The sequence below is a fragment of the Zingiber officinale genome, chromosome 7A, assembly GCF_018446385.1.
Source record: "Zingiber officinale cultivar Zhangliang chromosome 7A, Zo_v1.1, whole genome shotgun sequence".
In the NCBI taxonomy this organism is placed as follows: domain Eukaryota; kingdom Viridiplantae; phylum Streptophyta; class Magnoliopsida; order Zingiberales; family Zingiberaceae; genus Zingiber; species Zingiber officinale.
The window spans coordinates 120,784,877-120,856,965 of NC_055998.1; the positions used below are offsets into that span (position 1 = coordinate 120,784,877).

A 72,089-nucleotide genomic window follows, 5' to 3' on the forward strand; every position below is an offset into this window, starting at 1 on the left:
CCTTGTCCTTGCTGCCTTGTCCATGGTCCTTCAGATGCTCCATCCTTCACCGGACCCAAAGCCATCAAGCTGAGTCATATGTGTATCCTGTAAACTTGCACACTCATATACACATATCAAATACAAGGGTGAACCTAACTTAAACCATTTGCCCAAACACCAAAACACGTGGTCGCACGAACCATTGGGATTGCTCTAACAATCTCCCCTCTTTTGATATTTGGCAATACGTTTAAGTTAGGGAAAACATAATAGCAAATAAACATGCTAGAACAAATGAACTTACGTTGCCAAGCTACACACTCGGACTTACACCGCCGAATGGACTTACGTTACCAATGCTACACACTTAGATTTACACCGCCGAATGGACATGTAAACATGTATTGGAACCTATCACAAGACTCCCCCTACACTTATGCTCTCCATTGAGCTAGGAATTTTACCATAGGACTATTTAAGAACCTATCATAAGGCTCCCCCTACACCTATGCTCCCCATTGAGCTAGGAATTTCAAGCAAAGACATTTAAGGTTTTCCCAACTAAACCTTACTTCTCCCCTTTTATCTAATATCAAAAAGCTCCAACAATATCCCAATTGTTGAAACTTATCATCCAAACTGACCATAAATTTGTGTATTTATCCCCCTGGGATCTCATACACCTATATGAGCTATATGAGCTGACCTAGTCAAAATCTAATGCTAAAAATAATTTTAGACTAATATCAATTAAATACCAAAATCACCAGTCAACTGCTCCTATTGATTTCAACACACAAAATAACTTCAGAAGTACTCTTTTCGAAATATACTGTTACTATTCGACTGGTAATTGCACCAGTCGACTAGTACTCTTTTCTAGTCCATTTTAGTATTCTGAACCTAACTTCAGAAGTACACCAGAAATTTCACAGAAATCCAAAAATCTTCAAATTTTATGGAGAGGTCTGTTTTACCCATGTCTACTTGGAAAAAATACATTAAAAATTTATCTATTACCAATCCCAAGATTAACATAAAATTCAAAATTAGCTAAATGGTTCAATTGAATCTTAACCTAAAGTCCTAGTTTTGACTTTCTCTTGATGTATTTGCTCATACTAAAACACAATGCATCCCTAGCATTGGTTTATATGGTATATATACATCTAAAATTAATTATCATGTAATATGACCCCAAGGTCATATTTTCTTGCATGAAACATAACCCAATTGTGCCAATTTCCTAAGGTTGAGACTCAAATCCATCTCCAAACCTTTTGACACATTTCATGACCCAATCCAGACTCCTAAATAAAATCCACTTGAGATCCATTTGCCATGGGTCCCAAATTGATTCTTTAAGTTCCCCCTAGAGCTTTTAATCTTGGTCACCTCCCTAGGTGACTCATCCATAATTGCTAGGTTACATCAGTGTACCTCCAGTGACACTTGGCCTACAAACCTAATCTTCTTAACCTTAGACACCTTGTCCCTGGTTAGCTTCTCCTTACATTTAATGGATTTCCCTAGCCATTATTGACTTCTCCTTGTTATAGTCATATGCAACCCTAGCATAAGACTTTCCCTTAGCCTTGGAGACACTAGATCGGTATCCCAAACCTGATCTATCATTGTTGGGTCTTTGGCTATCGAACACCATACTTAACCCTCTAGATCCAACATTGAATCTATCTAGGATTTTCTCTAAATTATCAAGCTTTGCCTTCAAAGCTTGATTTCTCTTTCTAGGTTCCTAAACCTAGAGTCAACATGTCCACCTTGGACATTCCTAGACCTACTCATTTTTCTAGGCATATGTTTTCCCATCTTGGGATTTTTGCCTAGATTCTCCTTAGGTCTACCATTTATAGATTTATCATGCATATGTCTCCTAAGGTTATATCTAACATTTACTCTATTCCTATCATGATATCTAAATATAAAATTTTATATGGGTAAATAATGAAAATTATTTCTAACATGCATGAGAGTATAAGAATTATAATTGCAATTCAAGTTAGGGTATACCTCCCTTGCCCTTGAAGCCTTCCCTTGACTTTTGCTTCTCTTCTTCTCTTCCCACTTCTTCAAATGTGTAAGCTTCTTAATCTCCCTCTTCTTGGGGCATTTTGTGTGATAATGTCCCCACTCACCACACGTGAAGCACACTATGTGACATTTCTTCTCCTTCTTCTTCTTCGCACCATCATTCCTACAACTCACATTAGTATCTAAGATAATTTGAGTAGGTTTAGGTGTTACCTTCTTCTTACCCATTGGACACCTACTCTTGTAGTGTCCCTTCTCATTGCACTCGAAGCACACAGTGTGGTCTTTTGACTTCACTTCGGTGGAGATACTTGTAAGGTTGACTTCCAAGACCTCCTTTTCTTCTTCACTTGTATTAGGTTCTTTTTCAATCCTTGAGGATGTAGATGATGCCTCATCTTCCTTTTCCTCCTCGGATGTTGAGCATGACTCAACTTCCATTTGCTCCTCCTCAACTTGAACAATTAAACTCATCTCCTTGGGTTCTTCTTCTTCATGTGTACGTTTAGGTTCTTCTCGTAGAACCATCTTCACCTTGCTTCACAACTCATGGGCATTCTTATACTCACCTACACAACTCACAACATCATTACGCAAAATATCAATTAAAATATATATTACCTTTGAATTTACCTTTCATCATGATCGTTGCTCTTCCGTCTAATATCGCGGTCGGAGTCTTTTTCCCTTCTTGTCTCTTAGGACTTCAAACGGGTCCTTGATCACCATTATGGTGTCCCAATCCATGTCGAAGAAGACCTTCATCTTCATCATCCAAAATGCGATGTACCCTAGGCTTCCTCCTTCAAACTTTGGAGGTGCTATCAAATCGGTCATCTTTTACTTCCTTGGCGATTAGTCCAATGAAGAATACCCTCGCTCTGATACCACTTGTTGGGGATCTTGTATGGCCGGCTAGAAGGGGGGTTGAATAGTCGGTGCCTCCAAATCGATAGCTTTCTACACTTGTTAGTTTGCGCAGTGGAATAATACAAAATAAACAAGCTAAAGATTAAAAAAAAAATAAACAAACCAATACACATCGATGTAATATGGTATGAAGATTAGGTTCCTACTCCACGACTGTCTGTAAGGTGGACGATCCTAATCCGTTGGTGGATGACTCCTCGGCAAACTCCGACTAGCTCACGTAGCTCCTTGTGGGTGGATAAACCTCACCATAACTCTCATAAGAACACTTGAGACACTAAGACACTGGTAGACTACTAATAGGTGTTAACTACCTCTATTTTATCAACCTTAACCAAGCTTCCAAGCGTTGGTTATATAGGCAACGGGTTGGAAAATCCTGCCTACCAGTTGACTGGTGAAAGTGTCAGTCGACTGTCCTCTGTGGAATTTCGACCGTTACAACCCAACAACTTGATATCAGTCAACTGATACTTTCATCAGTTGACTGCTCCACACTGTCTAAGTGATAGAGGCATTCAGTTCACTCCCCAGTCGACTGCCCAGTCGACTACACCAATCGACTGATGAAACCACAAGTCGACTGGTACCCGAGGACAACCTCTCAGCACTCTGACCCTCACCTTATGACTCACTTGACTCTTCCTTGTAGTCTTGACCTTTTGCCTTCAAGCTTACTTCCTTTGACTCTCATCTCTCGGATGCATTCAAGCCCGCGGCTCGCCCCTAATGCCATCCTTCACGTATGCCTCGAAGTCGCTTCCCTCGGCGTTTGTCCTTGTTGCCTTATCCACGGTCCCTCAAATGTTCTATCCTTCACCGGACTCGAAGCCATCAAGCTAAGTCATATGTATATCCTGCAAACCTGTACACTCATATACATATATCAAATACAAGGGTGAAGCTAACTTAAACCCTTTGTCCAAACACCAAAACACGTGGTTACACGGATCATTGGGATTGCTCCAACATCAAGGAATTCTCGCATAGAGCTGAGTCCTTTGCATGCTTTTAGACCCGAGTTCTTTGGGCCAACAGGGAAATTTATTAGGTGAAGAAGAAGTCCCCTTCACCATGGAATTATCTTGACGCGGTGTAGGAATAGCACTGAATAGACCTTACCCTTTATGGTCTAGCAACACTTGCCTAGAAAAATGGGGAAGCAATGACCAAAGACATGCTCATCTAAACTTTAGTAGAGGAACTTTTGTGGGATAAGGCTAGGCATATGTCTCAACTACTAATATTAGGCCAACGATACTCTAAAATTTACCAGGGTCACTGAGATCTATAGGCCCGCATAGCTGAGATAGAGACCTAGTTAGTTGCATCCCCTTCTCATGAAAGTTTAGCCGTGGCTCAATAGCAAATAATTATCGCATAATCGAAAGTCGATCACCTGAAGTGACAACAAGCAGACCCCACTTTTGACTAGGCGATGATCACCTGACTTAGAATGGGGATAGTGGAGACGACAACAGAAATAATCAGCCTGGCACATATCGTGAGTTAGTTGCAGGTGGAGATAGACACACTAATAGTTGCTATAGCTAACCCTTAAATGAAATTGGAAGCCACTACAGCCACGGAGGTAGTCGTCCAAGGTAGTTTGGATGCCAGCTGGCATGAGTTGGAGGTCTTGAGAGTGAAACTAGGAGCCACTCGAGGGGAAGTTGAGTCATCCATGGCCTTGGCGAAAACCTAATGATGTGATCTAAAGGTTGTCTTTATCGCAATTGAAGATGCTTGAGCTAAGGTGTGGGGCCAGGAGGCCTCCCTAACAGAGCTACATGCCTTTATAGCAGAGTTGGAGGTCCAAAAGTATCAATTGGAGAGCCAGATGTCTGATCTTAAGGAGCACCAGGCGGGAGAAGCAGAGTGTTGGACCATCAGGAAAAAAGAATTTCTTCGATCAGAGAAATTTTATTATATGATTAGTACTCGCTTCGTCCAAATGGTACAACATGAAATTGATGGCATCCTGAAGCAACTGGTAGAGAATGGGAAGCTTTCTGCCAACTCCCCCTCCCAGTCATTGACCTTTTGAAAATCAATGAAAGTATCCCTAATAAAGATGATATTGATTTTTAAGATGTACTTATCATTTGTAACAGTTTTTCGTCAATATGATGGAATTTTGGAAGATTTGTGTTGCTTTCTGCTATGATTATAGAGACAAGGATCTCGACCCCAATACGTTCGAGTCTGGGGGAGTTTGGGCCATAAAAATGATAAGGTGATATGATACTCACTTGACCCTTATATGAAAGGGAGTCTGTTACTACAACCTGGAGGATCTCGACCCTGATTATATCCAAGTTTGGAGAAGTTTGAGCCTTAAAAAGGATAAGATGATACAATACTTGTTTAACCTATGTATGAAGGGGAGTCCGCTACTGTAGCTTGAAGGATCTTGACCTCGACTATCGAAGTCCGAGGGAGTTTAGATCCTGTAAAGGATAAAGTCATACGGTACTTGCTTGACCCCTGTACAAAGAGGAGTCCGCTACTACAATATGGAAGATCTCGACCATAACTATGTCTAAGTTTGGAAAAATTTAGGCACTGAAAATGATAAGACAATATGGTACTCATTCAATCCTTGTATGAAAGGGTGTCCGCTATCGCATCCTGGAAGATCTTGACCCTAACTTTGTCCAAGTCTAGGGGAGTTTGGGCCTTAAAAAGGACAAGGTAATATAGTGCTCGCTCGACCAGTATACGAAGGGGAGTCCACTACTATAACCTGGAGGATCTCGACCCCGACTACATCAAAGTCTAGGGGAGTTTGAGTCTTGAAAAGGATAATGCGATATCATACTCCCTCGACCCTTGTATGAAGGGGAGTCGGTTACCGTACCTGGAGAATCTTGACTTCGACTATCTTCAAGTTTGAGGGAGTTTAGACCATGAAAAGGACAAGACGATACAGTACTCTCTCAACCCTTGTATGAAGGAGAGTCCACTATCACAGTTTGGATGATCTTGACCCTGATTACGTCTAGGTCTAGGAGAGTTTGAACTCTAAAAAGGATAATGTAATAGGTACTTGCTCGACCCTTGTATGAAGGAGAGTCCACTACTGTATCCTTGAGGATCTCGACCCTAATTATGTCCAAGTTTGGAAAAATTTCGGTCTTGAAAAGGATAAGATGATATGATACTCGTTCAATACTCTCCAAATTATAATACTTAGAATGCCCTTTACCGAGTTTAACAAGGTTGCAGTCGAGTCAGTAAAAGACCTCACCTAAGAAATTAGCTCAGATGAAACATAATGAATTAAAGCAGGAGGCATGCCAATTATGGAAGGTGTCAAGTCAAGAGGTTTTAATAGGTATCTTATCAATAATAAGGAGCGTTGGTTACAACTGAAGTTATGGTAGTTATAGGTGATAGTTATGAAGTCTCTTAAAATCCTATAGTCACCTGGAATAAAGATGCCACTACCACCGTCTAGAATAAAAATGCCAAGTGAAGGACGAGTGTTGCCGCTCAGAAGAGACCTTTTCTTCTTCCTTCTCTATATAAGATAGTCATTTTAATAAGTGAGGTATGCGTAATTCATAATTGATAGAATAATCACTCCACTTCTAATGTTCTCTGTCTTATTCTCTTATTTTGACTTGAGCATCGAAGGAGTGAAGCTAAGGTAAGCCTTTGTCCCCTTCTGACCTCCTGTCGGTCTTTTTCAACTAGATAGAGGGAAGATGACTTCTTAGAATTTGACTCTTTGAAGACCGACTTATTGGTAATCGACTCAATTAAAGAAGAAGATCTAGCAGAAACAGTAGGTCCAACAATAGTAGTAGGTTTAGTAGTAGGAGCTGACACAACAGAAAGTCAAATCGGAATGACTCGATGGGGAGTTGACCCATCCCTCATTCTCAATCTGGAACATTGAAATATGATAAAAATCAAGGTAGAATTGAGGGGAGTCAACTTGTGCGCGGTCTAAGGGTGGTCGGGTCAAGACGAATCAACTTCGATGAGGGATCTTGTCCGAGAGGATGTAAGTTATAAGGGAGGCGCCGGTTATGCGGAGGATAGAAGACACGTCTATTGCGTTGATCTGGTGGTCAAGGCAGGGGACCCCATTGCAAGAGGTCAGCGCCACGTGGAGATTAAAGGGTCGGGGGTCCACCGGAGGAGGATGAGCCGACCGGACTCGGAAGAAAAGGATAGACCGATCGGCTAACCGAGGAGCATCCAACAGTAAAAGGTGCCCTGACAGGGGTCGGGGTTCCGATGCTCAGTTGAAACAATGTCTAAGGGCCGACTCGCCCGGAAGTCTCCTCAGCATATCAATGCAGGCGACAGGCGAGACGTGAGGGCGTGCCGCCCGGCCAGCGCAGGGGATGAGGGCCGTCCGGACGACGGTCTCCGTCCAGCCGGCCGGACGTACGTCCAGCCGGCCGGACGTACGTCCCGGCTGGCGGTGGGTAAAGGGGGACAGGAACATCTTCTGACAGCCGTCAAGTCCTATGGCTAGGCCATACTCCAAGTCTGACAACGAGGTGTTCTGTTGTCCCATCGAAGACGTGATTGGGCTGTAGCAGTATGGCGTAAGGTAAGCTTTCTGACACACACTTACCGAAGTATGGGCTTCGGACATGTATGTGCCTCGGTGGACGCATAGGATCTCTTTCACCGCTCTATATAAAGAGCCTCATACTTCGCCGGAGGTACGCGTTCAAGACCTTTGGAGCTACTTTTTCCACCACCTGCTTACCTGACTTGAGCGTCGGAGGCCAGGCCTGACTTCTGTGCAGGTCCGCCGGAGCATCGTGCCACCAGTCGAAGATCCACGTCAGCAGTCGAAGAGCGCCCCGTGCCCAGCGTCCGTTGATTCAGCATTCGGACAGGATCAATTTGGCGCCGTCTGTGGGAACGCTCCTGCATCCGAACGGAAACAATGGACGAGGCTGGACGACAACACACAGTGACGCTTTCGACGGAGGAACTCGACGCTCTGATCGAGATAAGGGCCGCCAAGCTTGTGGAGCAAAAACAGAAAGCAACAGCCGAGCGGCCGGAGAAGCAAGCAACGTCAGCGTCTGGTGGTCGAGCGGAAACACCACCGGCTATCGTTCTATTCCGTCGGGCCCTATTCAGGACGCCTCCTGATGCTGTAGCAGTGAATCGCAATCGGGGATCTTCGTCAGATGAAATACTAATACGGGACAACAGAAAAGGCAAGGCCCTCCGAGCGGACGCTTCTCCTGAGCGGAAGCACCGACTGCCACAGTCCCATTTCCCTCAAAAGCAGATACTTCATCTCCCGAATTCAACTTATAGCAAGCCCCTCCTTCTGGAACCTCAAGAGCGGGAGTTTGATGTCAGGCGATGAATCGACCGCATACGAGGAAGTTGGGTGGACGAGCCGCCGAGCGGATGAAGATGGATTGGCACTTGGATCCACCATGAAGCGCAAATTATCTCCAGCCTGTCCGGGGCAGGGTGAAAGGTGCACCAATAGAATATGTGTTGTATATTTTCCGTTTGGTTGTATGTTTGAAATGCAGAAGGCAAAATATTATAATGTGCGCAATTGGCATTATCGGCCGAGCGGCCTATCTTCATGGTGTATAAGATCCGAGCCAAGTGCTCGAGGCCGAAGGCCCCGAGCCGTTCGGCCGGAGGTATAGTATCCGAGCCAAGCGCTCGAAGACGAAGGCCCCGAGCCGTTCGGCCGGAGGTATAGTATCCGAGCCAAGCGCTCGAGGACGAAGGCCCCGAGCCGTTCGGCCGAAGACGAAGGCCCCGAGCCGTTCGGCCGGAGGTATAGTATCCGAGCCAAGCGCTCGAAGACGAAGGCCCCGAGCCGTTCGGCCGGAGGTATAGTATCCGAGCCAAGCGCTCGAGGACGAAGGCCCCAAGCCGTTCGGCCAAAGGTATAATATTCGAGCCAAGCGCTCGACGAAGAAGACCCCGAGCCGTTCGGCCGGGAGTACGTTATCCGAGTTGGGAGAAAGATATCGTTGCCGAGCGGCTGTATTGAAGTTAGCCTTAAGAAGACCGTCGAGCTCCGACGTTAAATATCGAGAGACGAGCCGGCGTCTATAAACGTCCGAGCGGAAGACCGTCGAGCTCCGACGTTAAATATCGAGAGACGAGCCGGCGTCTATAAACGTCCGAGCGGAAGACCGTCGAGCTCCGACGTTAAATATCGAGAGACGAGCCGGCGTCTATAAACGTCCGAGCGGAAGACCGTCGAGCTCCGACGTTAAATATCGAGAGACGAGCCGGCGTCTATAAACGTCCGAGCGGAAGACCGTCGAACTCCGACGTTAAATATCGAGAGACGAGCCGGCGTCTATAAACGTCCGAGCGGAAGACCGCCGAGCTCGACGTTAAATATCGAGACGAGCCGGCGTCTATAAACGCGCCGAGCGGAAGACCGCCGAGCTCCGACGTAAATATCGAGAGACGAGCCGCGTCTATAAACGTCCGGGCGGAAGACCGCCGAGCTCCGGCGTTAAATATCGAGACGAGCGGCGTCTATAAACGTCCGAGCGGAAGACCGTCGAGCTCCGATGTTAAATATCGAGAGACGAGCCGGCGTCTATAAACCCTCCGAGCGGAAGACCGTCGAGCTCCGACGTTAAATATCAAGAGACGAGCCAGCGTCTATAAACCCTCCGAGTGGAAGACCGTCGAGCTCCGACGTTAAATATCGAGAGACGAGCCGGCGTCTATAAACGTCCGAGCGGAAGACCGTCGATCTCCGACGTTAAATATCTAGAGACGAGCCTGCGTCTATAAACGTCCGAGCGGAAGACCGTCGAGCTCCGACATTAAATATCGAGAGACGAGCCGGTGTCTATAAACGTCCGAGCAGAAGACCGTCGAGCTCCGACGTTAAATATCGAGACGAGCCGACGTCTATAAACGCCCGGCGGAAGACCGTCGAGCTCCAGGCGTTAAATATCGAGAGACGAGCCGGCGTCTATAAGCGTCCGGCGGAAGACCGTCGAGCTCCGGCGTTAAATATCGAGAGAAGTCGGCGTCTATAACCGTCCGAGCAGAAGACCGTCGAGCTCCGACGTTAAATATCGAGAGACGAGTCGGCGTCTATAAACGTCCGAGCGGAAGACCCTCGAGCTCCGACATTAAATATCGAGAGACGAGCCGGCGTCTATAAACGTCTGAGCGGAAAACCGTCGAGCTCCGACGTTAAATATCGAGAGACGAGCCGGCGTCTATAAACGTCCGAGCGGAAGACCGTCGAGCTCCAACGTTAAAAATCGAGAGACGAGCCGGCGTCTATAAACGTCCGAGCGGAAGACCGTCGAGCTCTGACGTTAAATATCCAGAGACGAGCCGACGTCTATAAACGTCCGAGCGGAAGACCGTCGAGCTCCGACGTTAAATATCGAGAGACGAGCCGGCGTCTATAAACGTCCGAGCGGATGACCGTCGAGCTCCAACGTTAAATATCGAGAGACGAGCCGGCGTCTATAAACGTCCGAGCGGATGATCGTCGAGCTCCGACGTTAAATATCGAGAGACGAGCCGGCGTCTATTAACGTCCGAGCGGATAACCATCCACGTGATACATTTTGGCGGTAAGAGCCGACCGACGACAGAGCCTGTTCTTGAAGGCCAACATATGGCCGAGCGGCTCGCTTAACGAAAATATATGAAAACCCCTATGAGGTAAGGTGCAAAGCAGTAGATGGTTAATAGGAATTAAAGATGTGAGCACATGAACGAACGACGTTCGCGCGCCGAGCGGCTGCGCAGTTGCGTAGCGAAAGACTTTTCGAAGACAATCGGCTTGAGTCCATGTTAAATTATGAAGCCGAACGGAGGAGTTTTAAAGAACACTTAGACATGACGAGAGGAAAATTTCTTGCCAAAACAAAAGTTGAAGGAACGGAAAAGATAATCTATTTATGCCGAGCATTGGGCAAACCAAAAAAGTTACAGCGAGAATAAGTTGCGCCGAATGTCGAGGATACAAAAAAGTTGGTAAAAAACACTCCTCACGCATCAAAGTCAAAAAGAGCATCGGGAATGGCGCCCATCACTATAGACAGATCCTCTGGGGGGATGGTCAGCTCGGCGGGAAGGTGACCTTTAGTCTTCAAGTAATCTACCGCCGCCTTAATCGCTTCTTCAAAAGTGAGGGAAATCTTGTCGGTGAACTTCTCTCCGAAATCGTCCGAGCGGACGAACGCCTTCCTCACTTCGTCAGAACGAGCCGACTCCCCCTCCTGATACTCTTTGAGCGCGGCTTGGGAGGCATCGTTGGCAGCACGGAGAGCCTTTAAATCCCCTTCAAATTTCAGCAGATCGGCCGAGCGGCCCTCCTTCTCTGTGGCCAGAAGGGCATCCAGATCCTTGATGCGTTGCTCTAGCCCTCTGATCTCCACCTTCATTCGGTCCATGTCATTGATAGCCTGGCGCTTCCGAGTGGTCGCCGTCTTGATCTCCTTATCTCGTTGTTTGACCACCGCTTCAAGCCGAGCCACCTCGCTCGCCAGATCGGAAGCTCGTTTCCGTTCGGCTTCCAGTAATCTTTTGGCCTTCTCCAGAGCGGTCGTCGGTTGTCGGTTGTCCCCTGCGGCTTTAAGTTTTTTCAATTCATCCTCCAGCTCGGCCAACCAGTTGCTAATGGCAATCTGCTCCACCCAGTTCTGCGAGCAAAAGTGAATAGGTTAAAAACTAAATCCAAATACACGAACAAAGAAAAAGAGCATACCCCGGTGGCCTGTTGAAGGTTGCTGTCGCCGAGCTTCCCAGGAGTCATCGCGGTTATTCGGCGCCGAGCATCCTCCCAAGCTTTTGCAAGAGGGCCTGTCAAGGTGATCTGCTGCTCGGGGACTAATGGTCGATCAGCAGCAGCCATGTATTCCTCCGAGGGGAGGCGCAGGACGGTTTTAATTAAATTCGGGCCGCTCGGCTCACTCTGAGAAGCTTCGGCCTTACCGGATGGCCCACTAGTGGACGAGGAGGGAAGCTTGCCCAAACGCCTAATACGGCGCAGAGTTCTTGAAGGGCTGGACGGCGGCACCTCATAGCTTGCACTCGGAGAGCCATGTGGAGTCGGGGTACTCTCTAGAGAAATGGTCCCCGATAACATCGGAGCATCCGCGCCCCGCTCGAGCTGTGGCTCATCAAAGGCAGTTGATGCAGATGCCGGCTCTGGCCGTCTGCGCTTCCGAGTGAGCAGGGGAACATCATCGGCCGAACGACCCTCCACCTCGGCTTGGGTAGAAGGTTCTGTGCCGCCCGCTGCCTCGTCGTGAGAGGTAGTAGCTGCTAAGGCTTCAGGGGCATCCTGAGTCCCCTCACCTACTTCGCTGGTCGGATCAGCTGGATCAAGGCCCCGCTCGGCGACCTCCTTGTTCTTTACCCCCTCAATCTGAGCGGCCTTCAATTTGAGCTTCTCGGTCGCCTTAGCACGCCACATAACTTCAGCTGCAGAAATAAAGATTAAATCAATTAGAACAAAAGAAAAGGGAGGGATGAGAATCGCTTACTCATGCTGCAGGGCAGATCGGTTGGGGTAGAAGACAGGCCGAATACATACATTACTCCCGGAAGGAGCAGCTTGTCAATGTGATAGCGCTGACCCACCAACCGCTCGGCCGCATGAAGGTATGCCGCATCGCCTCTAAATTTGCCGAGCTCCGGTTGCGCAGGCATCGTCGTCTACCACTTGGTACGGAAAGTTGGCGGCTCGGGAAAACGCACATAGAAAAAGTGCTCCTTCCAATGTTTATTGGAGCTCGGCATATTATCAAAAAGGACAAAACCTATCCTAGACTGGAAAATAAAGGTACCCCACTCGGCTTGCTTGGGATAAAAAAAGTAGTGAAAAATCTTAGGGTCGAGGGGGATGTTGTTCGGTTTAAAAAGGACTATCACTCCGCTCAACAGCCTAATGGAGTTAGGGACTACCTGGCCGAGCGGAATGCGAAAATAATTGCAGATTTGTAAGAAGAACTTGTGGGGTGGAAAACGTAGCCCGGCCAAAAATTGGTCTCGGAAGAAAAGAACAGTGCCGGGAGGCGGTTCATGTGGCCGGTCGGTGGTGTCAGCTACTATGATGTGGTGGTCGGTCGGCAGATCATAGGTTCGAGTGAGGCGCAAGGCGTCCTCCTCGTCGAACCGACTTTCCATGGTCGAATACCAAAGACCAGGAGCACCGCCGGTCGGCTGTGAGGTACTGGTCATGGTATAAGGCCAGGGATGGACGCGTGATGGAAGGAAGGAGAAATAAAACTAGGAAAGAGTGCGGGATGATAAAAGAAATAGCTAATAGAGAGAAGAAAGGAGATGCAGCAAGGAAAAGGAAGCCTTACGGGCAAGGGAGATGATCGGAAGAAGCTTTAGGGTCGCCGGAGAGCCGGAACGCAAGGTCGCCGGAGAAGAAAGGAGCAGCGAGACGTCGGGAGGAGATGGGGCCGAAATGTGGCGGAAAGCGGAAGTCGGAGCTTTATAAGGGCGGCCGCTATCAATTTCAGCCGTCCGATCCAAGTCGTCGATAACGAGGTCATCATCCAGCCGTTCATTTCAAATGGCGGCTGTCCCATCGGAAGTGACGCCACCGCCATACCCTGACAAGAGAAAGGTAGCCATGTGTCAGCAAGTTACGGGTTAACGCACGTGGTTGACAGACAACTCGACATAATTTCCAAGGCACGGGCAAGATATCGTCGAACGGCCAAGCAACCCTTAGCCTGTCCGAGCGGACTAAGGTATCTGTCGCCACTCGATCAGATCGGCAGTCCAGTCGACTAGACTTGAGGGGAAGACAAGTGATCCGGTGGTCAAGGCAGGGGACCCCATTGCAAGAGGTCAGCGCCACGTGGAGATTAAAGGGCCGGGGGGTCCACCGGAGGAGGATGAGCCGACCGGACTCTGAAGAAAAGGATAGACCGATCGGCTAATCGAGGAGCATCCAACAGTAAAAGGTGCCCTGACAGGGGTCGGGGTTCCGACGCTCAGTTGAAACAATGTCTAAGGGCCGAGCGGAAGGTACTCGCCCGGAAGTCTCCTCAGCATATCAATGCAGGTGACAGGCGAGACGTGAGGGGCGTGCCGCCTGGCCGGCGCAGGGGATGAGGGCCGTCCGGACGACGGTCTCCGTCCAGCCGGCCGGACGTACGTCCCCGCTGGCGGTGGGTAAAGGGGGACAGGAACATCTTCTGACAGCCGTCAAGTCCTATGGCTAGGCCATACTCCAAGTCTGACAACGAGGTGTTCTGTTGTCCCATCGAAGACGTGATTGGGCTGTAGCAGTATGGCGTCAGGTAAGCTTTCTGACACACACTTACCGAAGTATGGGCTTCGGACATGTATGTGCCTGGGTGGACGCACAGGATCTCTTTCACCGCTCTATATAAAGAGCCTCATACTTCGCCGGAGGTACGCGTTCAGGACCTTTGGAGCTACTTTTTCCACCACCTGCTTACCTGACTTGAGCGTCGGAGGGTCGCCGCCGGGAACCCCTTCCCGGCCCAACTTCTGTGCAGGTCCGCCGGAGCATCGTGCCACCAGTCGAAGATCCACGTCAGCAGTCGAAGAGCGCCCCGTGCCCAGCGTCCGTTGATTCAGCATTCGGACAGGATCATGCGTAATTAATGATAATGACACTATAAGAGAAAAAATGTGTCAGTTATGGGAGTAGGTAATAACACCACCACCAACAATAATGAGATGTGACAATGGTAGAAAAGAGATGTACGTCTATTACAAAGGGATCTCTATTAAGATTCTTAAGCACACTCTTTCCTAATCTATATAAGGCAATGACAATAGCAAGGAAAGACATTGGATGACTTGTTTTTGCTACTCTATTTTATTTTCCTATTTCTCATTTACTTTGGTTTTTGTTAGAACCTCTAGTGGTGTTTTGATGTGCTGTCAAATAAGTTCAAGTTAGGTTCTATTTTATTTTAATCTGTATGTCTACGTATGCAACAACTTAGGAGAATATATAGATATTCGATGGCTAAGGAGCATTAAAGACGGCAATCCTTGGCAAAAGACACAAGTGAGAGAGAAGGATGGCACGAGAAAGGAGCTGACGGGCTCGGTGCATCCATGGTATGAGGAGCTATGGAAGAATACTCCGACTGAGTAAAAAGAATCATAGGAGCAAGTCAGAAGGGCTTGGTGCATCCGAGGGATGAAACCCCATAAGGAAGACTACGCAAGGTGACCGAGACAAAGTTGAGACAACTACATGTCCGGGAGATCGAGAATCATCCATGTGATCGGAGAAGATGAAGTCAACAAATGGTTAAGTCTAAGGTTGAACATGTCCAAACGACCGAGAGCTTTCATGTGACCAAAAGCCAACTATTGAGTCATCCAGGACCATTATTGAAACAAATTAGAATGATCACATTAGAGAATCTCCAGGCGACTGGAGAGCCGCCGATCTACCGAAGGGGAATGAGTTATCCAGAGCTATTGTCAAAGAGAATAAAGCTTGAGGACATGTCAACATCGTCCAAATGACAATAGAGGATATGGTCAACCAGAGATGCCACGTCAGCACAATGGTCAAATTGAAATGCAGGCTATAAATATTATTAAAGCTCAAAAAACAAGACACACAACACACTTGTATTATTTCTCTTTTAGTTCTGTTTTAATGTTCACATGCTTAACCCTTGTAAGAGGCTTCTACGCCTTTGGATCGTTTCTAAAGAGGAGAAGATAGAGGAGCTTTCATAATTCTTAGACTAACAACCTGAGGGTTGTAGACCAAGTAATTTGTCTAGCCTCTTTCTTTTTGTATTTGCATGTTATTGTTAATGTGTATGTGTCCTTGCTAGATCATTAGCAAGAGAAATATATTGGTTTTAATTTACAGGTCGCTATCCATCCCTCCCCTTTAGCGATCCGAACTGCTTCTACAACACTAGTAATTTGTATCAAAGTTGGACCACTCAAAAGAACTAATCATCGACTTAGCAACTAGATCAAGGGATCAAGAAATGATCGGATCAAATATCTACCCACCTAAGTTCAAGGGCAAATTAACAATGTGGAAAAAAAAGGAGGTATTTTTTAAAACTAATTTTGAAATTATGGTTTATATAAAATATGATTTCGAAGTACCCAAGAACGAGGATAGAGTAGAAATCGATGAACAACGATGGAACAAAAATCAATGAGAAGAGTTTATCGCAAATGGTAAGGCATAGTTCCATCTTCTTAATGTGTTACCAGTACAAGAGCTCAACTGGATTGGCACTTATTGTTGGTCTCTTTGGAGGCTGATAAGAGGAGAGGGGTGAATTGCCCTATAAAAATAAATTACACCTTTCTCGGATTTTCAACTTAATAATAAAACTTGTAACTTTAAATAAAAGAGACTAATTAAAAGAAATCAGACACAGAGGGTTTACTTGGTTTGCAATTAGAGGATTGCTAATCCAAGAAAAAGACGGCACACTATTTGATGATCTCCTCTGGGCGGAGTAGCCTCTTACAGCGTTGACATCACAAAAGAATAGTAAAGCACAGAGAAAATAGATTACAAGTTGATTGATTAATCTGTGCAAATCAGTGCTATATTTATAGCACTGTTCGGGGCGCCCTGGGGGAGATAAAATTTTATCCCCCAACATTTAGATCGAGTCAAAACTCGATCTAATTAAAATCTTCGGTCCGGGCGCCCGGAAGAGTTCCAGGCGCCCCCGGCTGTTTTGGGCGCTCGGAATGGTTCCGGGCGCCCGAAGCCCTAAAGTCAACAGAAGTTGACTTTCTTCGTCCTGGACCGCTGCTCTGGTTCAGCTCGTCTCGGTCCAGGTCTTTCGCTAGCCTTCCTTCCCGGTTTCTCGTCTCTCGAACGTCGCGTACGTTCTTCTCGTCCACCGGTGTACTTTTCTGCGGTCACCTTGTCCCTCAGACGCACCGAGCTCGTCAGCTCTCTCCCCGTGCTGTCCTTCTTGCTAGCCATGTCTTCTGCTCGACTTCTTGTGTTCCTAAGCTCCTGCACACTTAGACATAAGGGTTAGACAAAACATGACCTAGCTTAACTTGTTTGATCACATCAAAACACCCTGGGGTTCCAACAATCTCCCCCTTTTTGATATGAGCAACTCAAGTTAAGATAGGGTAAACAAATGCAATGAAAATAATTGATTTTGCAAATAAGTCCAAAAAGATTTTTAGTTTCATTTCATATCACCTCCCCCTAGACTTAACATACTTCTCCCCCTTTGATCACATAAAAAAATGGGGTTCTTTTTAACAAGTTTAAGGTAAATTCTAACTTAAAAAAAATAAAATATGAGAATTTTTCAAAAGTTTAAGTTTTGTAAAAAAATTCTATGTAATCAAATTCCAAACAAATTTCATAAGTAAAATTTTCTAAGATAAATTGCAATAATTTTTAAGTTTTAAACCTAATTTTCAATTTAAGTTTCAAACATAATTCAAAATTTTCTTTAAAAGGAATTTTTTTTTTAAAACCAATTATTTTTTTCTTTTAAAATTTACAACAGAAACATTTTCTAAGTTAAACAAAATTTTCAAAACAAATGTTTAAAAATTTTTAAGCATTTTTTAATTCTAACTTTAATGTTTTTTCCATAAAGTTAATTAAACATTTGATTTCAATATTTTGGCTTCCAAATAGTGGCGAGGCACTAGGCCTTCTTGGTTATTAGAGCAACAATCACTTCCTTGGATAAAGTCTCATAATGAAACATTCTGTTTAACTTTCTCACTAAAAATGCTACGTTTAATTTTAAATTCAAGTTAAACATGTTTTCGGAACCCAATAGAGGTTCCTTCCTATAGGGTTAATCAAGAATTTTCTAGGTACATAGGCTTTTGATATTTTTCTGATTTGACTTTGGTGAAACCTATAGTACCAGTTTAATCTTCTATAATTTTTAAAAATAGAAATTTTTGAACAGTTAAACTTTTTCAAATTCTCTATTTCTTCTTTTAATTTATTATTTTCTAGTTTTACTTTTTCAAAGTCTTCTATTAAACATGATTTTGTTAAAGTTCTTTTTATTTCTAAAATTTTATTTTTTAATTTGTTATTTTTATTTTCTAATTTAAATATAGACTTTGTCATAGTCTTAATGCCAAAGTAAAGTTGATCAGGAGGTAAGAGGCATACCTCATTTACCATATCAGACTTGAAGCCTGAATCTCCTCCTACTTCGCTACATTCATCCGAGGTCTCTCCCCCTTCATCGATGTGGGTTCTGATGTACTTTGCCCTTCATAGCTTGCCATCAGTGCTATCCTAGCATATTCTTGAATCTCAGACTCAGATGATGAAGTGTCGTCCCAAGTGGCTTTTAGAGTCTTGTGCTTCTTGGGTATCTTGACTTTGTCCTTCTTGAGTTCTGGGCAATCCTCCTTTAAGTGTCCTTCCTTTTGACACTGGTAGCAACAGACCTTTCTTCTATTTCTTAGATTCTTCTTATTCTGCATTTCTTTAAATTTATTAGATCTAAAAAACTTTCTAAAATTTCTTACCATATATGCTTCTTGGTCTTCTTCTGAGTCTGACTCTGTTTCATCCTTTTTGGTTGCGTTCAGTGCCATAATCTGACTTGATTCCTTTATTGTCCCTCCACATCTAGTTTCATGTAATTTAAGAGTAGAAAACAACTCTTCTAGAGTACTTACCTCCATGTCCTTTGAAATATAGTAGGCGTCGATGATTGGCGTCTAGTCTGGAGTTCTGGGAAATGCGTTGAGTGCGTAGCGTATGGTGTCCCGATTTGTTATCGTTTCACCGAGGTTCTCGAGACTGGTAATTAATTCCTTTACCTTCGCGTGTAGATTAGCTACATTCTCACCTTTTTCAAGACGAATGTTCGTTAGTTTGTTCCGAATGATGTCTCTTCTTGCTAGTTTTGCTTTGGATATCCCTTTTGGAGTTCCAGGAACTTCTCCCAGAGTTCATTGGCCGACGAATAGCTTCCGATGCGGTTAACTTCCTGAGGTGGCAACACGCTTAGCAGGTGATATTCCGCTCAGTTGTTCGCTACGGAATCATTCTGCTCGTTCTTTGTCCACTGACTCTCTTCTTTTTCTTCTCCATTCTGATTCGTCGGAGCTACAAAGTCATACTTTATAATTAACTGAATTTCGAAATCAGTTTTCAGGAATACCTCCATACGACGCTTCCAGTGTGCGAAGTCCCCCTCGAATTTTGGTGGAACAATGCTTGGTCCGGCCATCTTGTTGCTTCGATCGGCGGTTAGTCCTCCTGAAGCGCCTTGATCTAATACCAGTTGTTGGTCCCTTTGGAGGCCCACAAAAGGGGAGGGGCGAATTGGACTATAAAAATAAATTACACCTTTCTCGAATTTTCAACTTAATAATAAAACTTATAACTTTAAATAAAAGAGACTAATTAAAAGAAATCAAACACAGGGGGTTTACTTGGTTTACAATCAGAGGATTGCTAATCCAAGGAAAAGATGACGCACTATCTGATGATCTCCTCTGGATGGAGTAGCCTCTTACAGCGTTGACAACACAAAAGAATAGTAAAGCACAGAGAAAATAGATTATAAGTTGATTGATTAATCTGTGCAAATCAGTGCTATATTTATAGCACTGTTCGGGGTGCCCTGAAGGGTCCGGGTGGCCTGTGGGGGATAAAATTTTATCTCCCAACGTTCAGATCGAGTCAAAACTCGATCTGGTCAAAATCTTCGGTCTGGGCGCCCGGAAGGGTTCCGAGTGCCCCGGGCTGTTCATTCCGAGCGCCCGGAGCGGTTCCGGGCGCCCGGAACCCTGAAGTCAACAAAAGTTGACTTTCTACGTCCTGGACCGCTGCTCTAGTTCAGCTCGTCTCGGTCCGGGTCTTTCACTCTGGCTCCGCTAGCTCGGGTGATCTCGGCCATCCGGAACAGGGCTCACCCGAACCCAAGTTCTGGCTTTCTCCTCGAGCAGCCTTCCTTCCCGGTTTCTCGTCCCTCGAATGTCGTGTATATTCTTCTCGTCCATCGGTGTACTCTTCCGCGGTCACCTCGTCCCTCGGACGCACCGAGCTCGTCAGCTCTCTCCCTGTGCCGTCCTTCTCGCTAGCCGCATCTTCCGCTTGACTTCCTGTGTTCTAAGCTCCTGCACACTTAGACACAAGGGTTAGACAAAACAGGACCTAGTTTAACTTGTTTGATCACATCAAAATACCCTGGGGTTCCAACACTTATGACTCAACCAAAGATCTCTAAAAAAAGTCCCTAGAACTTCACAACGGAACCTCAGAAATAAAGATGGCTAGAAGGGATTTGCTGAGAAATTAACTGACTCATCGACGACTATGGAAGGGAGAGAAGGTGGCGCAACTACACGTGAAGCTAAAAGAGATAGTCATTGGTCTCAACAACCTTGGAGAGATAGTTTCAAATCGGAATGATCTCAGTTATGCATTAAATGTATTCCTAAGAACCTAAAAGTGGATATCAATAGTGGATTCTTATTACATCTTGAAGGACTTGGAGGTAAATACTTTAGAAGAATTATTTTCGACTTTAAAATTACACGAATCTAAATGTGCAGGTTTAAAAGAAATAGAGAAGACAAACTAAAACATAACTCTAAAAACAAAGAAGAGCGAGACAAATTTAGTGTCTTCAATGGATGGAGATGAACAAGCATACTTAGTAAGAAAAATGAGTAAATTTTTTAAAACTAATAATTTTCATAGGAGACAAGCATCTAAACTATTAAAGAAAAGGGAAAAAAAATTGAAAGCTAAGGTGCTTCAACTACGATGAAGAGGGTCACATAATTGATAACTGCCCCAAGCTTAAGAAAAAGATCAAAGAAAAAGGAGAAGATAAAGCAAAACCAAAGGAAAGAGTGCTAAAAGCAATTTGGAGCGAAACCCCATCTTCAGAGGATCTATAGTTTATAGTTGGTCTTGCGCTAATGACAACTCATCAAAAAGAAAAGTCAAAAAACTTAAGTGAAAAAAGTAACAGTCTAAGGGAGCCTCGATCTATAAATCCAATATGATAATTAAAGTATGCAATTTATCCTCAAATCAACTATACGACGTTATTAAGATTCTTTATAGTTCATTATGCAAACTAAGTAGGGGTGTAAATGAGTCAAGCCGTTAATGAGCTATTCGAAACTTGATTCGATAAAATGTTAGTTTGAACTCGTTTAATGAGACTCGTTAAGATAAATAAATCAAATTCAAGCTTTACAATATTCAACTCGTTAGCTCGTAAACATATTCGTTAAGCTCATGAATCAACTTTTAAATAAAAAAATAATAGTTTTGATATTGAATTTATAGATTTTACATTCTACTTACGAAACATATAGATAAATATATTAAATTTCTTTATTAGAATAAAATTATAAATTTAAATAAGAATATTATAATTTTTTCTAAATATATAATTTAATTTTTAATGAATATTTAAATTTAAATTTTATATTTATTAAGTTCGTTTAGGCTCAATAAAAGCTCGAATAAGCTCATGAATCATGAATATATTCGTTAAATAAAGTTCGAGCTCGGATTGATTATAAACGAGCCAAACTCAAACATTCAAGAGTTCGACTCGGCTCAACTCGATTACACCCCTAAAATTAACCATTAAGCATATAGAATTTAAAAAAATATAAAAATTGAATTAGAAAATAGATTAAAAAATTCATACTGTATGGAAGAATTTGAAAAAGTCAAGAAGAAATTACAAAATTTAAAAAACAAATAGAAAACTAAAAAATTTACATTAGAAAAATTTTCGGTTCAAAAAATTTGAATATGATGTTAAAAAATTAAAGGATAAAATTTAGCTAACAATATTAAGATAAGAAGGACCAAAATATAATTTTAGATATTTTAAAGGGAAAATTTAAAAAATGTTAAAATATTTTATTCCTAAAAAATATTTGATAAATTAAGTAGTCATGAATTTATTTTGGATGTCTAACTATTTTGACCTCTTAAAAAAATTCGAGAATACTCAACCAAGAATTTTTAACAAATGATTGACTTGACATGGATTCAAGAAATTATATTTTTATTTTCTTGATATTCTATTCTAGATTTTATACAAAATATATATTTTTTTAAGTAAAACATGTTTTCTAGCGGTAGTAAAATTTCATGATTTTTGGATCCTTAGGCTAAAATTATTTTTTAGAAAGATATGTATTTTAAAAATTGGGAATTAGCGAAAAATAATTTTTGATAAAAATTAATTTTATATGATATAAAATTTGGTGTTTTACGTGTCATAAAAATTTCAGATTTTTTCTTAATCTTAAAATAAGTTTACTAAACTAAGAAAAATTTGAATTATTCATGAATCCCAATTTTTATTGTTATCCAAAAGTTGAGAAATGAAGTGGAATGAAATGAAAAAGTTGACATAAATGCTAAGGGAGTTAGAATTATTTTACTTATTTTCATTATGTTTATTTTTTATTTTATCCTAATTTGAACTTAATTTGATGAAATCAAAAGGGGAAACATATTAAAATCTCTCGTGGTGTTTTGATGTGTTATGAAATAAGTTCAAATTAAGTTCTATTTTATTTTAATCTATATGTCTAACTATGCAAGAACTTAGTAGAATAAATAGGTATCCAATGACTAAAGAGTATCGGAGATGATAAGCTTTGGCAGAAGATGCAAGTGAGTGATAAGAATAACATGGGAAAGGAGATGACGGACTCGGAACATTCGAAGTACGAGAAGCTACGAAAAAGTACTCCGACAAAGTGAGAATGATGCACGGGAGCAAACTGGAAGAGCTTGATGCATCATAGGGACGAAAAGTTGAAAGGAAGACTGAGACGAAGTCCGGACAACTATATATCCGACCAGCTATATATCCGATCAATAGCGTAGCCAGGATCATCACTCACCTTGGGCTAAATCTTAGTTCAATTGCTCCATCACTCACCTTGAGCTAAATCTTAGTTCAATTACTCCATCACTCGGTGTTCATGCAAGGCCTATTCCAATATTGACCTAAAATAATATTACCAAGGGTGGTTGCTACATGAAAATTATCTGGGCCAACCCTAAAATAATATTGTCTGGATTGACTGTTACATGAAAGTTTGCTGGCTGCACTAGGCTGGAGCCCAGTGTAGCCCAACCCTATCTACGCCATTGTATCCGGGTTATCGGGAATCATCCAAGTGACCGGAGAAGATGAGTCAGCAATTGATCAAGTCTAAGGTTGATCATGTTCAGACGACTGAAGAGTTTTCAGGTGACCAGAATAGAAGTCGATTACTGAGTCATTCAGGATCGTTGTTAAAATGGTTCAGAATGACCACGCAACGAGTCTCCAGGCGATCGAAGGGGAATGAGTAATCCAGAGTCATTGTCAAAATAGATAAAGTCTGAGAACACGTCAACATCGTCCAAGTGCCAGATACAATCGACTAGAGATGTTATGTTAGCATAACAGTTACATGGAGATGAAAGCTATAAACAGTTACATCGAGATGAAAGCTATAAACAGTTACATCGAGATGAAAGCTATAAACAGTTACATCGAGATGAATAAAGAGGACGAAAAGTTCAAGAACAAAACACACAATACACTCATATTATTTCTCTTTCAGACTCATATTATTTCTCTTTCAGACTTTCGGTTCTGTTTTAGGGTTCTCGTGCGTCGTAAGAAACTTCTCGGTATCCGAATTATTTTAAAAATATTAAATAAACCAGTACACGTTTTACTGGGCCGTCCTGGTCACGGCCCGATTAGGCCGAGTTCCCAGTTGTAGCCACCCCAGAGAAAACCCTAGGCCTCTCGTCCTAAACCACTTTAAAATCCTCTGCGTGCACTCCTGTCCGCCGTTCTCTTCTTCCTCACCGTGAGTTGTTGTCCGGAGATCCCTCATGGCGGAGCGTGGTGCAGGAGATCGTGGAGGCTTTGGCCGTGGCTTCGGGCGAGGTCGAGGAGATCGGGGCCGCGGGGACCGCGGTCGTGGCGGTCGACGTGGTGGCGGCCAGCGCGATGAGGAGGAGAAGTGGGTGCCTGTTACCAAGCTCGGCCGCCTTGTAAAGGAGGGAAAGATCACCAGCCTCGAGCAGATTTACCTCCATTCTCTTCCCGTCAAGGAGCACCAGATCGTCGACACTCTCCTCGGGAACCGCCTCAAGGACGAGGTCATGAAGATCATGCCTGTGCAGAAGCAGACCCGCGCAGGGCAGCGCACCCGCTTCAAGGCCTTTGTCGTCGTTGGCGACTCTGACGGCCACGTAGGCCTCGGGGTCAAATGCGCTAAGGAGGTCGCCACGGCGATCCGAGGCGCTATCATTCTGGCTAAGCTTTCGGTGGTCCCTGTTAGGAGGGGCTACTGGGGGAACAAGATCGGGAAGCCCCACACTGTTCCGTGCAAGGTTACTGGGAAGTGTGGATCTGTCACTGTCCGCCTGGTGCCTGCGCCCAGAGGGGCAGGGATTGTTGCTGCCCGAGTTCCGAAGAAGGTTCTTCAGTTTGCTGGAATTGAGGACGTGTACACATCATCCCGTGGTTCGACGAAGACCCTTGGAAACTTTGTTAAGGTTAGTTTTTCTTTGATTATCAATTTTTATATCTTCAGTTTGAAGATATAATATTCATTTTTTTTTTTTTTTGCTATGTTATGAAATATGGTAGTTATCTCGGTTTTTCTATGCATATTGATGATTACTATCTCTAGACAAGTGTTTCTGGAATCCTAGTAGAGGTAATTCAACATAATGGGGGGCTTGGAACTTCCAATGGGGAAAAGTAACCTTATTGGTTACTTATTGGTATATCTCATGTTGCTGGTAGTTAATCTTTCAGTTTTTTTTTTACTTTCTTTAATAGAAATTAATAGAAATGAAGAACAGGGTAAATTTCACTTGATTGATAATTTTGTAATTTTGGCTTCACAGGAATTTTTAGCCCCCAACACAAATGGAAGAAGCATAAACTGAGATTTATTTGCTTTAACAAATTATTGAACACATTCAGTTTTTTATTCTGTTTAATTGGGCTTTGCCGATGCCTATTTTTATCAGGCACCACCTAGTAATTTGGGGAAATTAGAATCTAAATGATAAGTAGTTTCTTTAATATCATAATCCTCTTAGGTCAAAAGGTACCTAAATTTTGCGCAGGATTTATGATTGTGTTAGAATTATTAATTCTGGGATTCGAAAAATTCATTCTTAAACTTTGAAGTATAAATTATAGTATATATTTACTTCTAATATTTAATAATAAATGTAGTGAATATTTGAACAATGCAATATAATTCTTGAAGTATTGTATCATTTTGTAGCTAGCAGCTTATATAAGATGAATGATGATTATATGATTAATGATGATGGCAGAAGGTATAAGTGTTTTCTTTAGATTGTTGGAGGTGAGTTGTACAATTCCAGCGGATCAACAGTAGGTAACCCATTTGCCTGTTGTGTGACTAACTGAAATCTCCATTTGTTATTGCACTATTTGAATTTGTTATAGGAATGATTTTAACCTTTATTTTTTTGGCTATTCATCACTTACTATAATCTTCTAATAAAGTGCTTAAAATTAACAATTGTAGGATGCTGATCCCTAGTCCTAATGAAAGTTGAAAGTTGCATTAGGACTAAATTTCCACCATTAAAATTTGTCTAAATTTGTAAATATGAATTTTAATCTTTAACCAAGGTTTTTGCATTGTTCTCAGCTAATGTGACTAATGAAATTAGTCCATGATTATAACATTAGTTCACCAACTTGAAATGGGAGTATTTTTGGGGAAGGTCTAGAGTTGGTACATGCAATGATTAGGAGAAAAAACAAACAATTTTCTGTTGGGAAACAAAATTGGCTGGAGAAATAGCTAGAGAATTAAGTAATATTGGTTTTAAAATTTAGTATTTTGGAGAAAATAATTAAAATGAAGTAGGTATGCTAAGAGTTTATGCTGCTCCACTAGTATTCAAGAATTAAATTAAAAGAGTATTTTGGGAGATTGTAGATGAAATTAGTTTTGTTATACATATAGATGAAATGATTGTACTTGGGGATTTAAATGCTCACATAGAGTCTATGAATACAAAGGTGAAAGGTGCACATAGAAATGGTGGAAGTAATGGTTCAAATTTAGATTTTGCTACATCATATCATTTTATGATCATTAATATTCACTTTGGAAAGAGCATTTGATTAATCTTCAGGGTGACAGTAGATTAAATTAGAAACTTAAGCAGTGGAGAAAAATTTTAGAAATTGAAACTTTTAATATAAAGAAAAAAATTGAACATATGTGACCAAGAGAAATTTTAATGGAACAATTAAGATGGATTAACATAAAATCCATGGAAATAGGAATTTTAGATATTTCACATACATCATCTAGCAAGAAGGGATATTGATGAAGAGATAATTATTAGGATAAAGAATGAATGGTAGAATCAGTGCCGAATGTTTAGAGTTTTGTATGTCCATCATGACTCCCTAACAAAAGCCTTTATAACTTTTCTTAGGAGATTCAATACTTATCGATCAGGGTGTGGGATTATTAGAAAATAGCATGTGGAAAAATTAGATTCTAGAGTCATCTTAGGTGGGAATCTTTATTTTATTTTATTTTATTTTTATTATGGTGAGATCTTGGTTCAAGAGAAAAAGACAAAAACATATGAAAGCTTCTTCTAAGCTAAAGAGGGCAATCGAGCCTTTTTCTGTCTCAGCTATCCTTTAGTTGAAATTTCCACTTGAGCAAGGAAATTGGTTAAAAGAAAGAAATGATTGGACAGATGGAAGGAGAGGAAAACTGCCTTTTGGCAGATGAAAATGGGGAGAGATCCATGAAGTCCTCGTAAAGGATAAACTAAAAAACACCAAAATCTGGAGCTCCAATAATTGATGAAGGGATTTTACTTATAATAATTGAACTTAATTGGAATATCATTAATGATATTTAGTTAAAATTTCTCTCAGATAAGGGTGATAGTGGATTTTGCATTTTGCATTTTGCACTTAATACATTTTGTTTCTTTGCAGGCTACTTTTGATTGTCTGATGAAGACCTATGGCTTCCTCACGCCTGATCTCTGGTTAGACACTCGCTTCAGTAGATCTCCTTTCCAGGAGTACACTGACTTGCTCGCCAAGCCTACCAAGGCAATTCTCATTGAAAACACTGAGAGGATCGAAGCTTAAGACCTCAAGCAATCAGTTTTCCCCTTTAAATTCTACAATTTTGGCTATATAGAAAGTGATTCAATGACTTGGAACCCTTGTTAGTTCATCTGCTGAATTTAATGTATTGGTTAAGTTTTTTGTGTTTGCAACAATTTTGTCATTAACAATTTTATCATTAATGAGGCTCTACTTTTGGCATCAACAATTTATTAATTGCTGTTCTTCCTAATAACACTGCAACTTGAAACTTGATGTAAGACACAAAACAAGTCTTAACATCTACAAAAACTTGACTCTGAAAAAGGTGGGCTAAAGAAAAAGAAGCTTGTGTTAAACAGATTAATTCAATGTGTTTTTTCATTCATTCTGTAGCAGTTGATGCCGCATTCCTGCACATTTGGCCCGGTCACTCGCGAGAATGGACCAAACCACAACGTAGGTGTGCTTCTGCCTACCCGTAAGACCTTTCGAGAAGGGGTACAGGTGAACAATCACCCAGAAGGCAAAGAAGAGCTTCCCGAAGCGAGGTCCCCAAGATTGGTATCCACTGTTTATCGCATAGGAGATCCCAGCAACCACACCGACCAGGTTTACTAAGAGAAGGGTGGTTGGTGGTATCAACAGAGTGGTCCACTTGAACATGTAGAGCTCAGCTAAGTCACCGTCTTCGTCTGAAGCTTAGGATGTAACAGTGAAGTTGGTGTCGATACGGGCAAGAACTTTGAGAAGGTCTAGGAATACGGCAAATAGATGGGCTGATACACCACTGGAGATCCAGAATTGTTCGCTCCTCCACCATTCGTCAATGCCGACACCACTCCACCTCATTTCCAGAATACCAGTAGCCAAGATGGAAATGAAGAGAGAAATGAACCAGATACTTGCAACATTGCTAATCTGCAATCGAAAAGAATTTATCAATACCCATTCATATAGGCATAACATTTATCTTGTTTGAACATCGATAACTTTATTGAAAGTGGAATGAGGCTTGTCAACTGAAGCAGAGGAAAGAACACTCGGTGAACAACGATGAACTTATGAATTTCTGGAAAACGTTTGTACCTAGGGGATAATGAATTTGCCTGTGGGTAAACAAATGGCTGGCAATGTACAGTACAGGAGGAGCGGAACTGAAGTCAGTGTGTAAATGGTGGTGTTGATGTATGCAAATCTTTCCAGGAACCTCAATCGTCCGCCATAACCATACCATATCGGGCAATGGCGGCAAAAGAGAATCTCAACAGATCCCAAGGCCCATCGAAGCACTTGGTTCAGACGATCTGAAGGATTGATAGGCGCCGAGCCTTTGAATGCTGCGCGCTTAGGCATGCATCTTGAATCCAGTGAGAATATCTTCTGTCACAGAACCGTAAATCCATCCAATCTGCAAAATGGAAAGTCAAACTCTAAGAAAGTTCATTACAATGCAAAATGGTATGAGCCTCAGCAGATGGAGCTATGTTGCAAGCTATAGTCAATGAGTTGAAATTGAATATTATGGACCATTTTTCTTCATTTCAAGTTCAATTTTGTTGTGGCAATCAAGTTATTCTCTGAATTTGATACTTACAAATCGTAAATAGAGGAGATGGAGGAATTTATCTGGAATTGTATGTTACATTACTTAGACCAATTGACATAAATTTTAGCACAGAACAAGTGAGACATGAAGAAATAAGGGAGGGTATCCACATTCTTAAATATTGGAACAATAGTATCCACATGCTTACTTTTTCAGTTTTTCTTTTCTGAACTTCTCTTGCTTGATTTAGATTTCTTCTTACGGGAACCTCCACAGCAGAAAGAGAAGGAATTCATTGATTTGTTATTATTCTTGATAGGAGATTCATGCCCGTACAAAGCTGTTCGGCCCATGCTGTCATAGACAGGGCCTTAGTTTGTCAAGACCTCTCAAATTGAACCATGATACAAAGCAATGTAAAAACAAGAGACAATAAGAAGACAGTGAAGCATACACCGAAGTCATGCTTAAGAGAATAGGGAACAGATATATGAGACAATCTCTGAATTAGACAGGGCCTTGGTTTTTTCACGAAGAACAAGAAGAACAATAGTAACTGTTTTCATGAAAACTGTCACATTTGATCCGCTAATAGAAGTGCTAGTGTTTCGTCGTGTTGCGCCACGACCGTGGTGGCCAACACGGCCAAGCCGTGTTGCGCGCTAGGCATTTTGCCTGTGACACGCCATGGTCGTGTTGCCCAAACAGTTGAACACGGCCGTGTCAAATGATACGACCAAACCATGTTAGGCATTATACACGTCGACATGGCCATGCCTCCCAGCATAGCCAGTTCATGTCAGGAGTTGTAAAGTTTTGGTACGGTCGTGCCTCCTAGAACGGTCAGGCTATGTCAAGGGTGTCACAACATGGCCTGGTTGTGTTAGGTGTTATAAGTCATGTTGTTGCTCTATCGTTTGAGTTTCCGCTCAGGATCACTTGGAAATCATTAGTGGAGCAAACAACTTCTGTTCGATTCAGTTTCCTAGGATTTTCTTGAGTCTTTCTACACATGTGCTACTAAATTAAATTATTATGTCGACCCAAAGGAAGAGACTTTAGGTAGGTTTATTGCATTTGTGTCGGTAGATGTATATCTATGTTAAAAGTAATTGACCTAAAGGAAAAATACCTTTAAGCCAGATATATGTTAAAGGTAGCCTAAAATTAAGCAACAACATTTTATTTGTTCAGATTATGCGCATAATATGTTGGCCCAAAGAAATACATTAGGTGGTTGATTAAGATTGTCGTGAGCTATAATTTCATATAACTAGTATAAAGTGTCAATTATGCATATAATATACTGGCCTAAAGGAAGACACATTATGTGACTAACTAAGGTTTGAGTTATATTAGAGAATTTAACTAACAAATTACATTTTAGTTCAGAGATTAAAATGTAATGTTGTATATATGCATGTTTTATTGCATAGTTTTATAATATATATTAACTAATCTATCTATATTCTTGGTTCTTTTAATAGTGAGCTTACAATATCTTCTTTGTTCTAATTCAGTGCAATCAGTAACTAGCAACATTAACATCTCTTGTTGGTGCAATTAACCCTCATGGTTTTGATGTTTGATAATATATCTAAGTCTGATCAGTTTTACCAAGGGTTGATCTAAACAGGATATGATAGTTAGATGTGAGTAAAGTCTAGTCAGGACCAAATGACTAGCAAAGGAAGTCCTAACTGGAGGTTAGGCAAAAAAAAATCCTAATTGAAGGTTAGGTAGGTAAGAAGTCTATCGAGTGACTAGTCCTAACCGGAGGTTATTCAGAAGAAAATTTAAACTGAAGGTTAGATAGGTGATAAGTCTATCGAGTAACTAGTCTTAATTGGAGGTTAGATAAGGAAAAGTCTTAACTGGAGTTTAGATAGATCAGAATTCTATTGAATGATTAGTCCTAATTGGAGGTTAGACGGGTGAAAAGTCTATTGAGTGACTAGTCCTAACTGAAGGCTAGACAAAGATAAGTCCAAGCACGTCAAGTGTGACTGGATGCTTGACAAAGAAAATCCTAGGGAGTGAGCCCTAGGTGGTGAAGGTATGCCTAGTAGGTTAGACCTACAGGGTAAAGATTAGGTAAGTCTAGTAAGTCAAATAAACTACAGTTAAAGGTTAGGTTGCTTTTTTATTGTTGTTTGCTTGTCTTGTAGAAACCTGGAATTGGAAGCAAGAATAAGGAAGTAGATAGGGGCAAACTAGACTCAACCAGACCAAGTCTAGAGTGAACCAGACTTGACTTAGGTTAACCTGGACCAGAGCCAGTTCGGTAGACTCATCCCAAGGATCGATAGACCGATAGAGGTTCCACTGACCGGGTTCGGGTCTTGACCCGAATCGATGAGGTGACACCAGGATCAGTAGACCGATCCTAAGGATCAGTAGATCAATAAACTTGATAATGATGAGATCGTAGATCACGATAAACTTAGTCATTTGGATCAAGTTCATCCAAGATCTGTATACCGATAGGGCTTAATGATAGACTAAACGAGGTTTATAAAAGAAGGCCTCAGGAACAGAGTCGAACAACAATTCTCTACTCTATGGCTCTTCGACTCTGCGTACAAAAGATGACAAGACTACTCGTGCAACCGAGGAAGAGCCAGCAAGAGTGCGAGGAACTCTTGACTTTCGGACCGATTGGCGACACTTTGTTTGTATTTTTCATTACAAGTTTGTTATCATTTCTATATTGTTGTTCCTGTACTTAAACTTGTAAGTGGTTTCTCTACCTCCAGAAAAGCTTTGGAAAGGAGAAGATCTAGTAGACGAGCACCTCCCGTACTTAGGTTTGGATGTACTGACCCTGAGAATTAGGAACCAAGTAAATCCCGCGTGCCCCTTGTTCTTTCATTTATCATTTTATATTCCGCTACTACTAATGCTCTTGATAGAAAGGAATGAATGAACCAACAAAAGATAAAGACGCAATCAAGATTCACACACGCCACCCCCTCTCAACTGTACTGATTCTACAATTGGTATCAACGCAGGAGGCTCTGATCAAACTAACCGTGAAAAGACCAAAGAACACATCATGTGCTTTAAGTATCAGAGATTCGGGCACTACGAGAATCGCCTGAAGAAGAAGGTGAAGATAAAGTCAGAATTAAGGGTTGTGATTCTGATAAGTGTAGTTATGAAAATACCCTTTGCATGATACATTTAAGCAATAAAAATACAAATTTGAAAAATTCAATGAATAATAATTCGAATCTTGATAATAATAATAATCATAAAAATCAAATTCATCTAAATAATAATCAAATTAATAAAAATCTAGATAAAATTTTTAACTCATTCAACCAAGAAAAATCTAACTTAACCAATTCCAATTTAATTAATCTAATTAATATGAAAATAATTAATAATCAAACTAATTCTAATATTAATAATTTGGATTTGAATAATGAATTAATTAATCAATAAAGATAATCTTACAGATAGTTTGACAAATTCAAAAGATAAGTCTAAAACTATAAATCTTAATAACTTAAATTTTAATCAAGATAATCATAAATTAATTAAGATAAATTTAAATTAAAAAACTTCAAATCTTAATAATTCAAATTTAATAAATTTGAAAAACAACATTAATTAAAAGTTAATCTAGATATTGATTTAATCAATCAAGATAAAATAAATTTGAATGATTCCAATTTAATTAATCCAAAATTAATTAATAATTCAACCAATTTAAATAAAATTAATCTAAATTATAATCAAAATAAATATAACAATTTAAATTCTAATCCTAAAAATTTTAATAACTTGAAATTAAATAATGAATTAATTAATCAAGATAATCCTATTAATAATTTGAATAACTGTAATATTAAAAATTTAAATACTAAAAATTTAAAATTAAATCTTAAAAAATGAGAAGATAAAACTTTGAATTTTAATAAAATAAATTATCATCATAACCGTAATTTTAAAAATTTAAACAATAATTATCTGAAGAAAACAAATACTAAAAAAACAAATTTCAAATGAAATAAATTCTAATCCAAATCTTAAAAATTTGAAATTAATTCAAAAAAATTCAAGATTAAATCTTAAAAGCTTAGAAAATGAATCTACAAATTTCAATCATACAAATTAAAATTTAAACACTAAAAATACTAAATTAAATCTTAAAATTAATTATAATAAAGTATCATTTAATTATGAAAAAATGAATAATTCTAAAAATTAGAAATTAAATACAAAAAAATAAAAATTAAATACTAAATGTCATTAAAATAAATCTATAAATTTTAACAAGTTAAATCTAAATTTAAGAAATCCGGAATATATAATTATCAAAGTTTCATTTGATTATGGAACAAATATTAATTAAATATCAAATTTCAAAATTTAAATCCACAACATTTAAAAATTTCAAAAAAACAACACAATTAGAAAAAGAATTTAATACATCAAAAAATTAAATATGAAACCCAAATAAAAAATTAAAAATCATAAACTAAGTTATAATCGAGTAACTTATAATTATGAAACTAATTAATAAATTTCTACCTAATGAAACAATTAGATTAATAAAAGTCAAAATGTGTTAAAGTGGATTAACACATTCACGAGCTCACATGAAATGCATTAAATCAAGAATTTAATATATTATTATAAATCAATTGATAAATGCTTGACTTGATTGACACATGTATATTTGTCATGCTCATGTATATTTTATCCTCTCGGATGGATCTAGTGGTTATCACATAAGGTGTTGTCACTATGAGGTCTGGGGTTCGAATTCGATAAAGCCGAGATAAATGCCTCTCTTATGTGCTAGTCACTATTCTAAAGGTTAGTAGCCGCTTGTGATTTACCTCCTCCGTGTTGGTCTTGGGACGGGTTGGCGGGGGCGTTGGTGGCGAGCGTATTCGTCTTTTTGCCACCATGCTCATGTATATTTTTAATTAAATATTTTTTAGTTATTTATGTCATGTCATGTCATCATGATAGCCTTACTTTATTGCTTAAATTAAATAGCTAGATAGAAAAAAAGATGATCAATTCTTGCCTAACATAGTATTAGTTGGTTAAGATGATAATACGTTAGGGAAATTTAATCTAAGTAGTTAAGTGGAGTAAGGAGTACCCTACTTGATTAGCTTAACTAATTGAAACTAACTGAAAATACCTTGTCATATCCTAAACTAGTTAGATCAAAAATTTTTAAAAATTTGGTTAAGTGTATAATTTCTTAAAAAGACTTTGTCTGAAAAGGTGGTCGATATTCCACTACCCAAGAAGACCTTTGTGCCTTGCCACGACTTGAAAACTGATTTTTGAAATATACGCTTAATTGACCGTTGCTTAATTGACTAACGGTTGAACCTAAATCAAATATAAGGTCAAACAACTGCAAAATTCAAAATTAAATTTTAAATTAAATAAAACTAACTAAACATCCTACAAAATTCATGAAGATATCATGATTGATTGTATTGAGATATTTAGAAATAGTGAAATGATAAGGACACTTAAATTGAAAATAGTTTGAAAAAGTTTTCAAAACTTATAGATTATTTTCTAAAAATTACTTTCAAAATAGTGATTCAACATATTGATGTTGTAATGTATTTCATATTTGATTGGATGTATTATACATCATTTTTGAAAATCTATATACTTTGAAAATTTTTAATTGTTGACCAACACTTAGAAGTCTAAATCTCTAAGTCAACACTATAGTCCAGAACCCTAAGACACATAGGTAAATCTTCCTTGTGATTAATAAAGATATCTTAAGGGTGTATCAGGTTAAGGGGAGGTTTCTATAAAATTATTTTTGAAAATCTATTTTTGTTTTGAAAATTTATTTTGAAAAATCTTTGGAATTTTTGAAAACTATTTAAAAATTCTTGAAATTATTTTTTTTGAAAATTCTTGAAAATATTTTACATTTTTTTTTGAAAATGTGTTGAAATTGGTAAAAATGTTTTGAAAAGTCTTGAAAATGTTTTGAAAATTATTAAAAATATTTTTGAAAAATTACTTTAAAAATTCATGTTTTGAATTTTTTTTTTAAAAAATATACTTTAATTGTTCCTTTGACTTGGATCAATCCCTAAGATACATAGGTAGTTTTTCATGTGGATAACAAGGAATAATAAGAGTGTATCAAGTTGAGGGGAAGACCTAATTGAAAGATCAAACATACTTTTCAAAATTATTTCAATTTTTTTATATACATTTTTGAAAACTCTTTTAAATAAATTCTATAAAAATTCATTTGGAAAATCTAAAAAATTATGCTTTGAAAAAGTGTTTGAAAAAGTTTTTTTAAAAAAAAATCTTTGAAAATGTATTTTCAAAATTCCTGTAAAAAATATCACTTTGAACATTTTCAATCACACAATAAAGAGAATAATTTTTTACCAAGGTAACCCTTATTGTTGGTGCAAACCTAAGGAAAACTTAGATAAATCTTTTTGATATATAACAAAGGGGGAGAAGAAACTTAAGTTAAACAAACTAGTAACCCTCCCAATTTGATAAAAACCCTCAAGGCTCAAGCTTAACTTAAGAAAATTATCAAACATCAAAAGGGGGAGATTGTTGGTGTAATCAACTTCCAAGGTTTTGATATTTGACAATGTATGTAAGTATGGTTAATCTGACCAAGGGTTGATCCAAATAGGACCTGATATTTGGATGTGAGTGAAGTCTAGTCAGGATAAGATAACTAGGAAGAGAAAATCCTAACTGAAGGTTAGACAAGTAAGAAGTCTATTGAATTACTAGTTCTAACTAGATGTTAAGCAAAGAAAAATCCTAACTAGAGGTACAGTCGTCAATTTGGGTTGGGGCCGTAGGGTTGCCCCATCTCGCCAAACAATTTAAGTGGGTTGGGTTAGAATTTTATGGCTCACGGGTTGAGAAACACATGTAAGCTAAGTTTTATGTCAATTTATTATCTTTCTTTGCTATAATTTTAAAATAAAATAGTACTTTTCATTAAACATGTGTACTTGTTTGGGTACATTTACATTTAAAATATCTATTTCTGGATACATTTGATTGATGAAACTTTTCGAAAGTAAAATGTTGAAGATATAATTTTTTTTTATTTTTTTAAAAATTTTTGATGGGCCCACGCGTTTGGTCGTCTAACCCGCAATCTACCTTGAATTGGATTGGATTGGGAATTTCCCAACTAGCCAAGATGACGGGTTGGTCAACCTTGCCCTGTCAAATGGTTGGCCAGCCACAGGTTGACCCGTCTGTCAGTTCTAACTAGAAGTTAGGTAGGTGAGAAGTCTACCGAGTGACTAATCCTTATTGTAGATTAGGCAGGTGAAAAGTCTATCGAATGACTAATCATAATTGAAAGTTAGGCAAGAAAAAAATCTTAAATAGAGGTTAGGTAGGTGAGAAGTTTACATAATGACTAGTCCTAATTAGAAGTTAGACAAGTGAGAAGTTTACTGAGTGACTAATCCTAACTAAAGATTAGGTAAGGGTAAATCCAAGTAGGTCAAGGGTGATCGAATACTTAGCAAAGAAAATCCTATGGAGCGAACTCTAGGTGGTGAAGGTAAGCCTAGTAGGTTAGACGTATAGGGTAAGGCTAAGGTAAACCTACTAGGTTAGACAAACTACAATTAAGGCTTAAATTGTTTGTTTGTTATTGTATGCTTGTCTTATAGGAACCTGGAGTTGAAGCAAGATTGAGGAAGCAGACAAATGCAAACCAGACCAAGCCAGAAGTGAACTAGACTTGATTTGAATCGAACCAAACAAGAGCAAGTTCAGTAGACCAATTCCAAGAACCGATAGACTGATCGGGGTTTGGCTGACCGGGTTTGAGTCCTGACCCAGATCGATGAGGTGGTACTAGGATTAGTAGACCGATCACAAGGATCGGTAGACCGATAAACTTGATAACGATAAAATTACATATCGCTATAAACTCGGTCGTTTGGATCAAGTTCTATCCAAGATTGGTATACTGATAGGGCTTATCAGTAGACTGAACAAGGCATATAAAAGAAGGCCTCGTAAATAGAGTCGAACGACAATTTTCTACTCTACAGCTCTTTGACTCTACACTCAAAAGTCGACAATGCTTTGCTTGTGCGACCGGGGATTCGCCAGGAGGAGTGCAAGGCACTCAAGATTTGGGACCGATCGACAACACTTTGTTTTGTATTTTTCATTACAAGCTTGTTATCATTTCTATATTCTTGTGCTTGTACTTAAACTTGTAAACGGTTTCTCCGCCTCTGAAAAAAATCTGAAAAGGAGATCTAGTGGAAGGGTGCCTCCCATACTTAGGCTTTGGATATACTGACTATGGGGGGTTGAGAACCAAGTAAATCCTGCTTATCCCTTATTCTTTCATTTATCATTTTATATTCCGCTGTTACTAACACTCTTAATAGAAAGAATGAACGAAAGATAAAGACGTAATCGAGATTTACCCCCCACTCTCTCTACCACACCGATCCTACACCCCATACTAACTGAATCATATTTTATGGAATGAAAAGAGTTTGAAATTGTAGTCTTGGGCTTCATATAGGTAGACTATGCATTAAGATATGATTGCCCCACACACCTGACTAGTGTGAGCACTATAGAGAAGAGAGCTGAATTTGAAAGGTGGGAGCAATCAAATTGCATGAGTTTAAGCATCATGAGGCTTTCAATTCTAGCACCAATAAAGGGCTCAATAACTGAAGGGAAGAATTGTTGGACCCCGTGGTAGTTTTGATGTGATCAACCAAGTTGGTTAGGTCCTGCTGTGTTTGATCCCTGTGTCTGAGTGTGCAGGAGCTTAGGAACACAGGAAGTCGAGCGGAAGACGCAGCTAGCGAGAAGGATGGCACGGGAAGGGAGCCGACGGGCTCGGTGCGTCCGAAGGACGAGAGAGCTGCGGAAGAGTACTCCGGTGGGCGTGAAGAGCGTGCGCGGCGTTCGAGGGACGTTAAGCCGGGACGGAAGGCTACTCGAGGAGAAGGCCGGGAATTGGGTTCGGGTGAGCCCTATTCCGGTTGGTCGCAATCACCCAAAAGAACGGAGCTTCGGAAGCTAAAGAGGAGAAGAAAAGAAGACAAAAGAGGCTGAAATTACTGTAGCAGTAACCTTGAAGGCGCCTTAAACACATTGAAGGCGCCTTGAACACATTGAAGGCGCCTTGAATGATTGTTTAAGGCGCCTTGAGCAGTCCAGTTTGACCGTTTGCGCTGCGGATAAAGTTTTATCCGCAGATCGAGTTGGAGGCGCCTTAAACCTTGTTGGAGGCGCCTTGGACCCTCGAGATAGACTTTCTAGGAACTATAAAAAGGCCCCTGGAGCTAGGAATTCAACAACAACTCAAGCAATCATTGTGTAGCCATTCCTAGCAATAGTTCTAAGCTTCCAAAGTGTAAAAGGCTTCTCCGCCTTCAGCAAAGGAGATTTTTCTACTGAGCTTTTTCTTACTGCCCTGGATTAACAACCTCTTTGGTTGTAACCAGGTTAAATCCTGTTTTCTAATTAATTTCTATTTCCTTGCTTGGTTTAATTTTATTTCTGCCTTTACTTTATTTACTATTGCATTAATTGAGTTGAAATCCGAGGAGGGTATTTTTATTTTGTGTTCCCCTCTTGCCGGCCTCCGCTGCACCAACAAGTGGTATCAGAGCCTGATCGCCTCAGAAGGACTAACCGCCAACTGAAGCACTACGATCAAGACGATGGCCGGAGCGAACATCCATCCCCCGAAGTTTGACGGAGACTTCGCCACATGGAAGCGCAAAATGGAGGTATTTTTTAAAACAGATTTTGATATTCTTATTACAATGAAATATGGTTTTGCAGCGCCGAAAGACAAAGAAGAAAACACATGGAGTAAGAAGGAGCAAGCCGATTTCGTCGCCAACGGAAAGGCGGAGTTCCACCTGCTTAGCGTGCTGCCACCACAAGAAGTAAATCGGATCGGAAGCTACGACTCAGCGAAAGATCTCTGGGAAAAATTCCTGGAGCTACACGAAGGTACTTCCGAAGCGAAGCTAGCGAAGCGCGACATCCTCCGGAACCAGTTAACGAACCTCCGGATGAACCAAGGCGAGAAGGTAGCGCAACTCCAAGCGAGAATCAAGGAGCTAATAACGCAACTAACGAACCTTGGAGAAGAGGTAACCAACCGGGACTCCATTCGATACGCGCTCAATGCCTTCCCGAGAACTCCAGAGTGGGCCTCCTTAGTAGATGCATACTACATCTCTAAGGACCTCGAGGTAAGTACGTTAGAACAGTTATTTTCGACTTTTGAACTTCACGAATCTCGAGTTTCAGAGCCAAATGGAGTAGAGAAGACCGGTCAGAACATAGCTCTAAAGGCAAAAGTAATCGGTTCTGACTCCGAAGCCTCGGGCGATGAAAGCGACACTATTGGTAAAGCGGTTCAATAAGTTTTTAATTCTAATAAATTTAGACCGTAGAAAAAGAGGCATCAACAAAGAAAAGGACGGTTCATTGCTACAACCAGCGAAGAAGGGCACATCAAGGATGACGCCGAAATTAAAGAGAAAGGAGAAAGAAAGGAAAAATCAACAAGAAACCAGAATCCTCCAAGCACAAGAACACGAAGGCTACTTGGTCAGATTCATCATCCTCCGAGTCAGACATCGAAGAATTCTCGGGACTAGCACTGATGGTCAACCATCAGCTAGAAGAAACGTCTAGCTCAGAAATGAGCATAGATGAAGGGGGAGGAACATCAGAAGGAGAAAGCAATGAAGAAGGGGGAGCATCGCAAGATGAGGTAAGTAAGGTACGTGCCCTAAACTCTAAACAGTCTTTTGAGTTTATTAAAGCTTTGTCTAAAGAATTAGATCAATTAGAAAAAGAAAATAAAAATTTGAAATCTGAAAATAAAAATCTAAAATTAGAAATTGAGAAATTAAGAAATAGTACATGTTTAAATAGATTTCCAAAGTCAAAAATTAAAGTTTATGGAAAATTGAACTGGTATATTAGAAACCATCAGGGCCAGCTTAGAAGGATACCAAAAAATTATGTACCCCCTAAGTATCTGAATAACCCTGTAGGTAGGAACCTCTATTGGGTTCCAAAATCTGTGCTTAATTAATTTTTCAAAAATTAAAAGCTTACAGTGAGAAAATTAAATATTGAAATTCTTTATGGAAGCTTTGTCTAAGGAAGTGGTTGTTGCTCCAATAACCAAGAAGGCCTAGTGCCTCGCCACGACCTGGAAGCTAAAATATTGAAAAAAAAAAATATGTTTAATTAACTTTCTGAAAAAACATTAAACTAGAATTAAATAATGCTTTAAAAGTTCTTAAATCTTTTTAAAATTCTAAAAAGTCAGATTGTGAAAATTCAAAAATTTAAATTTGACTTAGAAATTTTTTTATTGACTTAGAATTTTTTGAATTTTAAAATTCAAAAATTTGACTTAGAAATTTTTTTTGGAAAAATTCATATTGACTTGGAAAAATTTTTTTGAAAATTCAAAAATTTGACTTAGAATTTTTTTGTTTGGAAAAATTTGTTTTTGAATTAGAATTTTTTTTAATTCTATACATTTCACTTAACTTAGGTTATTTTTTTAACCCCATTTTTGCTGTGATCAAGGGGGGAGAGAAAAATCAAGTTTAGGGGGAGTTAGAAAATTTTGAAATTTCTGTTATTATAAAAAGTGTTGCAATTTTACTAATTGCAAAAAATTATGCTTAACTTGTTAGTTTAGTAATTTTTTCTTTAAAATTACTTTTTATGTCTATTTTAACCCTAACTTGAACTTGGGTTGATGCACATCAAAAAGGGGGAGATTGTTGGACCCCGTGGTAGTTTTGATGTGATCAACCAAGTTGGTTAGGTCCTGCTGTGTTTGATCCCTGTGTCTGAGTGTGCAGGAGCTTAGGAACACAGGAAGTCAAGCGGAAGACGCAGCTAGCGAGAAGGATGGCACGGGAAGGGAGCCGACGGGCTCGGTGCATCCGAAGGACGAGAGAGCTGCGGAAGAGTACTCCGGTGGGCGTGAAGAGCGTGCGCGGCGTTCGAGGGACGTTAAGCCGGGACGGAAGGCTACTCGAGGAGAAGGCCGGGAATTGGGTTCGGGTGAGCCCTATTCCGGTTGGTCGCAATCACCCAAAAGAACGGAGCTTCGGAAGCTAAAGAGGAGAAGAAAAGAAGACAAAAGAGGCTGAAATTACTGTAGCAGTAACCTTGAAGGCGCCTTGAACACATTGAAGGCGCCTTGAATGATTGTTTAAGGCGCCTTGAGCAGTCCAGTTTGACCGTTTGCGCTGCGGATAAAGTTTTATCCGAGATCGAGTTGGAGGCGCCTTAAACCTTGTTGGAGGCGCCTTGGACCCTCGAGATAGACTTTCTAGGAGCTATAAAAAGGCCCCTGGAGCTAGGAATTCAACAACAACTCAAGCAATCATTGTGTAGTCATTCCTAGCAATAGTTCTAAGCTTCCAAAGTGTAAAAGGCTTCTCCGCCTTCAGCAAAGGAGATTTTTCTACTGAGCTTTTTCTTACTGCCCTGGATTAACAACCTCCTTGGTTGTAACCAGGTTAAATCCTGTTTTCTACTTAATTTCTATTTCCTTGCTTGGTTTAATTTTATTTCTGCCTTTACTTTATTTACTATTGCATTAATTGAGTTGAAATCCGAGGAGGGTATTTTTATTTTGTGTTTTCAGCAATTCACCCCCCTCTTGCCGGCCTCCGCTGCACCAACAAGAATGCTACGAGTTTTCTGAACCAATTGGCAGACAGATTCTCCTCAAATGAAAAGGTTAAGACTGTCACACTTTTTTCGAAGTTGGTGTCCATACGATATAATGACAAAGGAAACACGAGAGTGCATTATGGAGATGTCTAATATCACCACAAGTCTAAAAGTACTAAAATTCAAAATGTATGAGAGTATATCAGTGCATTTCATTTTAATGTCTCTGCATGCATGATTCATTTCTTTTTAAGATATTGTATAATACTCAAAATGAAGAGTGGACATTGAATGAGCTTATTGCTCAATGTGTGTAAGAGGAGGAGAGACTAAAATGTGAGACATCTAGATTGCTCAATTAGCATTTGGTTCTTAAGGTTTGAGCAAGATGCGAAAGAGGATCAACACTAAGGGTAAAGGAAACAAAATACAGATTCTAGGAGTCATGTGTAAGTACCCCGTGGTAGTTTTGATATAATCAACCAAGTCAAGTTATGTCATGTTGTGTTTTGATATCCTTGTGTCTAAGTGTGCAGGAACTTATGAGCACAGGAAATTAAGCAAAAGACACAGCTAGGGAGAAGGACGACATGTGAGAGAGTCAAAGGGATTGATGCGTCTGAGAGACGAGGCACTACGGAAGAGTACGCTAGTGGACGAGAAGAATGCGCACGATGTTTCCAAGGGACGAGAAGCAGGAGCGAAAGGTTGCTTGAGAAGGTCAGAAGATAGGTTCGGGTGAGCTCTATTCCAGATGGCCGAAATCACCCAAGCAAGCGGAGCTAGAGTAGAAGACCCGGAGGAAAAGTCAACCGGAGGTTGAATGTGCTCCAGGCGTTCGAAGCTATTCCGAGCGTTCAGACCACCCGGACCCAGGGTGCCCCAGGCTCGAGCCCTGGTCGAGCCGGTTCAGCCCGATCCAGGCACCCGGACTAGAAACTTTATTAAAATGTCAGCTGTCGCGATCCATTACGACGGGGATAAAATTTTATCCCCCTATAGGCGCTTGGAACCTTTCTATTTCATGGTAATTTTCTAAGAATATAATAATACAAATTAGATATCTAACACAAAAAACTTAAAGTCACGAGTAGATATTTATTTACTTTTGGAGATACATCCATTTCATGGTAATTTTCTAAGTAAACTGTAATAATTATATCCATAGTCGAATATGATTTCATAACCCTGGATAAATGTGGTGAAGAAACTGAATAATTATGATAATTCTTAGAAGATATTCTAAAATGATCAAAATCTATGCCGACAATTTGCAACCATTATTGATCGAAGGATATAATAATGCGAATTAGATATCTAACATAAAAAATTTAAAGTCACGAGTAGATATTTATTTAGTTTTGGAGGTACATCCATTTCATGGTAATTTTCTAAGTAAACTGTAATAATTATATCCATAGTGGAATATGAGTTCGTAACCCTGGATAAATGTGGTGAAGAAACTGAATGATTGTGATAATCCTTAGAAGATATTCTAAGATAATCAAAACCTATGCTGGCAATTTACATACATTGTGATATTCAATCAACAATTAATCGGATATAAAGTCATCTATATAATGGTGAGTATAGACATATATGTAGTAGACACAATACCATTAGAGAACTACTAGTTATCACTGTTGACTATGTAAAGTTCAAGTATAACCTAGTGGATATGTTAACCAAAGAATTAAACAGAGAGTTACTTACAAACTTCTCAAGAAGAATGAGATTGATGCCTATTGAACAAATTAGTGCAAAAGAAATCCAACCTATGCTAATTTGAGATCCTAAGAATTAGGTTCAATGTAACAACCTAACTACACCAAGTAGATCATTGTGGTCAAACTATCAAATGGATCATTGATATCCGTAAAGGATGAAAGTTAAACATACAACTTTTAATGATTGAGTAGAGTAATATGAATTATTGTTAAAAGATCACCTATGTGAGAAAAAAGTTGAGCCATTTTAAAACGAAATTGAAAGACACAATTCACATAATCTCTTACAAAATCAGGCGTCTTCGTGGCCAAGAATGAATACACCCATGATAACTGAGCTGTATCATATAGAGTCCTAGATGGGATATGAAATGCTTATACAAATGATAAAACAGTTCAAGGATATTATTTCTACTGGTCAACCAATACGTAAATATGTCTTCACAAGAGAAAGTTCAAAGGAAAACTTGCATGTCGTATGCATGACTCAACTATTGAATGCTATTACATATCATATTTCCATTCATGTGGATAATTATTGAAAACATATGAATGGAAAAAGGTGGATGGAAAGAGACTCCATTATGAATAGGGTGTTTGTGGTTTTTTTTTGTTGGTTTATATTAAATCATAACTTTGAATATTATAAACATGTATGGGTAGAGACTTTCTCTCATGCATGAGCCAGTGGGAGGGTGCAAATCCAAGGCCCAGATTATACTAAACCAAATTGACTTGTGTACGAACATGACCTGTGCGCATCGAATGTGGGACTGATTGGGGCAAAATTTGACTAAGCGAATCAACCTACATTTTATCACTGAATCTTTTTTTTTAAACATGCTCAATAATGGATGCATTAATGTGTCAATTTAAATTATTAGAATGATTATATATCCGTAATCACTGGGACTGAAATGATCGACCATTGATGGTCGACGATTGACATTTCAAGTCAGGTGAGTATAGGCAATAAATGACCATTATCTGACCATTTAATATTGCCGAGAGTTTTAGCTCCTATATAAAGAGACTATGACCTGAAGCAAAAAAGACGCAGACGCTTAGTAGAAACTCTACCTACTTTCTTCCCTCCCAACCCTCCTCTTCTCTGTCGTGCATTTCACTTGACAATCTTTTAATGATAGTGTTTGGGTACACACTTAGTTTGCTATGAACAATCAGTGCTTCATTGTCTATGTGACCGTCTCGTTGTAACCTGAGAAATATACGTCCAACATGACCTCAAAGTACTTTTAGAGGGTTTTAAAGAAATTATGTTTAACACAGGCCTGATATCTATGTTCCACCTTAGCACTCAAGCAGCGGCACTCAACCGGACGGTATGCCCTTCCCGGTGAGCCCCGCTCCGCTGGTGGGGTACAGCAGCGTATAAGGGACCTTGACCGGCCCGTTCCGGTTCTTGAACCTCCCTTCGCCGTTTCTCGCCACGATCTCCACCTCGATCCCCCTCAGTGCCGCCCCGAACCTCTCAAAAGCCTCCAGCGCCTTCCGATCCGCCGTCCACTCCGCTGTGTCCCGATGGCCCAGGTACACCTCGTCGGTCGAGTGCATCGACAGGATCTCGATCACCGACACGCCGAGGATGGTCTGCTGCCTGTTGGTGATCGTATGCAGGAACACCTTGTCCGGATCCCTCTCCAGCTCTGCGAACTCCTCCGTGCCGCGCTCCGGCATGAACTTCCGGCACAGGGTCGGCCGGTTGGGGTGGTAGCCGGCGTAGGGGTACTGCCCGAAGTTGACGGCCGCGTGGAGGGCGGAGGCCACCCAGATGATGGTGGTGCAGGTCTCCATCAGCTCTATGACGGTCTCCAACTTGGGCCACCACGGCTCGTGCTTCTTGTCGCCGTGCCCGACTACGCGCACCTCCTTCCACCACGCTTGCAGCTCGGCGTCGGCACGCACCACCGCGTCGTTGGGTAGTAGATGGCGCAGTAGTCGCCTACCCACGTCTCGATCGCCGTGTAAGAAGAAGAATAGAGAGAGAGGAAGGAATAAGATGAGAATAATAAAATCTATTGTTCATTGATATTTGCCCTGAGGACAATACAATATATAATGTTCAAAAGTACTTGGTCAAATAACTAATTAATAAATAACAAAATTATTCTAAGAATAATTCTGAGAATAATTATAACAGAATTATTAGAATAATTAATCCAAATACTAATATGATTTGATTTGGTAATTTGATCCGGTCAATTTGGATAATTCTGTTATATCTCTTTTACCCCCCGACAAACTCAACGGGAGATCTCTGACATTGAGTTTGCTTGCTAACTTGTTGAAGCGTTGTCTGGATAGTGGCTTGGTAAAGATATCAGCGATTTAATCTTCAGTAGAAATATAAGAGACGGATAACTGCTGAGTTGCCACACGTTCACGAACAAAATGAAAATCAATTTCCACATGTTTTGTACGAGCATGAAAGACTGGATTTGCTGTGAGATATGTTGCTCCAATATTGTCGCACCAAATTTTTGGTGCAATATTTGATGCAAGATGAAGTTCGGAGAGAAGTGATTGAAGCCAAATAATTTACGGCGTTGTATTTGCTATCGCTTTATATTTCGCCTTAGTGCTTGAACGAGATACCGTAGGTTGCTTTTTCGAATTCCATGAGATAAGATTTCGTCCAAGAAATATTGCATATCCACTAGTAGAGCGTCTATCTTCAGGAGAACTTGCCCAATCCGCATCACTATATGCATGTAAATCTCGAGACGATTGGCGATATAAAAGAAGACCATGTAGAATAGTACCTTTGAGATAACGAAGTATTCTTTTTACATTATCCCAATTTTGTTCAGTTGGAGCATGCTTGAATTGACAAGCACGATTTACCGCAAAAGTAATATCAGGGCGTGTGATAGTGACATATTGTAAGGCCCCAACAATACTTCGATAAATTTGTGGATCAGATAGAGCAGGAGAGGATGAAGTTGGAGAGTTGTTTATAGCAATTGGTGTAGAGACCGGACGTGCTCCATCCATTTTGGCTTTTTGAAGAAGTCCAGTAATGTATTTGCTCTGAGAGAGAAGATAGCCATCCTCATGTGGAATAAGCTCAATACCAAGAAAAAAACGAGCAATACCCAAATCTCTAGTAGGAAATTCTTGATTGAGAAGACTTAATAAAGTTGTGATACCCTTGTGATCATTGCCGGTTATCAGAATGTCATCCACATAAATAAGAAAAAATATCATATTTTCATCATTATATTTGTGAAATAAAGACGAGTCAGTCTTTGATCCAGAAAATCCTTGAGCTTGTAACCATTTAGATAGTCGATGAAACCATGCACGAGGAGCTTGTCGAAGACCATATAAGGATTTCTTGAGTTGGCAAACATGAGATGGAAATTGTGGATGAATAAAACCAGGTGGTTGCTCCATAAATATAGTTTCCTCAAGATGACCATGGAGAAATGCATTTGAAATATCCAATTGTCGTACAAGCCAATTAGAACTAACAGCTATTGATAATAATAGTCTGACAGATGTAATTTTGATGACTGGGCTGAAAGTGTCATTAAAGTCAATACCTGGCTGTTGACTAAATCCTTTAGCTACAAGTCGAGCTTTGTATCTTTCAAGAGAACCATCAGCTCGATGCTTAAGACGGAATACCCATTTAGAGCCCACAACATTCATTGAGGGAGTGCGCGGAACTAGAGTCCATGTTCCATTGCGAAGAAATGCATCAAATTCTGTACCCATTACACTACGCCAGTTTGGATCCTTATTTGCTTGTGTAAAACAGGTTGGTTCAATAGATTTGGAAGAAACCACTAGAGCTCGTGGAAGGGGATATCGAGTTGCATTTGGTGGGCAACGCTCATAAATATCACTAATGGGAAGCATGCGACAAGGAGCATTATCATCTGAATCACTTGTTGATGACGACGAGGAAGTAGGCTGACATGGTGATGTAGATGACGGACTTGCATTATCCGAGGAACCAGAGTGCATATTATCTTTGATCGATGAGACTTCTAAGATTGGAGCAGCAACCGGAGGTGATTCCGATGGTATAGGAGAGTTATTAGAGAGCTCCGGAGCGGGACCTAGAATTCCATCACTCTGATAATATTAGGTGGCATTAAGAAGGTGCCACTTATATCTGGAGGAGAGATTGAAGAAGCTACCGAAAAAGGGAATAAAAACTCATCAAAAGTAACATGTCGTGAAATATAAATTCGTCCTGTTGGTATATGCAAGCAACGATAACCATGGTGCAAATTGCTATAACAAAAAAAAATACATTGTAGTGAATGAGAGTCAAGTTTGTGTTTAGAATAGGGGCGTAACCATGGATAACATGCGCAACCAAAAATTCGAAGGAAAGTGTAATCAGGGGTTTGATTATAAAGTTTTTCAAAAGGACATTTATGATTGAGCAATGGTGTAGGAAGTCGATTTATGAGATATACTGCAGTGCTAACAGCTTCATCCCAAAATTTACGCGGAACTGATGCATGATGAAGAAGAGCTAAGGCAGTTTCAATTATATGTCTATGTTTTCTCTCAGCAGAGCCATTTTGTTCTGGAGTGTGAGGACAAGAAACTCGATGAACAATTCCACAAGAGACAAAATGACGATGGAGAGCTTGATATTCGCCTCCCCAATCAGAATGAAAAGAGAGTATTTTACGATTAAAAGATCGTTCAACTTGAATTTGAAAATTACAAAATATATCAAATAAATCAGATTTCCTTCTCATAGGATAAAGCCAAGTATATTTACTAAAATGATCAATGAATGTAACATAATATTGGAAACCTTGATTAGACAAAATAGGTGCAGGACCCCAAACATCAGAATGGATTATCTCAAGTGGAAAATTAGAAACATGATCAGATAAAGAGAAAGGTAGCTTATGACTTTTAGATTCCATGCAGGCCCTACATGAATAAGATGGAGAGGAGGTAATAGAAGTAGGTAAACCATACCTATTGATGATTGACTGAACAATACGAAGGGAAGGATGACCAAGTCGAGCATGCCAAGCTGGTTTATTTGTGCGTTCACCAACAAAAGCTTTGATTGAAGAACTCTGAAGACAATAGAGGCCATTTTTTATTCTCCCATAAAATATAATAGCATTTGTTCCTCTATCCTTTATAAGATAATGATTATGATGAAATTCAAAAATGACATTGTTATCAAGACAAAACTGGCGTGTAGAAAGTAAATTTTTAGTGATAGATGGAACATGAAAGACATTGCGCATGTGAAAAGTTCGATTAGATAAATGAACATATGTGTTTCCAAGATTAGCAATTTGCAAACCTGAACCATCGCCTACTTGCACCGTATCTGAGCCATAATATGACATTACGTCTGTAAGGATATTATAATCTGATGTGACATGATGAGTAGCTCCAGTGTCAATATACCAATCAGTAGATGAGAACTCTGGGTTTTTACCACAAGTAGGCACAGACGAAAGAACTTTAGGATATACTTGTGAAATAGATGGTTGTCTTGAGGCTGTAGGACCACCAATGAAATTTGAATCAAATGGACTAGGACATTGAATACCAAAATGTCCAATTCCAAGACAAATTTGACATTTTACCCTAGACCAATCAAGTCTTTTAGGGCATATATTTCCAGTATGACCGACGATGTGACAAATTTGACATCGGTCTGGACTTTGCTTTTGTCCTCTTTGATGTCGTCGAGTATTTGACATCTAAAGTAAAAAATAACTTGTTCGGTGGTAGTGGAGAAAAAAAAAAAAAAGAGATTAAGGAAGAGGAAAGAGAAGCAAAGGGGTTGGCAGCGGAAGAAAATAAGTATTTTTCGTTTGTTCTGAAAAATAGAGAAGAATAAGAAAATTAAAACACGTAGGAGAAAATAAGAGGCTTGAGGGAAAAATTTAAAAATTCGTCGTTTATACGATCTCCGCCTCAAGAAGTTGAGGGAAGATAAAAAAAGAGAGATGGCTCTGATACCATGCAAGAAGAAGAATAGAGAGAGAGGAAGGAATAAGATGAGAATAATAAAATCTATTGTTCATTGATATTTGCCCTGAGGACAATACAATATATAATGTTCAAAAGTACTTGGTCAAATAACTAATTAATAAATAACAGAATTATTCTAAGAATAATTCTGAGAATAATTATAACAGAATTATTAGAATAATTAATCCAAATACTAATATGATTTGATTTGGTAATTTGATCCGGTCAATTTGGATAATTCTGTTATATCTCTTTTACGCCGACCATATCGCGAGGCCGTCCACGGCGTAAGGATAGTCCTCGATCAACAGTTCGATCTCGCCCTTTGAATCCCTAACCGCGATTCCCCTGAATCAAGAAATTCCAGCTCTTGACGAGGAACAAAAAAAGAGTCCAACAAATGAGGAACAAATTTACCTCTTGATGAGATCCGCAGGAAGACCCTGCTCGACGAAATTCCAGCTCTTGTAAACCACCGCCGAAATCTCCATTGCGTACTTCGCCGGGAAGAACGTCTGCTCAATTATGCCTCCGGCGTTGATGAGTGTCTGCCGGGCGGAGGCGTTTATGTTCATGGTGCCGCGGTAATGGGGCGCGAGCAACTTGTTGATGGGGTGGAGCACGCTCAGGTGGCGATTGGTGGCGATCACGAATGGCTCCATCGTCGCGTATGTGTTCAACCTTGAAAACACGAAATAAATAAATAAAAATGGAGATCAGCACCTACACATACGTTTGCTTCTGATTTGAGAGTGAATTGGCATAAGCATGCACCAGTGGCTGATGAGTTGGTGGACCCCGGAGTCGTTGACGGTGACATAAGCTTTGGCGAGCTGCCAAACGGATGCTTCGACGCCGGAGTCCGCCGGCGTGTACACTTCGCTCACGGCGCCGTGTTGCTCTCCGTCGGGGTGCGGCAGGCTCAGCTCGATCGCCAACGGCTTCAGCGTGGAGTCATCTCTCAGGAACAGCAGAGTCCTCGTGGCGTAGACCTTGTTGGCGGTGTCGTTGATCCTGTTCAGATACGGCATCAACGAGTCATGGTGGTCTAAGATGAACAGTCGGTTGCTGCCCAGCGCTTCTTCGATCGTCAATCCTTCGAGGTTGTGCTCGATGTCAGCAGCCTTAATGGTGCTTTTGTGGTCGCCGTACTTACTCTCGTCAAACTTGCTCACAGGTGGGAACTCCTCGAGCCGTCTAATGTTCACCGGATTCACTCCGGCCAACATTTCCCGAGTAAACTCTTCGTCTGTTCTCCAAGCATACTTGTCCTCTGCACAGCACCAGATGGTCACGATCAAAAACCAAAAATCTCAGCGGTAGATTACATGATACTGACCTTGGATAACTTGTGGCAGGGGAAACTTAAGCAACTTCCGGTTGCCTTCCGCGCGGAACAACTCTCTGATCATCTCAAAGGGAATGCGTTCCCTTAGTTTGTCGATGAGCGGATTGTTCACCACCGGTAAACCTCCCTCGTACAGCTTAAGAAACAGTCGTCAAACTTCTTAAACGGCATAAATACTCCTGATCAAATTAGATTATTGATCATCTTTTAAACTGCTAAACAAGTGATTAATAGTTGCATGCGAAGACAACACACAATTAAACTGCTAATCAAGTGATTAGTGATTAATCACGCACCTTATTTGCGAAGAAGACGCGCTGGTACTTGTACCTGACCTGAGGGTAAACCCACGAGTTGCAGACGAAGTGAATCCGGCCCTCGCCGGGGAACTCCTCCAGGGTTATGCTCTTCAGGTAGAACTCCGAAGAGTCCTCGTTGATGACGATGACCGCACCGGGGACGCCGTGCACCACCACCCACTTGAACGTCACACGGAAGGTGGACTCGCCGGCGGCGATGGCCGGAAGCTTGCTCACGAAGTCCTCCAAGTAGGCCTTCTCTCCGACGACTCCTCTGTTCCCGTTCTCTACAGACATCAAAGCAACTCAGTCGCATGCTTTAATCTTTACACCGTGACAATAATCCAGACAAAAGGGAAATTAACAGACTTACTTGGGTCGCCTACGGTGGCGCTCACGAGCTGGAAGGAACTAAGGAGCTCCTGCACATTGTCGACGAGCGTTGGTGTGAAGTCCTTAAGTTCAAGCACTTCCTTCTTCATCAGCACGACCGTGGCCTCGACGGCCACTATGCCGGCTGGGACAGCAGATCCGAGCACACCGTGCGTCATCTCGAGAAGACAGAAACAACAATGGATCATGAAGGGGAGCATAGGCACACATTTATACAGGAATAGTCAAGCCGGGTCAAAGTTCACGGCGTTCAAATTTAAATGAACCAATCAATTGAAATGGATGTTTAGTTTCTTTTTAAAAAACTTGAGATTGATTAAGTTTAACTTAATTTAGTAGATGTTCTCAGTTTAATCGTTTGATTTTTAAATTTCTTTTATAGTTTTAACTTGTTTGATTAATTATTAAGTATTAATTTGGTAATAAAGTTTGTTTGTTGATGAGTAATATAATTAAAAAAATTTATTTCTGGGCATTGTTCAAAATATTATTTACAAATAATTTACAATTTATTTGTATAAATATTAGAGTATTATCACAGATAATTCACCCTATATTTATCACATATGTTTATAAATATTAACAACATATATGTCCTCAAAATTATTTATTTAATTTAATAATTTATTTTATTTAATAATTTATTTAATCCGGATTAATTAATTAAATTTATGTATTAAATTAACATAAATGAATTCTTACCAAATTAAATATTTAATTTATTTACCATCCTAGTTTCCAAGAACGAGTCGTTAAAAAAACTTCTCCAGCATTTGGGCAAAGAGCTTTTTAAAATTTTACAAAAGTCCTACTGTACTTCAAATTCAATTTATTAAAGAAAGCTAATTTCCTAAATATCTTTTCCACCATCTATTTGAATTCTAAATTTAAAAAACTTAATTAATTTTTTTATTTAAACCGAACTAAAGTAAATTGAATAGAATTAAATAAAATAAATGATACTAAAATATATTTTTTTAAAAAAAAATTATGTCATTTAATTCACGATAATATCTTAAATTTATCTATATTTTTTATTTTATTTTTGAAATATTAAATTTAATATATATATATATATATATATATATATATATATATATATATATATATATATATATATATATATAAAATTAAATAATGAAGCTAATGATGATCGTCTAATTTTATTTTATTTTAGTTTATGTTCTTATAATTAGATATTAAATAATAATATCAAAATTAAAAATTATTCTTTAAAATTTTTAAATAACCTATTTTTTAAAAAAAAATAACCTTTTTTTAAAAATTGCATTTAAAAATAAAAATATAGATAAATTTAAGAGATAATTATAAGTTTAATGAAATATTTTTTTTTTAAAAAAATATACGTTTTTTAGTGTCTGATGATTTTTATATGAATTTTTCTATAAAATATATTTTTATTATTATTAATGAGTTTGGTTCGGTATTGATGGTGTCGTAAGCCCGATTGAGTACGTATGCCTGTCGAGCGGTCCCACGAAACTAAATCTTAAGGGACAGTTTAGTTGGTTTATCATTGATAATCACTAAAAAAAAAAATATTCTAGCATTAGGAATGGACTTTTCTGTCGCTGTTCCGTCTCTAAATGAGATTAACGACTGAGTAGCGACAGAATAATTGCATTTTAGGATTTCTGTTGCTGACCGTATTTTAGAAACGGAATTTAATATTCCGTTGCTAATTAACTACGAAACATAAATTCTATCATTAAATTTAGAGATGGAATATTATAGTCGCCGCTATATATTTTAACGGTGTTAGTTTAATTTTAACGACGGTAATTTAATAATCGATCGCTACTTGGAGAAGGTTTTTGTAATTTTCTGGGCACTTATTAGCGACGGAATATTATTATTCCATCACTAATTATCGTTGATCCAGGCAGATTCTAGGATTACTTAGCGACGGACCAGTAATATTACGTCGCTATATATCATTTTGCTAGACAAAATCTAGGATAAATTAGCGACGGACCAGTATTTATTCCATCGCTAATAGCAACGGAAAAATAATATCCGTCGCTAGATATCGTTTTGCTAGGCAAATCTGGGATAAATTAGTGACGGAATAGTATTATTCCGTCACTAATAGCGATGAAAAAATAATATCCGTCGCTAGATATCGTTTTGTTAGGCAAAATCTAGGATAAATTAGCAACGAAATAATAAATATTCTATCGCTAATGCTTGGAAATTTTGGCAGCCAACAACCGTTTATACATTCGTCCCTATTTACATTTCATATCAATATAAACCATCACATACAATGATTTTCAAATAATACAATACATTCACAATTAAACAAACACAAACACAACTATAAGCATAATATTACAACAACAATAATCCAAACACAAAATTAAAACTAAAACTATAATATCCAACGACAATAATCCAAGCACAAAACAAAAACTAAATATCCAAGCAAAAAACAATGGTAAATATCCAGATATCTCTAACAACATCTGAATGTATAATACTACAACATCTGAATTTCAAAAATACAATACAACACCTCTTTGCAAAGAAAATCCAATCCAAAACTAGTGAGTGGTAATCAATCATATAGAATTTTTTTAATATGATAGATTAATAATAAAATAAAGAACAAACTAATATACAATTATGAATAACATATTAAATTTAATAATATGAAATTATTTTACATACCTGAATACTAGTTTGGATATCCAATGATGATGTTATATAGAATAGATATCAAAGTTCTTGAAAAATATAATACAACGTTAGAGATATTTTCATTAGTGAATAATAAAAAAAAGTTAAACATCAAGACACCTATGACAATCTACTGATCAAGAGGATTATTAGGATCCCGAGTCTCCTGAGAGGCAAAACGATGCGGCGTTGCACTCATTTGATCCAAGAAGGCTTGCATATCCCGCCCAATTTATGCAAGATCCAATCGAGTTTGCCGCTCCGCTTGAAATTCTCTCTCCAAGCTCAAGAGTCGGGTCATCAAATCTGTGTTTTCTTGCTCTTAAGCATCTACTCTAGCAAATGATCCAGATGTGCTTTATTTCTACATTTGGAATGATTACATAGACAATGTAACGTGGCACCATCCATACATTCTGGATCACTCTTTATAAAGTTTATAAACTCTTTAACTCCAGCAAAATAATAATATCGGATAAATCCATTTTCTAATCTATTGTACATCCAATCTCTGTTCATGTACATTGTATCCTAACAGACATAAAATTGATTACCTCATAAGTGTGCAATTAATACAATAGAGGTACTACACATATTCATGATTCAATGTATTCACAACTATACGATGAATATAGAAAATTAGGTATATAATTAAAAAGTTGTCCTCTCAAAGCAATGATACTATGTTAAAATTCTACAACTTGCTAAACTAGGTTAAAATCAATCAGAATATATATAATTCTACAACATAGAAATGACAAATTCTTGGTTGGGAGTTCAAGGGTGGCCAAGAGGGCCGGCCAATCCAGTGGCAGCACGAGCTATAGCGAGCCCTGAGTTGGCCCAAGCCCGCTGCCACAATCTCAAGGCCGGCCATACTCGCTTGCAAGAGCTCAAGGTCGGTCAAGCTCCCTGTCGCAACATTGGGGCAGGACAAGCTCGGGCCAACTGAGGTCGTGGCCGGCGGAGGTTGCTGCCGCGAGTTGGGGGCCAGCTGAGGTTAGGGTCAGCAGAGGTCATCGCCGTGAACTCGGGGCTAGGTAAGTAGTCACCACAAGGTCCCAGCCGACCAAGATCACCGCCTGTTAACTGGTAAAACAGAGGAGAGGGAAAGAGAAATCATACTGATAGGAGGAGATGCGCCGGAGGAGATACACGTAGGAGATGAGAAGGTCACTAGAAGAGACGGTCGCCGGAGGGGACAATCATTGGAAGGTTCCACAAGACACACGCGGTGGAGAGGCAAACAAAGATGCACGCATGATATGCCCTAAATCACGATATTAGCGATGGAAATAATAGTTTCGTCGCTAATATCATGATTTAGGATTAGATCTGTCTGATTAGAGATGGAAAAAATATTCCATCTCTAGTTAGAGACGGAATTAAAATTTCCGTCTCTAGTTAGAGACGGAATTAAAATTTCCGTCTCTATTTAGAGACGAAATATTTATTATCCGTTGTTAACCTTTACTGATTAAACTTTTTTTTTTATTATAAACAATCAAAATAGAGACGGAATTTATAATCCCGCCTCTAACTAGAGCCAGAAATATAATTTCGTCTCTAATTAGAGATGAAAATATAATTCCATCTCTAATTCTGTCTCTAAATAGCAGTTTATTTATAGTAAATCTTAGTTACCTATATAAGATTATCACTAATAACCATGTTTAATTTTGGGAATCAACTATTTCCGACTACTCATATGCCCACAAGCAAATCTCATCAATTCAGGAATTCAACCCAGAATAAGATTATCTCCGATGTTTAGAATTTTCTCGATTATGAAGTTATCGAAAATCCAGCGTAGCCGTTCCTTCGTGCGAAAGACTCGCCAAGTCCTGAGGACTTGTCAAGGCCACACAAAAGACTCGTATAGGCCTGAGGACTTGCCGGGGAGGTGGCAGTAGGCGACTCACCGGTCCTATGAATAGTACGCTCGACAAGCTGTGCTCGTCGTCACAGTTCCAGCAAGAAGTTCACACATGCAACCCGCTGAACACAATCACTGAAGGTTGTAGTGATGGTTCTTGTAAAAATCTAAGCCGCATGAATTCTAGATAATCAAAATAAGAATTCGAATAGGAAACCCAAGAACATATGAGCATGAATCTTCATTTCATCGAAAACATGACATAAGAAAGTAAATACTATAATTACAAAGAATCTGAATGCAGCGGAATTGTCATTGTTCTTTGTGTAGAGCTCGTCGATCCAACAATCCTGCGGAGGAAGAAGAAGGTTGGCCTTCCGGAGGAGTTAGGGTTGACGGCGTCGAATCCTCTTCGTCAATGGGGAACAAAGAGACGTCTCAAAGATGCCCTAATCCTTTGTGGACCAACCCATTATATAGTGCACATCTATTATCAGCCCATAGATAATCATAGATGTGGGACTATAAGTCTATATATATACTGAACATATATTATCAACATATAGATGATAATAGATGCGGGACTAAAGGTTCTACACATACATGGTCTACATCCAATAACCGAACTAAATAAGTATAAGTTAGATCACTTTAAAGGGTTAAGATCGTATTCACATATGCAACTTACAAATAAGTCCACCTAATAGGGATAATTATATCCAACAATCTCCCACTTGGGCTATATGTGAGTTGTATGTGAAATACAAGTAAAACTTTAGTTGATATCAAATTTTATGGGTACAAGATACCCTCACAAACAATCTGATCCATTAACTTCATTAGTATAGGATTAAAGAGGTCATAGCTACTGCATATGATCGTAACAAACCCCAACAATAATCATAATTCCAATGTCATTAATGATATAGATCAAGATGTAGATGTGTAGAGTGAAAATTACATGAAATGTGATCAGTACATGTCAATTTTCAACTGGTTCTAAGATAACCTCCAAAGAGGTCAGATCATATTTGCAAAATATTTTATGCTAAACTATAATAGTAAATCATGATCCACTTTATGATTTCAAAAGGAATCTGTATCATATTTACCAACACTAAATGCTAAACAGCAGTAGTAAATAATGATATCACAGTCAAAGTGTCAAACAAACATATAAATTCTCATTAATGTTTTAAACTTTAAGTACGTACAATAATCAAAACAAAATGTTTGTCTTTATTATCAAATATAGAGTGATAAGATAAATACAGACTCCCACTAGATGAGTTCTTTTTCTATAAGAAGGACTTTTATATCCACAACATGCGCATGAAACACCTTAGGTACAAAGCCTTTGGTGAGTGAATCGACCAACATGGAATCTGTACTGATGTGCTCTACCATAATCTGACAATTCTAAACTCTTTCTTTAACCATTAGAAACTTGATGTCGATGTGCTTGGACTTTAATGAACTGCGGTTGTTCTTGGCATAAAGTTTTGCGGCTTTATTATCACAGTAGATTCTCAGTGGCCTGTTAATGTCATCAATGATCTGTAATGCTATGATAAAGTTTCGCAGCCAAATCCCTTGATTGGATGCTTCATAGCATGCTACCAACTCTGCCTCCATAGTAGAAGTGGCTACTACCGTCTACTTGACGCTCTTCCAAGATATAACTCCTCTAGCAATTATGAAAATATAGCTTGAAGTAGATCTTCGCTATCCAAGCATCCAACAAAATCGGAGTCTGAATATCCAATTACCTCTAGATGATCTGATCTCCAATATGTGAGCATATGTCCTTTAGTTCTTTGCAAATACCATATCACTCTCTTTACCGCTTTCCAGTGTGACGGTCTTAGGTTACTAGTATATCTGCCTAACATCCCTACTATAAATGTTATATCTAGTCGAGTACAAACTTGTGCATATATGAGACTTCCCATTGCTGACGCATATGGGAATTGCTCCATCTCCTTTATTTCAAGTTCAAGCCATGGACACTGCTGCAAGCTGAACTTGTCACCTCTTGACACAGGTGTGTCACTGGGTGTAGAACTGTACAGCTTATAAGCACTTTTTCAATATAGACTTGTTGTGAAAGTCCAAGAATGCTTATTGGACAATCACGATAGATCTGTATGCCTAAAATAAAGGATGTTTCACCAAGATCTTTCATTGAAGAATGCAGTCTTTATGCCCATTTGATGTAGCTCCAAATCATAATGAGCTACAAGTGTCATGATTACCCTAAGGGAGTTTTTCATCAACACAAGTGAGAAAGTCTCCTTGTAATCAATGTCTTCTTTTTGAGTGAATCCCTTGGCAACAAGATGAACCTTATACTTTTCGACATTGCCCCTTGAATCTCACTTGGTTTTAAATATCCATTTACATCCAATGGGTTTCTTTCCTTCAGGCAATTCGACAAGTTCCCAAATGTCATTATCTGCCATAGACTTCAACTCTTTTTGCATGACGTTAATCCACCTTTTAGGGTTAGAGCATTGTTTGACTCTTGGAAAGATGTAGGATCACTCTCCAGCCCTATGACAAAATCATGCTCTTAGAGATAAACATAATAATAAGAATTTATGGTTCTCCATTCCCTTGTGGATCACCTTAAAGGCACTTGTGTTTGAGGTGGTTGAGGTACTTGCTCATCAATATGAGACAATACTTCAATTTCAGTGGCAGGTTCCTCCAATTACATTGGAAATGTCATAGGAATATCTTGGCATTTTATACCCTGATTTTATTACTCCCACTATGCTCAATGAACTTGACATTTCTTGTTTCGAAGAAGGATCTATTAGAGGGATCAAAAAATTTATACCCTCTTGACTTCTCAGAATAACCTATAAAATTGTAGCTAACTGTTCTTGAGTCCAGTTTCCTTTTATTAGGTCTGTTAGGCCTAGCTTCAGCTAGACAACCTCAGATGTGTAAATGTCTAATGCTAGGCTTTCTACCTATCCACATCTTGAATGAGGTTTTAGTTACTGCCTTACTAGATCCTCTATTGAGTAGGTAAAGTGTAGTCTTGAGTGTTTCACCCCACAAAGACTCTAGTAGAGAAGTGAAAGTCATCATACTTTTTACCATATCTTTAGGGTTCGATTGTGATGCTCAACTATATCATTCTGACTGGATATACCAGACATGGTATATTGAGGCACAATCCCACACTTAGCAAGGTAGTTCATAAAATATCCTGGATGTTTTCACCTGATCCATCATATCGACCGTAATATTCACCTCCACGGTCGGATCGGGCAACTTTAATTTTCTTACCTAGTTGAAGTTTAACTTCGGTTTTGAAAATTTTGAACATGTCCAAAGATTGCGATTTCTCATGAATAAGGTACAGATAGCTAAATCTGGAATAGTTGTCTATGAAGCTAATAAAATATGTGTGTTCATTCCAAGATGTCTTAGGGAATGGTCTACAAATATCCGTATGTATTAACTCCAAAACATCACTACAACGGCTAGCCCCTTTTTTTCTTTTGTTAGTGGTCTTCCCCTTAATACACTCTATGCAAACATCAAAGTATGACATGTCAAGGGAATCGAGAATTTCATATGACATTAACCTTTCTAGGCGTTGTTTTGATATATGTCCTAAATGCCTATGCCACAACACGGAAGAATTCTCGTTAGTCAATTTATGTTTGTACCTATGCTATGCATTATCACATTGTCAACTGTAGGAGTAAAGGTGTTTAATTTATAAAGATTATCAACCAAGGAATCATTGCCAACCAACACTGAATTAAAGAAAATACTGAAAATTCTATTTCTAAATAAACAAGAATAACTTGATTTGTCCAAAAAAGAAATTAAAATTAAATTCCATCGAAAAGACGGTACAATAAATATATTTTCTAAATTTAGAAAAATATTGGTTCCTAAACAAAGCCTAAAAACACCAATCGACTCAACTTTAGCGTTCTTTCCATTTCCTGTATAGATGTATCTTTTACCATCAAGCGGAAGTCAGCTCTTGAAATAACCCTGCATAGTGACACTTATGTGAGTAGTAACACCTGTATCTATCCACCAAGTGTCAGTGGGTACAATAGCTAGATTGACTTCTGAACTAACAAAGTTGAGAAGTTTACCTTTCTTTACATGTCAGTTAGCATACTTGAGGCAGTCTTTCTTCATATGACATTTTTTCTTGCAAAAGAAACAAGTGAATTCCTTATACTACTTCTTATACTCCTTATGACCATTGCCTCCAGAATCTGCAGTTTGCCTTCCTTTTCCTTTGTTATTGATCCTTTTTCGTTTCTTGCTCGTACTTTGAGAACTAGATGCTAAGTGAGCACTCTTAGATGTCTCAATCTTTAGTCTCCCCTCCTCTTGCATACATTGGGCAATAAGCTCATTCAATGTCCACTTTTCCTTTTGAGTATTATACGATATCTTAAAAGGAGTGAACCGTGCAGGTAGAGATATCAAGACGAAATGCACCAACATACCCTCAGATATATCGAGTTTTAGTACTTTCAAACTTGTCGCTATATTGGACATCTCCATAATATACTCCCTTATGTTTCCTTTACCATTATACCACATGGTTACCAACTTCGTAAGAAGTGTTGTAGTCTCAACCTTTTCATTTGAGGTGAATCGATCTGCTAATTGGTCCAGGAAACTCCTAGTATCTCCTCCCTCTGTTATTGAACCCTTTATTGGTGCCGGTATGGAAAGCTTCATGATACTTAGACATATACGATTTGATTTCTCCCACAGCTGAAATTCAGCCCTGTGCTCTATAGTGCTAGCACTGATCAGAGGTGCGGGATGATCATTCCTTAATGCATAGTCTAAGTCCATGTAGCCTAAGACTACGGTCACATATTCTTTCCATTCAGTAAATTCGAACCAGTTAGTGTTGGGATGTTATTAATGTTGACAGTTACAAATTGCACTGAAATTAAAGAAAGCAAGTTATTGAAACTCACGATTTAACTAAAGCCAAGAACATATAAGTAATATAAAATTATTCAAAAAAATAAAATTTTAAATGCATATAAATGGGCTCTTTATGAGATACCTGTTGAAACCCCAAGGTTATTTTGATATGAACAATAAGTTAAGTTAGGTCTTGTGTTGTTTTAACCCTTGTGTCTAAGTGTGCAGGAGATTAGGAGCACAAGAAGTTGAGCGGAAGATGCAACTAACGAGAAGGATGACACGAGGAGAGAGCCGACGGGCTCGGTGCATCTGAGGGACGAGGTGCCGTGGAAGAGTACACCGGCGGACGAGAAGAAAGCGTGAGGTATTTCCGAGGGACGAGAAGCCGGAGCGGAAGATTTGTCGGGGAGCAAGAGACGCAGCTAGTGAGAAGGTCAGCACGGGAGAGAGCTGACGGGCTCGGTGCGTCTGAGGGACGAAGAGCTGCGAATGAGTATGCTGGCAGACGAGAAGGAGACATGTGACGATTCTGAGGGACGAGAAGTCGGAACGGAAGCCTGCTCGAGAAGGCCGGAAGTTGGGTTCGGGTGAGCCCTATTTCGGATGGCCGAGATCACCCAAGCAAGCGGAGTCGGAGCGAAAGACCCGGACCGAGGTGAGTTGAACCGGAGTAGAGAGCCTGGACCGAAAAAGTCAACTCTATTGACTTTCTTGGTCGGGCGCTCGGAACCATTCCGGGCGCCCGGACTTGGGTGATTATCCAGATTGCAGTCAAACACGATCTATACGAGAAGGGATAAAGTTTATTCCCTTCCCAAGCGTCTAGAACCCTTCCAGGCGCCCCGACCAAGGCTATAAATATAGCCTTGGTCCAAGAAGCTCAACAACTCAAACAATTAGCATTTCCAATACTTATACGCTTTCTTTAGAGTTTAGCTTCTATTTTTCTGTGCGTTATTGCTGTAAGAGGCTTCTCCGCTTGAAGGAGATACTAGTGCGACACATTCCTTAGATCAACAATGCCCCCGGTTGTAACCAAGTAAATCCTTTGCCTCCTCTTTTAATTTATTGCTTTTATTTATTTTATGCAAGTGATCCCGTCCGAAGGCTGAGTCGGACGGAGGCTGGTCGCGGTGGCTTGGTTGTTGACGGAAAGTCGTAGGTGACCCGGCTCCCACAAGTGGCTGACGCTGCTGCAGGACCCTGCGCACACTCAGACAATCCCCCTTCTCACGTTAGAGACCAGAACCCAGGGAAAAAGTCCCCGGATCAGACCCTCCGACGCTCAAGTCAGGTCCCTTTTTCCCCAGAAGAAACAGAGAGAGTCGAAAATGAAAAGTTGTGAAAGGAAAAATGACGAGAGTGCACGTACCCGCGTACGAGGAATCTCCTCCTTTTTATGCACCCGCCTCGCTTCCAGAACCTGCCCTCCTGTCAGAAAAACGTTAGACGCTGGGCTTTGTCGTGTAGTCCTAGACACCTGTCGCGCTGCTATTGGTCGTGAAGGCATCTTCCTTTTTAGGAACCTCCGCCTTTACACATGGGCTTTGTCTTGTAGTGAAGGACACCTGTCAGGCCGCTATTGGTCATGAGAGCATCTTCTCCTTTAGAAACCTCCGCCTTCGCACATCTCACTGGTATGTGATGATTAACCTTGACGGACAATTGTGATCCTTCCATTCCTGCACAGCTTGGCTCATCCTATTTATCGCGGTCGACATCTACCTCGCACCCCTCGACCAGATCTCGCCTCTAAGCACTACTTGTTAGTCGGGCTGACCCTACGCATCCCTGTCGCTTCTGACCTGTGACTTATGGCTTGCCCTTCCGGACCTTCGAGTAGCATACCCGCAGATAGAGCCGTCTCTACACAGCCTTGCTGCTTCCAACCTTTGATTCGTGGCTGGCGCTTCCGTGCCTTCAAATTGCAGACCTGTAAATCGGGCTGTCTCTACTCAGCTCTGCCGCTCCTGACCCATGAGTACTTGCTGGCCCTCGACCGTAAGCTCGTAGATCGGGCTGTCTCTACATAGCTCTGCCGCTCCTGACCCATGAGTACTTGCTGGCCCTTGGCCGTAAGCCCGTAGATCGGGCTGTCTCTACATATCTTTGCCGCTCCCGACCTATACCCGGTGTTCCGCCAGTCGTCTCCCCTTGTCTTTCGACTACTTTGCCTCCTTGATCAACAAGTCTGCCTGGCCTCTGACTACTCCACATGCTTGCCTTTGACTGCCTAGCCCACCTGATCATTGACTGCTGAATCACCCTGACTATTGACCGCCATGTCCTCTTGACTTTTGACCGCTATATGGCCTTGACTTTTCTAACCCTTTCCTCTTGGGCCCCTCCATTGCCACCCGTATCACAAGCCTCCCTCACAAGTCTAGTCGAAGGAGGACGAAAGTCTGACTGACTAGACCTCAGCACATCTTTAAGATCTCAGCATATCTTTGTGACCTCAGCCTATCTCTGTGTCCCTGCCTCAGCATATCTCTGTGCATTTTGCTTCCTGCCTCACGCATCAACCTTTGTGTCGCGTCGTCTGGGATACCATGCCTCCTTAATTGCTTTGCCAGTCGCTTGGGGTACTATTCCCACGTAGTTGCTTTGACTTGGCCACTCGCCTTCTTTATAAAGAGCCTCACGATCACTTCTTTATCCCATCCTTCCTCTTTCATGCCTTCCTACTTCCTTTTGCTAACCCGTGTTCTACCAGCTTCTTTGCCACATGATGCCTTCTCCTTCTTCTGAGGAGGTTGATCAACCACCCTCCCAAGTGATGATCAATCAACTCGCCTCGCTACTTTCCACGAGGGAACGCGAACTGGAGCGCGTGTCCCAAGAGCAGGCTCGCGAGACGGTCGCCTTGCATTCCATGGAAGCTCAGTATCGTCTCGCAAAGTATTGCGTGCATGCGGAGAAGGCGAGGAAAGAGGAATGCCAGGCTAGCCTGCAGCGCCAGCTCAGCCTTCAGGAACGCTTGAAACAAGAGCATGAAGCGGAGCTGTCTCTCCTCCGTGCGTATCTTGACGACAAGCAAGACACGATCGCCCGGCAACAAACAGTCATCGACTCCCTCCACGCGCAGCTGGCTCGAGCCTTGAATGCCCCAGAGGCTCCTGAGTCCCCAGACATTTCTTCACACGGCAGTGCTCATTCTCCATGACCAATCCTTTCCCCGAGTTAAGACTAGCTCGGGCCATAGTTGTCTCAGTGGCTCCTTCCCCGCAAAACGCTCCCTCTTGTAGCCTTAGCTGTATCGCCTGCTTATGGAACTGTGCTGCTGTACCTGTATATCTGTCCTTTTCCGGCATAGTCTTTCCTGCTCAAATTTCATCTAGCAAGCATTTTTAGAAACTGGCCCGTATGTGAGAGCCAAGAGTTGCTTCATGATTCCTTTTCATGTATGAATTTTGGATAATAAAATCGACATAGTGCTTGGGACCTAAAACTGTAATGAACGTGCAAAACCTGATTTCGTAGTTAATATTGACGCTCTAGGAGTAGGGTAGATGGCCTCCCGCATCCCTTGCCCTGCGTATTTGCTGTATATTTACAATTTGCGTAAAATAAAGCCAGATGTAGCTGACCTGATTATTGAAAACGCTCCGCTCAATGTGAGGCATATCCCTCTGAAAGGTAGTCAGGTGTGGGCGCCGAGCTCACTTATGGTTTTCGCAGGGGAGTTGACTTTTGATCTCCGCGTGGGGGCCGATCTGAAAGGTCGTTGGGCGTGAGAACAGAGCTCACTTATAACTCACACTGAGGCGAGAGTCTGGGACTATCGACCTAAAAGGTCATTGGGCGTGAGCACAGGACTCACTTATAATTCTCGCATGGGAGCCGACCTGAAAGGTCGTTGGGCGTGAATGTGAGCTCACTTATAACTCGCGGAGGCAGAGTCTGGGACTACCGACCTAAAGGTGGTTGGGCGTGAGCAGGGGCTCACTTATAATTCTCGCATGGGAGCCGACCTGAAGGTCGTTGGGCGTGAGCAGGCTCACTTATAACTCGTCTTGGGGCGAGTCTGGGACTACCGACCTAAAAGGTCGTTGGGCGTGAGCACAGGGCTCACTTATAATTCTCGCATGGGAGCCGACCTGAAAGGTCGTTGGGCGTGAGAACAGAGCTCACTTATAACTCACACTGAGGCGAGAGTCTGGGACTACCGACCTAAAAGTTCGTTGGGCGTGAGCACAGGGCTCACTTATAATTCTCGCATGGGAGCCGACCTGAAAGGTCGTTGGGTGTGAGAACAGAGCTCACTTATAACTCGCACTGAGGCGAGAGTCTAGGATACTCCGGTCCGAGATCGGTGGCGATGGCGCTGGTCCGAGACCAGTAATGATTCTCCGGTTCGAGACCGGTGGCGATGGCGCTGGTCCGAGACCAATAATGATACTCCAGTCCGAGACCGGTGGCGATGGCGCTGGTCTGAGACCAGTAATGATACTCCGGTCCGAGACCGGTGGCGATGGTGCTGGTAAGAACTCCAAACGGCAAAGGCATAGATGCATTGCTCTTCTTCGCCTTCATTCGTCTCGCCCATGCTGACCTGATCGCTTTGTCTAATCTGGTCGTTATTGTTGGCTTTGCGCGTCGTATTTCTTCCTGCAATTGCGCTATGTACAATATAGAATTAAGAATAGAGGAGGGAGCGTAAAGACCTTACTAAACCCCTGGGCCACAGTGCCCTTGCAGCTTATGATGACCCCACGGTTCCCGCGATGCGCCCGGTTAGCTGCTCAGATCAAGGGCTGTCTACGCATGGCTACTCGCCCGCTTGATACTCCTCTGATCTGACATCCACTTCTGCTAACCTACCTTGCCTCATTCGCGACCCTTTTGAATTGCCCGGCTTCTGCAGCTTCATGAAACTTCCCGCCTAGCCTTGAACCTTTCACGAAGAACGCTTCTTTTTTGAGGCCACGCCCCTTCATGATTACCTTGCCTTGTCGATCTTTAATGCGCTTCTTCTCGCGGTGACACATGTCCGACGCCTTTACGGCGCACGCCCCCTGACGCCAGCTTCTGACCCCCCTTTTTGCACCCTTCGGCGCTTATTTCCATCCGACGGCGTTGAGGTGCGTTACCCAAAAAGATACTCGGCTTGACTCTCGAGGTTTCCTAGGAATGAATGGGCTTTATAAACCCTAAAGGCAGTCCGCTTTCCTTACTTCGACGCTTCATTATCCTCCTCCTCTCGTTCGCGGCCGTTTCTGGCAGTGTAACCACTCGTTCTCCTGCTTGTGCCCGACCTGTGACCCCTCTCGTCTTCCTTCCCCTCGCCTGCTTACTCCTCGTAATCATGGATGGTAAGGAACTCTTCTGGTATTCCCGTTACATCTCTGATTTAGACTATCACGACCTGTCTTCATTGCAATCCAATCTGGGGCTAGGCGCCGCATATGAGTTTCGTCTTCCCTCGCCAGATGAACATCCTTCTTCTCCTCCCAAAGGGTTTATCACTGTTTTTAGGGACCAAATCTTAGGTGGTCTTCACTTTCCTTTGCATCCTTTTTTCTCCGAGTTGAGTCAGTATTGCGGTATTGGTATCTTTCAGTTTGCCCCCAATGTATTCCGAGCGGTCTGCGGAACCATCATCTTGTGCCGCATTTATCAAATCCCCTTGACCGCTAGATTATTCCATCACTTCTATTCCTTCCGGCGAGCCGAAGCAGGGGTATTCAACGTTCAGGCCAAGCTGGGCCATAAGTTTTTTGATGACCTACCTTCTTCCAATAAAGGCTGGAGGTCTCGCTTTTTCTTCCTTAAGCCCCCGTCCCCTTAGCCGGGCCTTCCCAATGGCGTCCCCTCATCGCTTCGGACTTCCCTTCGCATGTCCATGAACTTGCTTGCTCCGCGGTTGCGGACAAGCTGAGAGGTGTTGTTGTTCGCCTGTCTGTGCTGATGCTAGAAGGCATTCTGCACGCTTTTGGCCTTAGTCCTGTCTCCACAGAAATCGGAGCTCCTTTTGGTAAGTTGTTATCTTTTTGTATACCGCTCTTCGCTAACTGAGGTGCTTTTTCTTCTTATTTTTGTAGAGGCTGCCATCCTCCGTTCCTTCACCAGTCAGGAGACACCCTCGGTGGCCGTTCTGCAAGCTCTGAATGAGGAGCTAACACAGGGTCTACCTTCTGATCCCGCCGTCGCCGTCGGTCCGCAGCTTTCGGAACCCCGGACTTCTGATGCGGAGGACGCCCCGATGCTTATTGAGCCACTTGCTCTCAACCCTGCAAACCCAGCCCTACCCTGCATCTCTAATCAACCTACGGCTGAGCCATCGCCTGCAGGACAAGTGCCTTCTCTCCCTCCAACTATGAAGCTGCGCCTGACACGCAAGGGCAAAAGGACGGCCCTAGTCGCCGCAACCTCTCCTCCACCTCCTCGCCGTCAACGCGTAGTGAGCATCTCTTCCCCCACCAGGTCCTCGGACACGAGCTTGACCCAGGAGACAAGCAGGGCCCGGGAGAAGGCCTCTGATCTGGAGGTGGCAGACCCGCCATCGGACCTGACCGCTCCGCTGCCAATCCAGAGTATATTACCTGCCCCGCCTTCATCCTCTGGAGATCAGCCCCTGGGCTCGCTAACTCGCTCAACTTCTCCTCCTCTCGTGCCTATGAGCTCAGCCGTGCTGACTCTGGAACTGCCATCTGCGGACCTGGCCTTTGCGGCTTCTTGGAGGCTTCCCTCAGAGATCGACCCGGCCTACACATTCGCTGCCGACCTATCTCCTATCTTTGGTAGGGTCGATTTCTATGGGGACTTGGCTACCTCCTGGCAATCAGCCAATCAGCAGTTCTGGGAGAGCAGTTCCCCTTTGGAGGAGTTCGATCAAATTGCTCGCTCCCTGGTAGCGGTAAGCTCTTTCTTTTCTTCTTCCTGGTATCCGTGTGTTTCTGTAACCTCCTTTCCCTTCTTCCGGCTACTGGCAGACCTGCTCCGCGAGTCTGAGCGCCATGCAATGAGCGACCGAGCTTCAGCGAGAGAACGCGGCGCTCAAGGCACGTCTTCAGGAACTAGAGCACCCTGCGGCTCCCTCAGCTCCTCCTAAGCCTTCTCTTGGAAGCTTGGATGCTTATCTGCGTGCCGCCGGGGAGTCAGCGGCCTCTGCTCGGGCCATTTCCCATGCTGCCTTTGCTAAACTTCAACAGTTGGAGGCGGCTTTGAAGACGAGTGAGTCTTCCTTGGCTTCTGAAGCGGATCGTCATCAGGCGACAGTTTCTGAGCTGAAAGCCAGAGAGGCAGAGCTGCTTTCCCAATCAGAGGAGTTGACGCTGCTACGGCAAGGTCAGGAGCTCTTGCAAATGGGGTTGGCCGATGCCCAGGCCCTGGCTTGTGCTGCCACTAGCCGGGAAGCAACCATGCGGACTCAGTGGGAAGCGTGTCAAGCCACTCTCCAATGCTTGTAAGCGGAGTTATCGAAGGCCCAGGAAGCGGTAGGCCAGAGCGATTTTTCCGTGGCCCGCACCGAGGCTGCGGAGAACCGGAACAGTTTGGAGGTGTACCGGGCTGACGAATCAGAGCGGCTAAAGGCGTACAGACTAGCCTACGTCCGCTCTTCCTTCTTCCTCCATAAGCTGGGACGCTGGATGGTCTTGTTGCTCTGTCATGGGGCCGCTGGTGGGGTCAGACAGGCCTTTGAGCAATGTTTCCTACGCTCGGCACCTCCTGCCACCTTCTTGGACACAGCTCGCCTAACCAGGGAATTGCCGCAGGAAACCTTCCCTTCCTTCGAAGCGGATGAGGGACTTTTCCTCTTGGAGGCTCCTCCCCCTGCGGTCGATCCAGCTCCCGGGGATATTTCTGCCCAGGCCCCTCTTGTTGCTGCACCTGATGCGTCCGCTGATCCTGCGTCTCTCCCCATAGTGCTGGCCGACCCCGTACTCCTTCCGCTGGCCTCCGTTGATTCTGCGCCTTCTTCCCCGGATGTCGTATGATTAGCGATATGTTGTATTGTTCACCTTTTATGTGTTGATGCTGAACCTTCCGTGATTGTACTTATTCGCGTGGTCTTACTGAACTTTGGATGGCTGTACTTAGCTTGCCCTTACTTATTTTGCCTTTGCTACGTTGCTCTCCCCCCAATAGTTGCTTTTATACCGAGCCGGGTGAGGGTCAGCTTTTACTTTTTGTCTTTGACGCATGCCCATGAAGCTCACTGATCTGCTCCATCTTTCTCTCTGACGGCCGCTTCCGCCCACCTTTGTCCTTACGAGGCAATCACCTGTTTGGCGAAAAGTTGGCTGAACTGAGTGTGCCCCTTTTCCCCCTTTTTTCTCTTTCCTCTTTTTTCGTACCTCATGAGGCACCTCGTACTTCGAGCCTTTGCCTTTCCTATAATGCCCTCTGGTTATATTCTCGAGGCTCATCATAGAGCGCTCCTTGTCTATTTCCGCCCCGGTATCCACCATCCATTGTTAGCGTACGAGAATATCCTTCCTCCACCATACCTATAAGTATCTTATTCCTCTCTCCCTTCTGTTATGCTTCGTCATCACCACGGAGCACTCAAATGTCGCCGCCGCCGACTAACTTTCTCCGAGATCACGCCACGCTCCTTCCTTTTTTCCTAGCCCCCTCTTTTCGTTTGTTCCTTCTACCTCCTGAGATAATCTCCCTTGCAATGACCTCTCCTTCTTGGGTTTCCTTGTTGGCGGAGCACTTCCCCGGCGCTTCAACTTTCGCTGAGTTGGATTGGGATGACCTACGATACACTTACGAAATCCCTACTAGCTTTCGCCCCATCATCCCTACTGGTGTGAACTTGTACTTCGATCCCCCGCCTGATTTTTGTACTTTCTTTACTGAGCAATTTGTATCTGGTCTTCGTCTACCCCCGCATCCTTTTCTGTCTGGAGTGTGCCACTATTTTAAAATCCCCTTAGGTCAGCTAACTCCCAATTCCATAAAGATTCTGTGTGGCTTTGTAATACTCTGCGAAGTTTGTGAGGTTTCCTGGTCCGCTCCCCTCTTTCACTGCTTCTTTGCTCTTGCTCGACACGCTGATGGTCTTTTTGACTTCCAAGCTCGCAGTCATACCGCTTTCTTCTCTCCTCTTCCTCCTCCCAGTGCTAACTGGAGGAAAAAAAATTCTTTTTTCTCTGATTTCCCAAAGAAGTAGGCTGGCCTCTGCGATGGCAATCTGCGCTGCCTATGACTCCGACGTTGGAAGATTTCCATATGGACCTCCCGTATACTGTGGCTGCGACCCGCATGGAGGATTGGCGCTTGAATCTGACGAGACTGTTGTCTGAAGACCTACTTTCCTTTTTCCGGCTAAGCTTCGTTTCCTCTGAAACATCGCACTCCTTGGGTAAGTTCACGCTGAGCTCCACCTCCCTTGCGATCATATTCTCCGCTAGAATAACCTTTCATGTTGGTGCCTATAGCTGAGGTTCTGCATCGCGCCTCAGAGGTTATGCCTTTGCCCCTCGATGATCTGGAAATACTGCGACGCGGTCGGGCAATCTTGGAGAGGAGGCTACTCCCTCATCTTGGATCCGCCTCATTTGAGGCAGCGACCCAACCTACTTCCAACCCCGCCTCACACAACGCTTCTCCTTCATCTGCCGCCCTGAGCCAAGGTCGGGGTTGTGATCCAGCCAGCCGTCTGGCCAGACGCGTCTTCCGGGGAGCCCCCCGGGCCTCCAGACGTGGCCGCGCAACTCTTCATCGAGCAGGTCTAAGCTCATCCGGCCTGGGCGCCACAGACAGGGGTGCGACAGCCTCTTCACAGGGTCAGCCTCGCTCTGATGACTATGACTCTGATAACCAGCCCCTGCTTAACGGGCGGCGCCGAAGGCCAGGTCTGACTTTATTAACGCTTGATTTTGTTCCTTATACTACCACATTGCCCCTTGCTGCCGTCGTGACTGGCTCTGACATCACTTCCCTCTTTATTTTTGTTTTCTTTATCTGGCAGCCTCTCCCAACTCCTACAGGGGACGACCAGCTGCAGACGAAGATAGCCCAGGCGATCATCAAAACCCCGCGCCTACTGAGCCCGTTCCCGAGCCACCTCCCGCTCCTCCTGGTGCTGACGCCGGCCCTTCTCAACCTTCCTCCTCCACCCGCCATCGTTACAGGACCACCATCCCCTCTGAAGCTTCTCTAGCTCGGCGGTCTGACGCCCCTACGAGCCTTCTAATGATGAAAGGCTGCCTCGGCAGTTTGTGGGCAGAGAGCATGGATCAAATGGGTAACGCGCCGCCGTTAGTCCAGATGGATAGGTTCTCGAAGTCCTGGGCCAAAGTACGTACTCCTCACCTTACCCTTGCTATTGTATTGCCTTAACTGAAGGTTATATCTTCCGCCAAGACTCACGCCGAATCTTTGGTGCTGAACCAATCCTTCCACACCCTCCATCATGAAAGCAAAGAACTCAGGGAGAGAGTCTCCGAATTAGAGCTGCAGCTGAACGACCCTGCCCAAGCCAGCTATGCTTTGCGGGCGGAGATTCAAGCCCTAACCAATCAGACCGACCGTCAGAAACGATCCCTGATACAGGTGAAAGATGAGCTCTGAGCTATGAGGGAGAACAACAACTAGCCCATCAGGCTCGGAAATACAGTCCAAGGATACTTTTCTGCAGGAAAAGAACAATAAACTAGAGGTTCAGGCAGCTCAGTTGGAAACTCAAGGAGCTGAGCTGAGGGCTATGAGGGCGGAACTATCCCAGTCTCGGGCGGCTTTGGCGGGAGTATCTACTGCCCTAGCGGTCTATCAAGAAGGAGAGAATGATCGTTGCCTACGAAGTCGAATGTCCTATCTGAGCTCTCCTAAATTTTTATCCCAGGCTGGGGCACGCTTTTCTGCGACCGTACCCTACACGGCGGCTGGAGTTATCAGGCAACTGCATGCACAGGACTTCTTGAGGTCCGTCCCCTCCGCAGACTTTTTGAATCACGACCAAATCATTCAAGGCTTTCCGGATGAGATTTTTGCTCCTTTCAAATGATCTGTACCAGCCACTCAAACTGAGAAATTGTTACATGTACACATGTCTTTTCAAATTTTTACTTGACTATCCTATTGTCTCCACGCCCCTCGCCTGACCCGGCCTACGTCAACAGAGTCAACCCCCTCAAACTCGATAGGGCTGTAGGTAGTTAGCACTCCAAGGTCGATCTAGCTTCCTTCCTTGAGCGTCCTGCAAATAATAGGCCCCCGATGTCAATTTCTTGATAACTTTGTATGGTCCGTCCCATTGAGGAGCCAACTTCGTCACTTCCCCTAAGGGCTTCATCTGCTTCCAGACGAGATCTCCTTCTCCGAAGAATCGGGGGGTCACCCTTCTATTATAGTTTTGCCTCATTCTTTGTCTATAGGCCTCCAACCTGGCAGCTGTTTGTTCACGGATTTCACTAACGAAATCTAGCTCAGCCAGCCGTCGCTCTGCGTTCCCTTCATCATACATCATTCTTCTCACGGACAGTATCCCGACCTCCAGAGGTACCACTGCTTCATTGCCATATACTAAATGGAAAGGTGTCAGACCTGTACTTTCT

The 72,089-nt window shown here is 41.6% G+C and overlaps 1 protein-coding gene and 1 pseudogene across 1 annotated transcript; one reads left to right on the forward strand and one right to left on the reverse strand.

Moving 5' to 3' along the window:
- The first annotated feature begins 23,712 nt into the window (after window positions 1-23,712).
- LOC122002249 (40S ribosomal protein S2-like) lies at window positions 23,713-27,273 on the forward strand. Its single transcript, XM_042557355.1, has 2 exons — window positions 23,713-24,466; window positions 26,931-27,273. Exons 1-2 carry the CDS (start codon window positions 23,798-23,800, stop codon window positions 27,087-27,089), a joined length of 828 nt encoding a protein of 275 aa, XP_042413289.1. The 5' UTR covers window positions 23,713-23,797; the 3' UTR covers window positions 27,090-27,273.
- A 17,096-nt stretch (window positions 27,274-44,369) lies between these two features.
- LOC121999670 lies at window positions 44,370-51,229 on the reverse strand (annotated as a pseudogene).
- Between the last annotated feature and the right edge of the window lie 20,860 nt (window positions 51,230-72,089).

What these genes read in the sequence shown, in the direction of transcription:
- LOC122002249 (XM_042557355.1), top strand. Translation starts at nt 23,798, where the DNA reads ATGGCGGAGCGTGGTGCAGGAGATCGTGGAGGCTTTGGCCGTGGCTTC. An exon ending in CCCTTGGAAACTTTGTTAAG is followed by an intron (nt 24,467 to 26,930) that starts GTTAGTTTTTCT and finishes GTTTCTTTGCAG; the next exon opens with GCTACTTTTGATTGTCTGAT.